This window comes from Cibotium barometz, chromosome 2 (genome assembly GCF_041138505.1).
Source record: "Cibotium barometz isolate CiBa-2024 chromosome 2, ASM4113850v1, whole genome shotgun sequence".
In the NCBI taxonomy this organism is placed as follows: domain Eukaryota; kingdom Viridiplantae; phylum Streptophyta; class Polypodiopsida; order Cyatheales; family Cibotiaceae; genus Cibotium; species Cibotium barometz.
The window spans coordinates 68,230,311-68,302,399 of NC_141047.1; the positions used below are offsets into that span (position 1 = coordinate 68,230,311).

A 72,089-nucleotide genomic window follows, 5' to 3' on the forward strand; every position below is an offset into this window, starting at 1 on the left:
AGAGCAGTAGCTCTCAAGGTGCTCTGGTTTCCACTGGGCAGAACAAGGGAGCTAGGAAACAACAGAAGAAGAAATCCCAGGGTAGTGGTAAAAAGGGTGGCTCTTCTCAGAGCACCAAGGAAAAGGTCCCTAACAAAGACAAGGACATTGAATGTCACTATTGTAGTAAGAAGGGCTATAGACATTCAAACTGCTTCAAGAAAAAGTGGGAAGGAGAAAAAGACTCAGCATATGCGGCCATGTCTAAGACCAAGGAGGAAGACGGACATGTTCTCATTGTTGGAGAGCATACTGATGTTTCCTTATTAGTATCTCACTCTCAGTCTTGGATTGTGGATAGTGGTGCTACGACGCACATTACACATCAGCGTGATTGGTTTGAGGATTTTACTGCCCGTAAGGCAGTATCACTCTGGGTGATTCCTCGACTGTACTAGTCAAGGGTATCGGTACTATTCCCATTTTCAGATCTCCAGAGGACAAAAGGCATTTCTCCCATGTTCTGTACATTCCAGATCTAGCTTTAACCTCTTGTGCGATGAGTTCTTTGACACAGCAGGATGCTGAGGTTCTTTTCTCGATCGGCACCATCACTATCCGAGACGTTGCTTCCGGGACTGTTTTAGCCCATGGTGTGCAAGATGGTGGCCTCTACTATTTACAGGTATATATTTTATCATATTTTTTTATGAATTAATAATCGTATAAAAATAGGTTTAATTTAATTTCTGCAGGATTCAGCTGGGCACAAGATTAATGTATAGGTGTAAATGTGCACACAGTCATTTTATGTAACAAGGCCCACTAGCAATTTTATTTGGGTAAAGGTTTTTATATGTACAAACCTTAGGAGACTTCATATGGTTAAAAATGTGTAAAGCAAAACCCCAAAAGTGGGAAAAGGAAGCCCAATTTGTACGCTCATCTATTCTTAGCTCCTTGGGCTATTTTTATGAAATAAAATTCTCTAAACACTCAAGTTGTGGAAGTGGAGCTACACGCTTGAGGGGGGAGATTGCACCCAATCTATTGTTTTTCTGTGTGGTACTCTCTATATTATCTTTTGACGATGATGATGTTATTTTATTTCCTTTGCTTAATGATATGTTACGTTATTTGATTTTAATTTAAATTCAAGTCTTTGTTTTAATAATTGATGTATTTTGTGAGTATTTAACTATTTCTTCAAGAAGTACAAAAAGGGTCTAGTGAGAGTGGTATCCGAGCATGGAAGCATGGGTGTACATTTTTTAAGAAGGTTAAATCATCAGAAACCAAAGGGTAAAAGGGGGAAAGCTAACTAGAAACCAAAAGGTAAAGGAGAGAAAGGTTAGAATACCTTTGGGCCAAAGATTGAATGGTTATGGGATTTGTATAGACCCTGGTCTGGAGAAATTCAGCTCTTAAATATTAGTTTTTCTTTCCTAAATTGTGAAGGGCAGCATACCAAAATTTCAATTAATTTTTTTAATTTAACCTCCTCTACCCGGACGGCATAGCGACTGCGAAGAAGGGAGCAAAGGGGGCTGTCTTGCGCTGGCAGAAAGCCCGCAAAGCCAGCCCTTTTGAAGAGGCAAGAAGCTTGCAGAGGAGCATCGGCCAGGAGTCTTGAGGCCGCGTCGTGAAGAAGCCGTGAAGCGCTCAAAAGCTATGATTTTTATGGAAGGTTTCTTCGACCTTAGTCACCTTATTCTCTAAATTCCTTTCGCATTTCAGCCACCCAACTACTGTAGTCTCGTGTTTCTATGTTGTCATTGTTGGCAATTAAAAATTAGCCACCCGAAAGAGTTGAGATTGGGAGTTGTAAGAAGCATCAAATTATTCAATCGGGAAAAATACCCCGTGTTGTAAAGTGGGAAAGTGTGAGGAATGTGTAGAAAAGGGCCATCCTTGGAAAGCATGTCCTCTCTTCCTCGAAGGAATGGCGGGAAAACCAATTGAGATAGCACAAGAATAGACATTGGATAGAACCCAAGAGGTCAAAGATGGGATGAAAAAAGCAGTTGGACACCATAGTGTGAATTGCAATGTAAAGAAGCTTGATGAGTTGGATCCACTATGTCATTGGGGAAAGAGAAAAGCATAAGGAGCTACTTATGCACCGAAAGGAGGTGGCAAAGCGACTAAAGTGCGAGTGATGAAAGAAGAAAGAGAAATAAAAGATGAAGAACCCAAAGAGCTACAAAGCCCGAGGCAAGGAGACCTAAGAAAGGTCATTGGAAGCAAAATACAGAAAAAGAAGTGACTACGAAGCTTTATGTGGCTCATTTGAGGCTTGTAAAGATGAGGAATTTCATTTGAGGCTTGTAAAGATGAGGAATTTGTGGTAGAAAAAGATAGAGAAGTTGTCATCCTTGGGAAGCGGCTATTGCTTTTAGGGAATATTTATTTTCCCTCACCAGAATTCACTCTCATGGGCTGATGCTATTGTTTTGAAGATACGAGATGCTAATTTGGAGTGTACAATCAAGTAGCCATTGCATGAGATAGAGAGCTTCAGATCTTGTGCTGATGAAGAAGCGGGATCTGCTCTCATCAAACTTGATCTAACTGAATCTGGAGTAGAAGCTCTTTGGGAAAAGATGGAAAGACCTCTTGTCATACAATATCTTGTTTGATATCAAATGTTGGCCTTTCTTGGAGCGAACAAGAAAGGCAGATTACTTCTCTTTCTGATGACTACAAGTCAGTGTGGAGGCCTGGAAATGAGGAAATGTTTCATATCTACATTTGTTTATCTAACATTTTACCATGTAGATGTATTTCTCCAACATCATATGAGTACGTATTCAACCCATTCATTACTTGCATTATGTGTTTAAAATTGACACTAATTAATTCAAATATATGAATCCTGGAACTACTTTTAAATTGTTTGGAACCATATAGCATGAACAATAACATTTCTTTTTCATAATGATTCTAGCCCTCCCAAGTAAGTCCCTCTATTTTCCATAATTAAAACATATATATATACTTACGATATTTGTGACCTTTTAATGATGTATTTTGTAGCAAGGTTATTCGACACTTGCAAGCAAGTTCCTATCCTTCATAGCTTAGTAAATAATTCTTCCAATATTTCTAAGTAAGTTTTATCTTTCAGACGATGACTCAAACACCTTCCAAGTAAGTTTCTCATCCCTATTCTTACAACAATAATGATCATGCTTAAATATTCATTGATAAAACTTCAAGATTTTATTTCTTATAAAGTCATAATTAAATATAACCGTAGTGACGTATGGAATAATAATTATATTTCAATCCGTTCACATTCTTTCTCATTTTTCTCAATGTAAAGTATCATTACAGTCGAATATATAAAAAGGTACGACTCTCTACTCTTGAGTTTCGTGCTTATTATTTAAATTTATTTCAACTTCAAAAGTAAACTAACATTTCATCATCCAGACTTGTTTACTTAATCAATTTCATCTACTTTTGCGTTATAATCTCACGTATCCTTGAGTGTCAAAATTCTTTTAACAGATAATTTCAATGACACCAACGATGGAGGTATGTATATATATTCACTTTCTTTTATACAACTTTTCATAAGTATTTCTATAATCTCTTTCCAACCTCATAACCTAATTAATAAACCTTGCAGTAAGAATAGTTCAAGTTCAATAACTTAAAGGGAATTTCTAGATAGAGAAAATTTATGTCAGAATTTAAGTTTTAGAGGGAGCTGGCCACTCCGCCTTAAACTTTTATTCTGAAGGAAGTGATGTATGGAATTAATTTGGTGGTATGGGACATCAGATTGGTTTCATATACCTACTCTTGACACATTTATGTCTTCTATCTTTTTACCATCCTATGTGTGTATGTACAACATGCCTATGTGGTATGGGACACTTAGACTCGTCTTACATACATTCATTTGATTGGTTCACTGCATATGCATTTTTTGTAGATCTAGTCTTCCACACCAATCACGAAGCCGTCCTCTCATGCATTTATGCAACTGTATATCGGGGACACTCGTATATGGTATGTTGTGCATCTCCACTGTTTGTTTTAGTTGGTTCGTATGGAGGGGTGATTCCCGGGGTACGTACGACTGGCAAACATGTTTATGAGAATGTTATTTGATTATTTATGGGTTGTCTATATCTCAAGATGATGTTGGGATTAATTGATGTGCTCAATTAATTATTTAACTAACATGGATAGCATCTGAGTATAGCAAGAAGAAGTGCGAGGGTACCGATTGAGGTGTCGCACTGCATGAGATGTGCGAGGGTACCGATTGAGGTGTTGCACTATACGAGGGTACCGATTGAGGTGTCGTATGGCTGATGGATTCAGAGATGGTATGAAGATGATGATCATTTTTCTTTTGTATTAAACTTTTTGTACATGTCTCGATTTGATATAATCAGTGTGATGATCACCAATTTTGGTGTCGCACGAGTTTTTCTTGATTGGTATTCCATGTCCATAAACACCTCTGATCCATGCCTTTGTGTCTTTGAGCCATGTTTGGACCTCTGAGTTTACCTTCTTGCAGGTGACATCAACAATCTTGTTATTGTGGCATTTTTCTTACGCAATTGAGGACAATTGCTTCCTCAAACGGGAGGACTGTTATAGGTATATATTTTATCATATTTTTGATGAATTAATAATCGTACAAAAATAAGTTTAATTTAATTTGTGCAGGATTCAGCTTAATGGAATGTACAAGTGGGCACAAGATTAATGTATAGATATAAATGTGCACAAAGTCATTTTATGTAATAAGGCCCACTAGTAATTTTATTTGGGCAAAGGTTTTTATATGTACAAACCTTAGGAGACTTCATATGGCTAAAAATGTATAAAGCAAAACCCCAAAAGTGGGAAAAGGATTTGTACGCTCATCTATTCTTAGCTCCTTGGGCTATTTTTATGAAATAAAATTCTCTAAATACTCAAGTCGTGGAAGTGGAGCTACACGCTTGAGGGGGGAGATTACACCCAATCTATTTTACTGTGTAGTACTCTCTATCTTATCTTTTGATGATGATGATATTTTATTTCCTTTGCTTAATGACGTTACGTTATTTGATTTTAATTTAAATTCAAGTCTTTGTTTTAATAATTGATGTATTTTGTGAGTATTTAACTATTTCTCCAAGAAGTACAAAAGGGTCCCGTGTGACAGTCTACAAGCTTGTTGCTTTGGTTAGTCATGGTTCTTCCCCTTCAGCTCTTTGGCATGCTCGGTTTGGTCACTTGAGCTATTTGATACTACAATGAGCTTTCCCAGATCGGATGGTGGATGGTCTACCATCAATCAAGGCTCCTTGTTTAGTATGTTCCTCTTGCCTCCGAGAGGCAAGCAACACCGAGTCACCTTCCCGAAGGAGGTGTCACACAGAGCTTCAGTCAGATTAGCTCTGGTTCATGCTGACTTATGTGGACCTATGAGCATGGAATCCCTCAATAAGGCTTTGTACATGATGGTACTGGTAGATGATTACACCAAGTACACCTAGGTCTACTTTCTCAAATCCAAGGATGAGGCCTTCAATTGCTTTTAGGAGTGGCGGGGACTGCGGTGGAGCTGGAGACTGATGTTTCAGCAGTCTAAGCTCTTCGGACTGACAGAGGGGGAGAATTCACTTCTCAGGAGTTTCAGAAGTTCTGTAAGACACATGGTATTAAAAGGTAGTTGACTACTTCCACTCTCCCCCTAGACTCTCGGTCTTGTATTCTAGGGCTGGCCACCCTCTTCAGTATTGCCTTGCTTGTCAGGATGCTTCTGGGCATTTTTGCCTTTTCTCTCTTTTCTCTATCGTGTAGGATTTTAGGCCTTTTGTAGGTGAGTAGGGCAATGTGCTATTAGGTCTATATACAGGCAACCATTCCCTCTCATTCCTTTATCAGTTCCTAGGCTTTTTGGCGGTGCTGAATGTTGAATGAGGTAAAAAAATTGTACAATCCATTGTACTAACACAACACACAACAAACTTCAAGTTACAACTCAAGTACTTTAACTAAGAAATCAAATACACGGCCACGATTTTCTCGCCTCATGATTCTACCAAAAATGATATAATATTAAATTTTTATTTTGATATCATCCACAAGATCAAACCTTTTCGAGAAAGATAGATCAGGAAAAATCTTATGCGACTCGAACCTTGAATCACACTATGACCAAGACCAAACTCTGTCGTTAGTTTCAAGGAAAGAAGATGTGACCAATTTAGAAAAATACACTCAAAACTCTCGCCAAATCTGAAACTAAGTTTGAGACCCTTTGAATTGATATGTTGATCAAGGTTATAGAATTCGAGCAATTCTGGTATGAAATTTAGAATTCTGATCAAGAAGTTTTGGGGATACTGATTCAAGAAATACTCCTTGTATTCAAAATAAAATCAAACTGAAAACTTGCATAGAAATGAGATGTGATGTGAATAGATGTGATGAGATGTGATGTGAATCAGATAGATGTGAATGAATGGATGGATGTGTATGTGTATGTGAAGAATGGATGTGAATGTGTATGTGAAGAATGGATGTGTGTGTATGTGATGAAAATGGATATGGATGTGATGAAAATGGATATGGATGTGTATGTGAAGAATGGATGTGGATCTGAACGTGAAGAATGGATGTGAATGTGTATGTGAAGAATGCACGTGGATGTATGTGAAAGAATGGATGTGTATGTGAAGAATGGACGTGGATGTATGTGAAAGAATGGATGTGGATGTGTAGGAGTTTGATGAGCATTTTGTTGCTCTCCGGGACAAAGCAACAAGCTAGGTAGTTTGGGAAGGCAGAGTGGAGAATGGACTTTACAAACTTTCAGCACTCTCTCTCCCAGGTCCTCAATTTTGTGATGAGTGGCAGTCTGGTAATGGCCACTTGCGTGTGGATACGCTGCAGGTGCAGGCTTACCCGAACCACATGGTGGATGGCTTGCCAATTGATGGCAGTAGTTGGCAGGAACTTTCCAGTACATATGTTGGTAGTTCTTGTGTTCGCGTCAGTCAGAGGAAACTTTATAGGTAACCTATGCTTTGATGTCTCATAGTTTTCAGGACAAAGAAAATCGTGGATTTTATTGGATGTTTTCCAAGTTTTATATGGACTCATCAAGTTTTATATGGACTTATCAAGTTCTACCTAGATCACTTGTGTCTAGGGGTTTTTTATTGAGTGTTACACACATGTGTTTCACTTGCTTACTTTGGAGTTTTGCTTGAACGACACCACGTTCATATACTCCGGATTGATGAGTTGGCCACCAATTTTATTGCTTCTTTTGGCATGATTAATGTCCAGTAGATGGTATGCATTGATTTTTATGATCAACTATGGTTTTTATGGATTTGAGGAGCTTCTATGCTTTTATTCTTGGTTTTTTAAGGATCTTTTGATCTTTTGGGACATGTTTAACAAGAGATAATGCTGAAATGTTTGACAAGAGACAGTTGTCTATGTGTGTTTTGAAATCTAATAAAATGTATACTGCCACATACTGTAACAAGCATATTTTGGTTTCAAAATATAGACAATTGACATATTGTGAAATGTTCATTAACAAGCATATTTTGGTTTCAAAATATAGACAATTGACATATTGTGAAATGTTCCTTTTCTCTCTCTCTGTCTCTATCTCTAGCTCTCTCTCTCCTTCTCTCTTTCTCTCCCTCTCTCTCTCTCTCTCTTTGTCATACAGGGAATCTTTTTGAAATCTGCTCGCTTGATCCCAAAAAAACGCTAGCACAAAATGATCACTAAAAAATATCCCCCCTCCCCTCATTTCAACTCATCACTTCAAACAACTCATACACTCTTCCACCACAATTTACAATTCCCGCTTGGGTCATATTTTGACTAACATCAACACAAAAACACTCATATACAAAACCAACCATTGCTATTGGTCGGGTCACTCCTCCACACATGTGCTTCTTCTGTACTAATATATCACATTATCATTCCCACCAATTCACTTGTTACTTCTTCCAAAACTCCCTAGGCAACTAAGTGAATTTAAGAGAGTTGCCAAATTACTTAACACACACTTCCTTTATATTATGATGCTGGCTTGGGAAGTCCTCACAATATTTTTGAGCATTTTTTGAAAACTATCTTTGCACTTATTTGTATTTATTTTTACGTAGAAAATAAACCAAAACGCCCATGTCCATTGGGAAATGCTTAAAACCACTTTGACCTTGCAATTGAAGTATCTCCGTTCTTTGCAAAATGGGCCCTTGTGATTGGGCAGTTGAAAGATCAAGACACCACGAGCACATCCAAACCCACGAGAGTTCCTCTCGATAGCCATGAATTCTGTCGCTGCAGGAGCATCGCCCGCAGTAGTTGCCAAGAAGTCCTCTCCAGAACAGAAATTTCAAAACCCTAACTCTAACCCTAGCCCTAACCCTAACCCTAGTACGAGAGCTTCGCGATGGAGTGATGCACCCCCAACCAATGATGTAAATTCTGCTTCCGAGCCTCCTCAGAAGAAGGTAAAGAATGATGTTCCCCCTCTTCCAAACGCCGGTGGAGGGGTGGCTGGCTATAGTGCAGGTGTTAATGAAGGTCCTCCTGGCTCGGTTCACGCACAATCTGCATCAGCAACAGCAGCCGTGACGAGCTATGGAGTCTCTGAGCAAGGGGGCACCGGCTATGGCGCGCTGCAGCAAACCACAAGTTATCAGAGTTATGGATCTCAGTACCAAGCCCTCCCTCCTGTCCATGGCAGCTTTGCCCCTGGTTCTGCTAAGGGCACAGGAGCCCTCTTCTATAAAACAAAGCTCTGCACCAAATTCAAGATCGGGGCTTGTACTTTTAATGAGCGATGCCACTTTGCACATGGTGTTGAGGATCTTCGCAAACCACCCCCTCTCTGGGATAGCATGACAGGAGGAGTTGCCACAGGCTTGGCCACTCTGGGGGCACCCGGAGGATCTTTCATGGGGCAGACAATGCCCAAGACCAGGCCTTGCAGGTACTTTGCAGAAGGAAACTGTCCATACAATGAGCGTTGCAATTTTTTGCATGGAAATGAAGACCCACAGAGAATGCAGGGAGCAGGTGGTTCTCATGCTGCCACTGGTATACAAGGGCCCGTTGCAGCTGGTAAATTCATCGCAAATCTGTCCTTTTGTATGTGCTACATGGTCCTTAGTTATTTGTGTATGTGAACATACATACAGACTATTGCATACATCATGCATACATATTCACTGACGTGCGTACATCTATACATATGCTTATTTTACATATATAGGTGTGTGTGTGTGTGTGTATAGCTGTATGAAATGTATGCATGTACCTATCATGTGCTTGTGTCATTAATTATGTATACATACATAAATACTTACTTATGGACATGCATACGTATTCACACTGCACACATACACACTGTATATGTATGTATGCATGTGTGTTTGTATTCATGTACGTGTCTCTATGTATTATATCAGGTATTCATGTATTTATGTATCTGTGCATGCCTGGATACATGTGATATTTCATTACATAAATATGAATTGCAACCTCTTTTATGAGTCTATGTAGATCACAGGTATGCACATGTGTACACACAGATATGTCACAAACACTTCCAATCTCATGGACAGATTTTGCTTTCAGCAAGACAATAGGACGGTAATGACATTGTTCGATCAATGTCATTGTTCGATCAATGTCAAACATACATAGGCAACGGGCTCTGTTTTGAGGGGTTAGTTTATATCAATATGTCCAGCATTTATTGGTCTGGTATAAGGCCTGCTTGAGCAGCTAAAATTGGCTATGGGGAATTGTTAATTCTTTTTCTACGTTAATCTTTCCTGTTTTTGCTTTGTTTGTTTTTTAGTGATTCTCCTCTTTTCATTCAAATTATTCATACATCCAAGTTCTTCTGGCCTTATGATGATATTATTTCTCTCTTTTTATGTGAATATTTTATGATCGCACAAATACCTCACATATATCAAATATCATGTCTGTAACAACTCACGTGGATAGGCTGAAAACATTTAGTGGCTCTTCTCTTCTCGGTCTTTTTCGCCTTTTGAAAGATCTTGAGATTTGTAGATCCTTATAGCATTCAATTATAGCTTTTGTTAGGTAAGTTTCTTAAGCCCAAAATTCTTTATCTTAGGAAAAGGAAGCTTTTACTTCTCTAGATCTAGATAAGATAGGATTCAACTCCATTTTGGGATTAGCTGAAGCTATGGATCCTTTTTCAAAAAGGTGTGGATAATTCGCACTGCTCTCGTCCTCTCTCGCTGCCCCCAATAGAGAAGACGAACAAGGAAGAAGACGTCCAAATATAGTGGGCAACGGAAGCATCCAGAACACGAACACTCTAGAAGAGCTTTTAATACCTTACACTTCATTAACCTGACATCGCTAAGGTGTAAGCCTAGCAGGCGTGTAGTGATAGACTCAACCATGTGTCCAAGAGATAAAGATATAAAGAGAGAGAGGGGAGAGAGAGAAGGGAATAGGGATCTTGCAGAGTACACCACATTGAGCGGGGAACAGGCCCCGCCCCCTTTCAAGAATTTATTCAAGAACAATGCACGGGCACGTTGGCCAGGATCAATACAATCAATGAATACAAAACAGACAAATATGCCAATGTAGGATATCCAAGTCGATGTCGATGTCTTCAATGTCGAGGCACGAGATCTCTAATGCCATGCACACCACGGGAATGCCCACAGGGTATCTCTCATCGGGCTAGTACCAAATCCAATATCCGAATCCAAATCCAATGAATCCAAGTCCAAGTTTCAAGTCCAAATCAAATCCAAAACCAAGTCCAGATCAAGTCCAAGTCTAGATTCATGTCCAAGCTATATGTCTAAGTTTTATGTCCAAGCTCTATGTCCAAGTTCTCCATGTCTATGCTCCATGTCCAAGCTATATGTTCCATATCCAAGCTCTATGGCCAAGTTCAAGTAGTCCAAGTTCCCATGAGTAATCTCCATAACTCCTACAACTTTATCGATGAAGAAAACCATGGAAAAGCTCTTTCTAGCAAGAAAACTGATATAAAACCCGTTTTAATGGTTTTTGGGTGATAAAAACATCCAAAAAGTAATTTTTAGGGTTTTTGAAATTTCTGTCTATACAACTCTGTAGCCGCATCCATATCGCCCATGCATATGCCCATACAAGTCTAGGGCTGACCGTACATCTGAAAAGCAAGTTGGAGAAGGTGTTGATGGCGAAGAAGAAGCTCTCCATGATCATAATGATGCCCACACATACTCCACGATCTCCTTCATGATGCTACAAGAGAGGTTCAAGCCTTTTTATACTTGAAAAGGGTTTTTCTTTTTGCCAAAAGCTTTTCCATGCTTTTGCTTTGCCTTTTTATGCTTTGGTTTTTCCTTTTTGCCTTTGCTTTTGCTCTTTTTACTTTTATTAATAAAATATTACTCAACTTTTGGTGCTTTGCTTGTCTGGCTTTAAGGCCTTGCTTTTTGAGAAAGTGCCTTTTAGCTTTTTGGTCCGGCTTAGTCTCCTCTTTTCAATGGTGCCCTTGGCTCGTGGTCAACCTTGTTTGACTGTTTGCTTTTTCCTGCTTTAATAGTGCTCTTTCTTAATCAAATCTTATGGACCCTGTCCCTATGTCTTGTTCCACCTATCTAATGTTCGGGCATGGGTTTTATGTGAAATAGAGCTAGGAGGGCCAAATAGTTACATAAGGTCCCTCTTTAATTTAATTAATTAATGTGAATCGAAATTTAGAGACCATATTGATACCAAATTCTACACCCATTATTGGGCACTGATGACGTTAGTGGGGATGTCATAGTATCTAGTCCATACTATACATGATGGAGTTGATGGTTATATAGTCTTGTGGATGACTACCATGAGTTTATAACTTGTACTTTCTTATAAGGTGAATTTGGATGTGTTCCTGGATTTATCTAGGTATATATTTATGCCTAGATGACTATATATAGTCTTGTGGATGACTACCATGAGTTTATAACTTGCACTTTCTTATAATGTGAATTTGGGCATGTTCCTGGATTCATCTAGGTATATATTTATGCCTAGATGACTATATATAGTCTTGTGGATGACTGCCATGAGTTTATAACTTGCACTTTCTTATAAGGTGAATTTGGGCATGTTCCTGGATTCATCTAGGTGTATATTTATGTTGTATTAGCAGACATGTAAATTTCACATTGTGAAGTTTTCGTCCAAGTTGCGGGCCAATTGATATTGTGTTAATTTTTTCTATCTTCAGTGGTGTATATGTCCTATCAACTACCTTTGTGATGTAATAATTCTTTCTATTTGTCATGATCCCTTAGTCCTAGGCTTCATTATGGCTGAGTCTGCCCTACATCTCCGGAGCTATGACAGAAACTTAGTACACAGACCTTTGTATGAAAACTTAGCACACAGACCTTTGTATGAATGTATCCTCTTATGTGTGTGTGCGTGCGTGCGTGGGGTGTGTGTGTGGGGGAGCATATATTGATACCAAGTTCTACACCCACTATTGGGCACTGATGACGTTAGTGGGGATGCCGTAGTATCTAGTCCATATGATGGAGTTGATGGTTATATAGTCTTGTGGATGACTACCATGAGTTTATAACTTGCACTTTCTTATAAGGTGAATTTGGGCATGTTCCTGGAGTCATCTAGGTATATAACCTGAGCTGTGACCGCTCCCTACAGGAGGCCTACAGCTTGGAAGACAATATACACATATTTAGAACACTTAACTTAACCGAAGTTAACAATGGAAACAACATCAGCAACATAAATACTGGAAATACCAAAATACACATGACACCAGCACTGGGGTCGGAAAGGGCCGGCCCCCCTCTCAATACATTTTGTATTTCTTGGAGCATTTATAAGTACAAGTGTCACTGGCTTGATAGGTCAGATTTCTCCACCAGGGAGTGAAAACAACTCAAACAATCTGGTTCAAGTCGATGAAGATGTGTTGGTCGGAGTAGCCTCAAATCACAGGCTCATTCCCACCTTCACTGGGTGCACACCTGCCTTTCACTGGTCTTCCGGGACCGTGCACTAACAGGCACGCCCGTACTAACGCAAGCCAAGGGGTACACCGCGGAGGGAACATGGCCTGGTTCTCCCCAATGAGCTTTGCTCCCAAATTCCTTGGTGAGTCTAACTTTCACTGGCTCTCAGAGGCTCTGAGGACGCGGTTAGCACCACCACACAAGGAAAAATACTAACCACACCAGGAAGAACTTCCTGAGCATGGTCAGCAAATACATGCTTTGTTCTTGCCCTCCCAGGTTCTGCACCTTATGTACAGATATGTCTACGTGGCATCCAAGTGCGGGATGCACGTGACATCCCCTTCTGCTTAACTTGACGGAACCTGCATAGCCTCCAAATAATCCAGCAATAACGCTGGATAGTCATCGAAAAACTCTTTGTCGAGCCATACCGCTTCGTGGGTCCCTCGGTCTTGAAACTTCGTGAGGAACTGTCTTTGCCTTAGGCTTGAGCCATGTTTGAAACGGTGCAAAAGGGTCTGTTCTGGAACCATAACTTCAGCTTCATCAATAATATCTAGTTCCGCCTCGTCTATAACTTCTGAAGGGATTGGACCTGCATATGGCTTTAACCAACAGACATGAAACACATTGTGCATAGTCCAACTTGGAGGTAGCTTCAACTTCATTGAAACTGTATTAATCTTTCTCTGGATGGGAAAAGGTCCGAAGCTCCTGAAAGACAACTTTGGGCATCGCTTGCCCACCTGCTTCAACCTTTGCTTCATAATCCCAAGATAAACCCAATCCCCTTCGAAAACTTCATATCCCTTTGGTCTTTAGTGGCTTGTCGAGTGTAGACCTCTTGCGCTTTAGCCAACCTGTCTTTTACTGACTCTAAAATCTCCTGGTAAGACTCTGTCACTCTGTTCGCTTTAGGTATTGAAGACAAGGTCCTGGTCAATAGCGACTGGAATGGTCTTCTAAATCCCGCCTCATATGGAGTCCTGCCAATAGCTGAAGAAAAAGAATCATTCAAAATAGCTTGAACTAATGGCAAATATGATTCCCACTTACCTTGCTGATCGTGGACATAACACTTCAGCACATCAAAGGCCAACTGGTTGTAAATCTCTGTCTGGCCGTATGTCTGTGGGTAAAATGCACTGGAAAAATTCAATTTAGTACCAAAGTTATCAAACAATGCCCTCCAAAAATAACTGGTAAACTCAGCATCTCGGTCTGACACTATGGTCCTAGGAATCTTGCCAATTGGGTACCAATGCCGAATGAACAACTGGGCAACATCCTCGGCGGTCACATTGGCCCTGCAAGGGATAAGCATAACAAATTTACTAAATCTATCAACTATAGTTAAGCACTGAGTATTACGGTTACTCGGACTGGGAGGTAGATTCGTGACAAAGTCCATCGAAATATCTGTCATGTGCATGATCAATGCCATGGACAATCCTCAGGTGCTGATCCAGAGGAGGCAGCTAGATAAAGACTATGAACCAGATAGGAGCACAAGAGGACAAAGGTGGATTCAGAGCAAGGCCTGGAGGGGCGTCTTGACCATGCGTTAGAAGCCAGGACAGGGGGGTCGGCTGAACCAGCACTGGTCGGCTGAACCAGAGGAAGGCAGGAGCCGGCGCATGATGAGCAAAGGTGATATATTAGGTTGGGCAGCGCTGAGGATAATTTAAGGAATGAGGACTGGCAGTAGTCGGCCAGTTGGCCAAGCATTAGAGAGGTCCTATAAAAGGGACCATGTGCTCATTATTAGAAGCATTCAATCCTCTAGGGATTGGATCTTAGGGGTCCAAGTAGGGACTAGATTTAGGGTGTTTACCACCTTTTTATGAAGGTAGACTAGGGCTGTAGCAAAGTACCCTTTTTGTACTATATGAAATATAGTAAATTTTCTAGCACCTCTCTCTCTCTCTACTCTCTCTCTATATTTGCGTTTTGCATCAGATGGTTTTTAGGAGTGTTTAGGGCTGAAAGAAGACTCCCAGAGCTTCCGCACGTTACATTGGTATCAGAGCATCAGGCTCAGCAAAGCTAAACAGTGATTCAGTCCCATATGATGGTGTATAGGTCCAAGGTACAGGAAAGTACACGGAGATGAAGCCCAAGGCAAGGAACACAGAATCGGGAAGAGATCCCAGGAGGTTTGTTGGTGGTGTTCCACAAAGCTAGAGGGGATGGCAGTCCTGTGAGCCAGATAGGCTCTTAGGGCAACGGTCCCAAGGGAGGATTATCCTCCAAGGGTGATGTGAGGGTGCCAGACTCATTTCTCAGGAATGAAGACCAAGAGAGTGTTCAGAGTCAAGCAGGAATGGATTGTGGACTAGATGAAAAACAGATGCATAGATCTTAGTCTGTGACAAAGTAGTTTAGAGACCGGGCCGGGATTTCAGAGAAAAGGGGTGGCCGGGATGGATGGATGACAGAGGGACTTCACGAAAAAGAATGGGATGATGACAGTCATCCAAGAACAGGTTGGAATCTCGTCATCAAGTTTAGCAGAGGGGGATGTCATGTGCATGATCAATGCCATGGACAATCCTCAGGTGCTGATCCAGAGGAGGCAGCTAGATAAAGACTATGAACCAAATAGGAGCACAAGAGGACAAAGGTGGATTCAGAGCAAGGCCTGGAGGGGCGTCTTGACCATGCGTTAGAAGCCAGGACAGGGGGGTCGGCTGAACCAGCACTGGTCGGCTGAACCAGAGGAAGGCAGGAGCCGGCGCATGATGAGCAAAGGTGATATATTAGGTTGGGCAGCGCTGAGGATAATTTAGGGAATGAGGACTGGCAGTAGTCGGCCAGTTGGCCAAGCATTAGAGAGGTCCTATAAAAGGGACCATGTGCTCATTATTAGAAGCATTCAATCCTCTAGGGATTGGATCTTAGGGGTCCAAGTAGGGACCAGATTTAGGGTGTTTACCACCTTTTTATGAAGGTAGACTAGGGCTGTAGCAAAGTACCCTTTTTGTACTATATGAAATATAGTAAATTTTCTAGCACCTCTCTCTCTCTCTCTCTACTCTCTCTCTATATTTGCGTTTTGCATCAGATGGTTTTCAGGAGTGTTTAGGGCTGAAAGAAGACTCCCAGAGCTTCCGCACGTTACAATATCTTGGAAAGGTCTCTCAGGAATTGGCAAGGGCTGTAATAACCCTATCTTCTTTCCACGAGGAGCTTTTACCTTTTGACAAATATCACATTGTTGTACATATGAAAACACATCTCGCCTCATCTTTGGCCAATAATATTGCCGTTCCAATTTGTCCAAAGTTGAATTCATGCCCCTAATGGCGTCATGGGCGTCATGGAGAAGAGCTGTCCTGAACGACTTCATGACACATATTCGGCCTTTGTAGAAAAGCCAACCATCGTGTATCAAAATGTCATGTGCACAGTGTGTATCTATCATATGCTACACGCACACAAGACTAGCTTTGAGGTTGGGGAATCTTGGAGCTAGGCAGGCTGATTGGCGAGCTGAGTTAGGGATAGACTAACGGGCGGACACCCAAGTATGGACGGGCGGGCGCCCAAGTGAGAACGCCCGATGACTGGCCAAGAGCCTATAAAAGAGTGGCCAAGGTTAGTCATTAGTCATATAGAGTCTCGCATGTCTTTGTGAGAGCTCTATGGTCAGGAGCTTGGATCTAGTGCAGACGTGCACCTGCTTCATGCAGCCAAGGCCGGCAGCAGTCTCGAGGCCCGCAAGGGTAGCTTCGTGGCGGTATGGGAAGCCACGAGGTAGAGATTGGTTGGTACGTCCATGTAGTTAGCTCAGCTCGTGGCTCGATGGGGACAGCCAAGACTTGTGGGCTTGCCCACGACTGTCAAGGTTGGGAGGTGAGTCAGGCCTGCACCCCCTTCACGTTTGTTTGGTTTTTTTGCAGATTTCGAGTCTTGTACCAGGAGCGTTCTACAAGGAGATCCTATGGGGATTCGACACAAAGTGGCATGGTCCTGTGGCATCCAATGCGCATGTTTCCACTGTGTACCGAATTCCTCGGAATCCGCATACGTGTGCTTCATATCGTCTAGTCTTGTACCAACAAGGTCGAGTCTAGTGGTTTGAATTGAAGTCACTTGTCCCTTCCTGCTCAAAGCATAAGCCACTGGATTAGTCTTTCTTGGAAGGTACTCAATCATACCACCAAATTGTTGGAATATCTGGCTCCAGCGGTGTTGTCGGTCACTTCACTGTGCACTTGGCATTGTCTGAATCCAGCGTAATGCCTGATGGTCAGTGCGAACCTCAAAGTCACGGCCATAAAGAAAATGTTTCCAATGTTTCAAGGCCTGTATAACTGCAAGGAGTTCACGATCGTAGACTGAGTAATTCTTTTCTGCGGGCAATAACTTACGAGACGTGTAAGCTACTAGATTACCATTCTGTTGTAATACACCGCCAATTGCGATGTTACTCGCATCGGTGAAGAGTTCATGCCGTGGTGTCCTCCTCCCGTGAGTGCATCATGGGCATCATGAATCAAACGAGTCCTATGGGTCTTTAACACACAGGCGATTGTTGTAAAGAAGCCAGCCGTCATGTATAGTGTAGTTGTAGGGGCCGTTAGCTTCTATGGCCTGCATCCACTGGGTATTGAACTCTTCGGACCTGACGTAGCTATTTCACATCTCCTCTTAGCCTACTCCTTCCATGTCCAATACCGCTTGAGACACAAACGATTGACCTGACCCTTTCTGTACTTGATCGCTATAGCCGCTGTAATCTCTCCCTACAGGAGGCCTACAAATCGAAAGATAAAATACACATTTTAGATCACTTAACTAATACAAACAATGGACATTATTAGCAACATTAAAACTGAAAATGACAAAGAATACTTGACACCATCAATGGGGCTGGAAAGGGCCGTCCCCCCTCAATACAATTTGTATTTCTGGGACTATTTATATGTACAAGTGTTCACGGTTCTCAAGGCCAGATCTCTCCATAACATGGAGTGAGTACAATTGAAAAACATTAAGATTTTGTCGATGAAGAATGAGTTGTCGGAGTAGATCCAAGCACAGGTAGTCTCCCACCTTCACTAGGTGAACACCTGCCCTCACTGGTCTTCCGGGACGGTGCACCAATAGGCACGCCCCTACTAACGCCTGGCAAGGTGAAGCACCGCGGAGGGAGAAATACCTGGTGCTCCCAAGTCAGCTTTGCTCCTAGTTTTCCTCATACCCACATGACCTTCACTGGCTCCTCTAAATGTGAGAGCGCAGTCAGGGTAATCATGGGAAAAGTCACTATCCCGGTGGCCTTCCATGGTGGAGGCAACTGGGGGTGATGCTTGCCTACACAAAACTTGTAAAAACAACATTTAACTTTAATTTTATTTGAATTTGAAAAATATAGAAACAAGTACCTGGCAAAGATTTCAATTCAAGTCTCAGGAGAGAAGATCATCCCCTTTTAATGTACTCCTAATTGGTGCAAACAGCAGGTGCAAACAGGGCAGCTAGCCGGTACAAATGTGAGCCAACAGGTACAGTCGTGGCAGGTACATATAGTAATAAGCATGTGCTGTAGGCAGGTACTGATCAGCAGCAGCAACTGGGTTGATGGCTGATGGTTGATGCAGGAGCAGCAGCCGGTACTGTAGGCGTGGTAATCAGCAGGCGGGCACAGGTGCTGCAGCAACCAGTACAGGGCAGCAGGCAGGTACTGACTACTGGCGGGTACTGTTCTGTAGTAGGTACAGTACTTGCACCAGGCGGGTATAATGCTGGTACAGTGGCAGGTACAATACAACAGCAGGCGGGTACAATTTTGCAGCATGTACAGTACTTGCAGCAAGTGGGTACAGTAGGCAGCAGCTGGTGGGTCTAAAGGACAGCCAGCCGGTTAAGATCAACAGGCGGGTTGGAGGAGATGGATTACAAGGTAGCAGCCAGGCGGGTACAGAAAACCACTCTCCCTTCTCCATACAGCAGTCGCCTCCTTCCATCACCCCCCCCCACTTACCATTCACGTGTGGGGAAAGAAAAGTTTCCCATGCAGTCCTTAATTTAAATATTATTAAACCTTAATTTGGTTGGGCACCCCATTAAAACAAGTGTCCGGTCAATATTTTAGATGTGTGTGAACATCCAACCTTATAAATATTAAGGTTTACATTACTTCATGGATTTTACGTTTGAAAAGGCCAAAAAGGGCAATACTTACCACTTGTTCACATGCCACACCAACTCGTCAGCAGACAGCATGCCCACGGTACACTTGGGGCGTTCCCGTCCATTTTACTTGCACATCTTAGCAGGTAAACACACGAAAACAAGTCATGCGAAAACAAGTTTATGCATGCAAACATCTATGGAACGGCGTTCCATGTTACTATGACGTAGTGGGCTAGAACATGGATAGTGCACACTTCCACCTACATGACCTGACTGGGTGCCTATGGCTAGAACTCAAACATACCAGGGCCATGCTTGCACACAGAAAGGATTGATGCCTTGGAGTGGGCTAGATCCGTCAGAAAAGACAGTTACAATCAACAAGATGGCATGACCAAATAAAGTCTATGTTAAGGCTGATTGCTTGATTCACGAGTTAGGTGCACGGGATCGATAAACCCTTGTAGTTTAACAAATGTACACTGAAAGAGCTTTCATTTGACTGCCATATCTAAAATTTAGGATGGGCCCTAAAAATTAGGAACCTTGATTTAACCTAAAAAACTAATCCTCAAAATTAGGAATCACTTACCATATTTAGTAATCTTGCATTCTAAATTCGGCAGTTTCTATTTTTGGTAGTTGACACCGCACCGTGGGAAGTTCTAGAAAGATGAACAAGTGTCCCAACTCTTGTTACTTGAGGTCTAGAAGAATGGACATGTGTTCCAACACTTGTCCCTTGAGTTGTCAAGTGCCCCTCCACTTGTCTCACCTCTCAACATGTGGCTGGATATTTGTCATTTTCAGCTCTTCTTTCCTCTTTAGCTCTGAGGCTATCTTTACTTATAAATACAGCCCTTTTCTTCTCATTTTTGTATGTAGCTCCCTTGCTCTAATTCAGCCCCTACCTTTTGTACATCATCCCAAAGCAATCCACACTTGGGTGAATCGCATATTTCTCTATGTAACTTCCGTATGATGTTTCTACTCCATCTTTTATGTTTCACCCATGCTACTCATAATTATGTCAAGTAAATCTCCGTTGCAGGAAACGTGGGATGAAGCGCTGGAAACGTCGTTTCCACGTTTCCCCAGCTGCCAGCCGTTTCGTATAGGGGGAAACGGCTGGGAAACGTTTGAATGTAGAGTTTAATTTATTAAACACGTGGCAGGCCAAAAAGCGAAAAGAGCTGCGAATTAAAAAAAAAACGAACGGGGCCCAAAATGAATAAAAATCGACTCGTAGAGTCTGCGCAGCGTTAATGAAACCACAAGCGCACAGCGCGCCACGCGCCAGAGCGTTCCACGCAAGAGTAAATGAAAACGGGGAGCCCGTTTTTTTAAAAAACCTGTTTGTGGGTTTTTTTTTTAAAAGCGCCGTTTTAATAGAATTAGAAAAAAAAAAAGCTATCTCAGCCTGCAATGTACCTATCTCTCTGTGAGAAACTCAGGCGCACACAGCTCTCTCTCCTTCCCCCTCTCTCTCTCTCTTTCCCCCCTTCCCACCCCTTTTCATGCAAGCACAGGAGGAGCCCCCTTGCCTTTGCTTAAACTGTGCACCCCAACCTCCATGCATTTGCTTTAACTGTGCACCAAGAAGGATCATTTTCGAGCCTTGCAAGTGTCCCCTTGATCCTAAATACCACCTTACTCTCGCAGATGCTATTCGCCATAGAGCCTTAAAATGCAAATGCATCAATTCAGTTTCTGTCCCTGAGTGGCTTTGTTCGAAACAGCTTCAATTGGAGCAAACTTGCAACCTTAGAAGGAGAAGAGCCCCTCTTTTTTGCTAACTTCCAATTTCAACCATGTTCTCTTCTTCTTCTTCTGTGGCCCCCCTAATCACGCCCTTCAAGCCTAAAGCACCTCATGCTCCCGAGCCATTGTGGAAGTATGTGACTGAGAATGCAGCATTCGGAAAGGGGGGCAGCAAGAAATGGGAATGTTCTTTTTGCAAAACAAATTTTGCAGGCTCCTATCCACGAGTACGGGCCCATTTACTCGGCATCAAGAACCAAGGCATCCAAGTGTGCTGCAAGGTGTCGACTGAAAATCGAGCAAACATGACTCGAGAAGACCATGAGAGCGCTATCAAGAAGCAAAAGACTGGCAACAATCTAGTCAACAAGAAGCCTACAATGCAACCGTCCGTGGAAGGTATGTTCAAGAATGCATCTCGAGAGGAAGTAGATGAGGCCGTTGCTCGATGCTTTTATGCATGTGGTATGCCGTTTTATTATGCACGGTCTCCTTATTTTCATGACATGGTGGGTGCAATAGCGTCTTTTGGTAAGGGTTACAAAGCCCCAAACTATGAGAAGCTTCGCACCACACTCTTGGACAAGGAAAAAGACAGGGTTTGCAGTCGTCTCTCGGGGGTAGAGGCTTCATGGCCACACTTTGGGTGCTCCATTGTGTCTGATGGATGGACAGACACCGCAAAGAGGCCCTTGATTAATTTTATTGTCTCCAGTGCTCGAGGTGTGGTATTCAAGAGATCCATTGATACATCCGGGAGCCAAAAAACAGGGGAGTTTATTGCAGAAGCTCTTTTGGACATCATTAGGGAGGTCGGTGTGGACAATGTGGTGCAAGTAATTACGGATAGTGCTGCCAATTGCAAGCTTGCAGGTCACTTGGTGGAGCAAGCATATCCCCATATTTTTTGGACACCATGTGCAACTCATTGCTTGAATCTTCTACTGAAGGACTTGGTCCTAATCGAGTGGATGGATCGAGCTATCACCCAAGGCAAAGAAGTCCAGCAGTTCATTTCGAATCATGATGCAACAAGGGCCATGTTCAGCAAACACTCCAAGCTCAAGCTCATTAGGCCAGGTGATACTCGATTTGCTTCAAACTTCATGATGTTGCAGAGATTGGTGAAGGTGAAGAGTCCCTTGAAGCAGCTGGTCACAAGCGAGGAGTGGGATGCATGGAAGAGAAACAACGAGTATGCTTTGCACATAGAGATGCAACTCTTGTCTACTCCTTTTTGGGAGGACATAGAGAAGTATGTCAAGGTCTTGTGGCCGGTCATGGCAATGCTTCGTATGGTGGATAGAGATGAACCGGTCATGGGTACGGTTTATGAGGGCATTGATCAGATGCTAGAGAAAATCAAGGAGATATTGAAAGAATACATAGATGGCAATGACGAGTACGAGGAGATTCGGGTACTTGCACAAGAGTGTTGGGAAATGCTTCATTCCCCTCTTCATGCAACAGCTTATGTCCTCAACCCAATGTGGTTTATGAAGCGACCATACAAGGACAAGGATGTGATGAAAGGGTGGAGAAAGACGTTGGATAGGGTGGGCAAAGATGAAGATGAGAAGACAGAGTACAAAGCACAATTGTCACAGTACATTGGACTACAGGGGGATTTTGCAGAGTCTTCAGCTTTAGCGGACATGCAAAAGCTTTCTCCTATTGCATGGTGGGAGAACTATGGTACAGGTACTCCTATGTTACAGAGATTGGCTATTCGTGTCTTATCTCAAGTATCTAGCGCTTCAGCATGTGAGAGAAATTGGTCCACCTATGGCTTCATACATTCCATGAAGCGGAACCGACTGGGTCATACGAAGGCAGATGACTTGGTCTTTGTGCACAGTAATCTTAGGCTTATATCACGGAAAGAGCCCTCGTATTCTTCAGGTCCATGCCAGGCATGGGATGTATTAGAGGAGGATTCTATCTATGAGTGTTTTGAGGATCAGTTTGAAGATGAAGGTGTACTTCCCATGTAAACAAGTTCTATCTTGTAGAATGATTGATTAATGAAATTCAGCCATGATGGTCTTCCGTTGTTTTGCTTTGTTTTTCATCTTTTAATGGTGCTTACCGATCAATAATTGAATTTGTACATGTACTTTAATTTTTTTGTAAAAAGATATATTTGTACTTCTGTTTTTTAACCTTGAACTTGAGCCTACCCCCGACGTTTCCTAGTAATTGAGTTTGGCGTTTCCAAACGTTTCCTGGGTCTTGCCGTTTCCTACCAGGAAACGTTTCCTGCAACACAGAAGTAAATAGATCAAATATTTACTCCAATTTTAGCTCATCACACTTTCATTTCCTTCATCGGTTCGTGAGAGTGAATATTAATTCTTCATTCTCAGGCTTTTTGTAACTGAACTTGGTCCTAAGGTACTTGGGCTAAGTAGTTAATCATCTCATACACTCTCCCTATCTAGAATCTTCTCACGAGGAAAGTTCCATCCTCACACACCTACATTCACACACACACAACCATACCCTTGCATGAATTCCCATCTTGCTAAGGGAGGAAGGAACGTAAGTTCATGATCATCTTTTCATATGCGATTTTCAAAGGTAACATGCAAGGAGAAGAGGAACAGGGGAGAAGAAGAAAGACGATATATATGGAGAAGAAGAAAGACAAGATATATCAAAAACATATATGTCACCAACCTTTACTTTCGCTTCCTTTGCTACACATGGTTCCCTCTCGATTTTGCTATCCTTTTGACTCTTTGGCTCTTGACTTCTTGTAGATTGTAGTTCTTGACTCAAGACCTTATTTGAATCTTCTTGTGTATGTCCCAAATTCCAATATGTGATCTGCTTCTTTGGTCACACACGACTCCCTTCTCCACTTTTTCCTACTCCATCGTTTTTGTCTCCCCTATTGTTCATGATCCTTCACTTTAAGTCTTACTTGAGTCTCCTTCTTGATTGAGTCTCCATGCCTCTCTCTTCTATGCTCTTATATAGGGTCTTGGATGTGCTCTTTTAGCTTCAAGAAGAAAAGCTCTACAGTCAAAGCTCCAAGAAAAAGGAAGCAATATCAGGAAAACCTTCATAACTTCCTCCTCTGATCTCCAAATCATAACACTAAAAAAAAAGGAAAATTGATAACTACAACGCTTCTGACATGGAGGCGTAGGCGCTTTTTCCAAAATCGCTTTTAATCGCAAGATAGGAAAATTCTTTTAGTAGTAGTGCTTTTTTCCCCTTTGCTATATTTAAAAGCTTTTATGTTGTCTCCTTTTTTATTTCTCAAATAGACTTCTTGTATTAAATCCATCCAAAGCATTGTCTACTAATGTCTCTCGTAGTCCATTTGCTAAGGAATTCTTAAAGGTGAGAAAGGTGGCCAAGACTCCAAATAAAGCGTTCAAGTAGTCTAAACATATATATGGGAACCAAGCTTTCTGCCTATCACAAATAATGTTGTCTTGAAATGTGCAACAAAAGTTGTTGCCGTCCAAAGAATCTGCAATCTTCTTAGAGAGCTTGACGTATGCCAAAACAGCACCTTATATAGTGCCACACATTTGCAAGTCCATGGAGATGAGGAAAATCACTTTCCCTCTCTCTAATTGCTCATGCCATACATGCTTTTCCACATGTTTTCTCTACATGCTTTTTGGCATGCTTAGCATGCATTTTCCGCTCTTAAGCTTCGTGCTAACATCGGAATTCAATCAACTTGTAATTTAGGTTCTGGCATATCATTCAATTGCTTACACCTGCTTGACAATCGATTGATATATATTGTGTCTGCGCAACGGCACACACATATATGCCTAACCGCGCATACATATGTACAAGTCTCCTTGCACACAAACGGGAAAATTACCTTTGGTGTAGATCTATTGAACACATAGAGCACATAGGAGATGAGCAGTCCTCCCACCCTCTCTATGCACACATAGAGCACATAGGGACAAACGGTCCTCACCCTCTCTATGGTTGCAAATTATTACACATATAGAGCATGTAGGAGGCAAACGGTCCTCCCACCATCTCTATGGTTGCAATTCTTAGTTTTTGAAGCCTGGGTTTAGCCTCAAAGCTCTTCTACACACATATCACCACACATGCAAACAATTTCTTGGCTATAAACTGTATTTTCGAATAAATTCTCACCTTTTATACCCTTGCGCACACATGCAAGCCTCCCCCTTCCGTAGTTGAGTGTGGGCAAGTGGTGGCGGTGGCGGCAGAGCTTTCTCTTGTTCTTTCTTTATTGAACACACAGAGCACATAGGAGATGAGCGGTCCTCCCACCCTCTCTATGCACACATAGAGTACATAGGGACAAACGGTCCTCACCCTCTCTATGGTTGCAAATTATTACACATATAGAGCATGTAGGAGGCAAACGGTCCTCCCACCGTCTCTATGGCTGCAATTCTTAGTTTTTGAAGCCTGGGTTTAGCCTCAAAGCTCTTCTACACACATATCACCACGCGTGCAAACAATTTCTTGGCTATAAACTGTATTTTTCTAATAAATTCTCACCTTTTATACCCTTGCGCGCACATGCAAGCCTCCCCCTTCCGTAGTTGAGTGTGGGCAAGTGGTGGCAGTGGCGGCAGAGCGTTCTCTTGTTCTTTCTCACAAATCCACGTCTCCTTGCCTCTCAATTCCACGCCTCCATGCCTCTCCGTGCTGCCCTAGAGTCTTGCAAGCTTGGCAACCCCAAGCCCTCATTCTCTTGCTCTTGCATGGCCTCTTTCCGGCCAAGGCTTGATAAAAAACTCCTCTTTTTCTTTAATTTTGGCTATAGCAATACAAAATAAGCCCGAATATTGTGTGAGCATCCTCTTCTTCCCCTGCAAAGAAGATAATGGTGTTGATAGAGAGAGAGCTCTTTGTGCAAGAAACAAGAAAAGAGCTCGCTGTCATTATCGGACGATAAGTTGCCTTCTTTTCTTTGTGTATGCGTTGTACGCCACCACGAGAGAGCAAAGAGAGAAATCTTGCGGGCTGTTGTGTAACTTCCAATCCATTGCCCGAATGGCAATTTGGACCGCTCGATTGACTCCGAAAGGGGGGTAAAATCCTAAGGAGGCTTGATCAAAATACTCCTGATGTGCTGATTACTCCCTTGGAGTCTTTGTGAAGAAAACTGAATCCAAAAAATTGCTTGCGTGCAACGATGCAAGAATGGGGCCAAACTTGTGCGAAGAAGATGACTAAAGCTATGGAGATGAAGCTCTCGGTGCCAAGAGCGTGATGCTGTCCATAATCTCTGATATCACTTTCACGTATCTGGGAAACACGCATGTCCAAGAGAGTGGAGCTCTCAAAGTCACCTTACAACTGTAATGATATGAGTAAAGCCTAGGTCCTTGCCCATATACACATGCCATCATAGTCACAGGAAATGGCCAAAACGGGGGCTGGAAATGGTGAAACGCCATTTCTGGCCCTTTCCCTTGCAGAAACAGTCTGAAATGGCAGTACGTCTTCTCTCTCATCGTCACCGGAAACGGCCGTTTCCAGGGCTGGAAACGAGTTCGAAACGGACAGTTTTTGTGATCAGAGGGGTAAAAAAATGACTTTTTTAAAACCTTAGACAAAAAAGGTATTCACATTTTTTGGCTAGTAAATAAATACTCCTACCTTTATCGTGTGCCCATGCACCCCAACATTCAAAAAAGAACGTGGCTGCATCGCGTGGCTGTTGTGGGCTTGTGGATAACGTCTCTGAGACCCTCTGTATAAGTACAATAGCCTTGGAGCTTGAAGTACACAGAACTTTACATGTGCCGTTTCCTAAAATGAACCGATCCCGTTTCCGGGAGGGGGCCAGGTCCCGGTCCGTTTCCTGTTTGTGGTAACTATGCCGTGCATACACACTAAGGGCGGCTGTCCCGTCTCCTAGGTGTCCACTCCACTCATACGAATCAGAATACGGTAGAATCATGTCCTTTATTAATTACAGCAGTATGAAAACGAACTGTAAATATCTTTACAAGTTAGTGTGTGAGGTTCGGAGCTCGACTAGTAGGTGTAGCAAGATCGCGAGTTGTGTACGCTACGATTACCAGTGTCTAGGGGTAAGCTGAACAGGCTGCACGAAGAGTATCATATTAGGAGTTTTGTATTACCTGGTGGACAAGCTGGTCATGTTTGCCAGGGTACATGATAAAGCATAATCTTTTTTGCTGTAGACTGAAGAAATAAGTATAGATATTCCACTGTTGAAGAACTAAAAGTCTTAATGATCATGGTGATTCATAAATGCTCTTTAGTTTATAGTGGGTCATGGCACCATTTTTTCTCTCCAAGGTTAAGGAATTGGGAACCAATTTAGTACTTTTAGATGGCTGTTGCATACATGTGCTGAGTAATATCTGGGATTTTTTCAAGTATTTTCAGAGGGGTACTGCATTTATGTGCTTCATCTGAAATGTTCACGTATGGTGCATGATTACGAAATTTGTGGAAACAAAAAATGCTGTTTGATGGTGAATCATGACTGTGTGTGTGTGTGTGTCACTGCATAAAGTACTGCTGTTGTCTTGCTTGAGGTTTTAAAGATTGGTATATTGTGCTGCTACTAAATTTTTACTCTTCAACTGGATGGATGTAATTCAGCACAACCACAAGGATACAGTGGAGCTTCTGCCTATCCCAATGGTGGTAATGTTTCTAGTAACATGCAATACCCCAATCCTAATCAGGGGTATGCTGCACCTACACCATATGCAAATCCAAGCATGGTACCTTCCTCTCTACCTGCTCCCTATGGGTCTCAGGCTGACTATTCATCCACAGGAACTGTAGCCCCAAACATGACCACGTATGGAAGTATGCCTACCACAAATGCAATAAACCCTTACCCCAGCTCACAGGAAGGTACAAATGGACCTTCTGCAAATTACAACTCCTGGAATGGTCCCGGAGTTGCTTCTAATCCTACACCAGGTTACACACAGACAAATCAACAAATGGCTAATCAAGGTTACCAGACTGCATCTTGGATGCATAACTATGCTGCAGGTGTTTATCCTAAAGGGGAAAATGAAATTGCAGTCCCTCAGTATCCTCAAGAGCAAGAACAACACAATCAGATTGTGAGCTCAACACCCTATGTTCAGGGTGTTTCTCAGAGCTCTCAACACGGTGGGACAATGAGGCATGCAGACGGAAATCATTTTCAAAGTGCATACAGTGGAGCAAGCTACCCAAACCAGCAAGCAGATTACACTGCAAGATACAACATGGCAGAGGCTTGGGGTGGAAAACAGTAATGCAGGTCAGACTTTTGATGATATGGGCTCTGTTTTTGTGTCTTTTCACTGCAATTTATGGGGTGGCAGTTGGATTTGGAGCATTAGTCTAGCCGTGCAAATTGAGAGACGTGGCTACAAGCTTTTTCAATGCTTCCAAAGGCTACCTAGCTGCAGCAGCAAGGTGTACAATCCAAGAAGTCACGTAAGTTTTGTTCTTGTATGTGAAGCAGCAGGAGTTCCTCAAGTATGGAGAGCGACACCATGTGCTGCTCCATTTTATGTATTTTCAATGTGCAGTAGTGAACTGATCACAAATTGAGTATTTGTTTAGTTATAGTTCTGCTAAGTTGGATTTAGTGCTTTGCCCTCATTTAGCTGCAGGTAATCGTGCTACTCTAGTCTTAAGGAAACCGAGTGTAGTATTTGTGTTTTTTTTGTTAACAAGTTTTGTTGTTCTTATAAAGACTGATTCTAATCTTGTTAGACCAAGTCAGTCAGAGATTTTCAGTTCATATATCGTGTGTGTGTGTGTGTGTGTGTGAAAGAGAGAGAGAAAGAAAGAAAGAAAGAAAGAAAGATATATTAACGTCTACGAGAGGCCAAAGTCGGCCTATGAGACAAAAAATAATAATACAACTCTGTTCTTCCGGTCATCGGAAGAAAATAAACAAAAGAAAAAGTGTGCATGTGTTTGGATACAACCATGAATCATCATGGATCGGTGGAGCCCATATACAAACAATATAAGGGGGGTGGGGATGTGGATGGAGTGCTAAGGCAAGATGCATCTCTATATGCTGAAGGGGTAGTACAAGCATGCTATGCAGATCTATATCTAACTCCATCCAGTGCCATAAGAGGGATATAAGATATCATACATCGCCGATGCTGAGGCTGTGAATGGCATGAACATGTACCCTGAGTCTGAATGAAAGCGAGCTAGCCTCTCCTGTGTCTCCATCTGGTGTCTCATTCGGATAGCTACTATCTCTCGGTGACGGAGTCGGGGTGCTCTATATCCAGTCTGTCTAGGTCTCCTCCTGGCTCTCAATTCCTCTGCTCTCTGTGCGGTCACCCCCCGTGGTACATCAGCTGGCACTGGCATAGCTCTCTGGAAGAAATCTGTGAGCTGGGACTGTCTCCCACCCCTAGTGGGAGCGGGTGTCTGGAGGAGTCTCTCTTGAGAACTATGAAGCTCTAGTAGTAGTTTGCCAAGCTGTCGCTGGTCCGAGGCCTCCATCAACTGATGTAGTGAAGAGTGCTCCTCAAACAATCCTGCATATCTATCTCTGACCCCCTGGTGGGCTCTACATCTACATACAAAGTGATCCTCAGTCTCCACCTCCTCGCGGCACAATCTGCATATCCGCTCAGCTCTAGGAACCCGTGCCGCTCTCCCAGCCTCTATCTCTAGCTGATGTGATGAGACTCGTAGCTGTCCAATAGCAACGCGAGAGCTGTGTGGCATGTATACATCCATGTACCGCGGTCGATGTATAAACCCATCCCCTGAGATGCTCATAAAGTGGTCGCTGTAGTACAGCATCTTCGGTGGTAGTGGGCTCTCTGGTGCTGTCCATGTCTCCTGTATGTAGTGCTGCCATATGCCCTGTCTCATCACTCTGTTCCTCTCATTGAGAGAGAGGTAACCCCATGGAGCAGACTGATCATATTGAAAAGGTGGCAACCGCTCAAGGTCTATACCATGATGTGAGAACCACTGTAGCATCTGTGCATACCAAGATCCAGTGTGTCCAGCCTCGGCCAGCTGTCTGGATGCCTCAAAAGCTCGACGGGATAATCTCTCCATGGGCATCTCCCTCATCCTGTATATAAAGGAGATCGTCTGGAACAATGCCTCCACTGCCATAGGTGGTGCAGCAAACTCAGCTCGAACAATGTCGTGCGGGACGGATGGTTTGCTGCGTATCATCCTCGAGAGCATCAAGATCTGTGGTCTCTCCAGCTGTACCCATGTGGAGGCTGCAAGCCCTGGTGCCCAAACCGCTGCTGCATACATCAAGGCTGGTGTCACTAATGTATCAAAGAGCCACCCCTTCGTGCGGGGTTCCTGAAAATGTGCCTGATAACACTGACGCTCAAGGCCAGCAAGAGCTGCATACCCCCGGGTCACTCTGTCTCGGACTGCCTGAGCCATGGAGAAGCGTCCAGCTGAGCTAGTAAATGTGATGCCAAGGTAAACATAAGAGCTCACCACCTCGACCCGCCCTCCTGCTAATGTGAGAGTAGTGTGGCTCCTGACTGCGGGTGAAGTGTGGAAGATCATAACCTTGGTTTTCCCAAGGTTCACTGTGAGCCCCTGCTGTGCGCAGAAGTCATCAAGAGCCACAAGGTGTCTTTGAAGCCCAACCTGCGTATCGGATACCAAGATGATGTCATCAGCATAAAGCATAACATGGACAGTAATACCTGATAGCTCAACCCCAGAGCCTCCTCCCTGTGTGATGTAGTCGACCACCTCATCAATATAGAGCCCAAAGAGCGTGGGGGAGAGCGGGCACCCCTGCTTCACACCAATGGTGCTAGCAACTGTGTCGGACAAGCCTCCTGGGCATCGGACTCTCCCAAAGACCTGCTCATATAGCTTGTATATGCCCCACATCATGTCTGAAGGTATGCCTAGTGTCTGTAGTCGCCGAAAGAGGCGCTCTCTGGGCACAGTATCAAATGCCTTGCGGAAATCCACAAAGCAACAATAGAGCCGTTGCCTCCGTGCCTTGGCCTGATCAATCAGGCACCTCAATGTAAAAATGTGGTCGATGGTCGAGAAGGCTCGACGGAAGCCTGCCTGGCCTGCTGCTCTCAATCTCCCAACCTCTGCATGAGTGCTCAGCTCTGCCTCCAAAACCGCCCCGTATAGTTTGGCCAATATATGGCCAATCCTGATGGTCCTGTAGTTCCCGGGGTCTAGTACATCTCCCGCTTTATGGATCGGCACAATAGTATGCATCGTCCACTCAGCCGGAAACCCCTCTGACAGAGCTCTGTTGAAGAGATGAGCAAGAAATGGTGCCAATGTATCAATAGCATAGATGAGATGCTCTCCCTGTAATCCTGTATGATCTGTCGCCCGTCCATGTTGGAGTCGGCATATGGCCCTCCTAACCATAGGTGGGGTGAAGAAGGTGGAGACTGTGGGGCATGGCTCTGTGGGCTGTGCAGGCAGAGAGAGAGAGAGAGAGAGAGAGAGAGAGAGAGAGAGAGAGAGAGAGAGAGAGAGAGAGAGAGAGATTTGTATTAATGTCTTCAAAAGGGCAAAATGACCTATGAGACCAAAAGGTTACATCATATCCATGAGGTACATCATCCTGGGTACAAAATGGTAATAAAGAAAGATAACAATAATCTAGAACTATAAAATCTGATCTAGGTACATGAGCAGAGAGCTCTCATATCACCCTAATACATACCTCATGGGCCGCTGTGACATGGTGCTCAAGGTGGTAAAACTGAGCCAGCGCGAGAAGGTCCTATGATGATGGGAGGTGATGGCCCGGATCCTGCTGTGGTGGCATGGCCGTGGGCGAGGGCCATGGGGTCTGGGTCATCGAGCTCTACATAACTCAGTGGCTCTGAGTTATGTAGAGCTTGGTCGAGTGACACACCTCTCGGCCAAGCTCCTGCACTAGCCTGTGGTCCGGGTATGATGGGTGGATCGGCCCTCAAAGTGCTGGTATGGAAGAAGTTGGTGAGAGCTCTCTGTGCTGGTCCTCGAGCAAGTGCAACTGATCTGGATCTCACTATGGACTCCTTGTGTCTATGGAGCTCTAGAAGAAAAAGTCGTAGGCATCTCTAATCCGGGAAGTCCATGATCCTAGAAAGTGGTCTGAACCCAGCTCGGAAGAGGTAGCCGAATCTCATAGTATACATGGCATCGGCATATGTAATGATCCGCTGTCTCAGGCTCTGTGTGACAGAGCTGACATATCCTGTCCTTTGGTGCCGCTGCCCTAGGCCCATATTTGGCAGTCTCCACTTAGCTGGTGGGACGAGATGCGGATTTGGCCGATCGCACATCTCACCCCAAAAGATGGTGGTGTGTCCATGTAGCGTGGGCGGATGATGAAACCATCCCTTGTCAGGCATAGATAGGAGGTGATCTCTGTAGAAGGCCATCTTCGTCCCCAGTGGACGACTAGGTGAACTCCATGTCCTCTGAGTATCCAGTGTGACAATGTCCTTCCTGATAACTCTTTTCCGCTCTATGCGGCTGAGAGCAAATGATGGGGGCCTCTGTGCTGTACTGGAACGGAGGGAGTGTCTCCATCTGCATACTGTGCATGCCAAACCAAGTGCCTACCTGGGCATCCCAGCACTTTGTATCTCCTTGGAGTGTCAGCTGTCTCAGCTAGCCGGGGGTATCTATCTAGTGGAAGCTCCGTAGCCTCTGTGCCAATATGTCACTGTTTGGAATAGAGCCTCTGTCACTATTGGTGCAGCCCCCATCTCTGCCCGCACAATCTCATGTGGCATTGATGGCTTACTTCTAATCATGCGCGAGATCATCGCCGCTAGGTGCCTCTCCATCAGCTTCCACCCATCATATACCTCCTCTATATCTGTCTTGGGAGAGTATCAAATAGCCAAAGCTTCGTCCTCAGCTCTTGAAACTGTATCTGTGAGCATTGCCTCTCTAGCGAGCCAAGGGCTGCATATCCAAAATCAAACCATAAATCTTGGCCAAGGTGTGACCAATCATGATAGTCCTGTAGTTGCTGGTCCATGGGGTCACCTACTTTCAAGATAGGTACAATAGTATTCGATGACGAGCTGGCGGGGAATCCCTCACATAGAGCCATGTTAAACATGTGAACCAGTAAAGGGGTTAGCGTGTCCCTAGCATGAGAGAAATGCTCGGTGAGGAGTCCATCATGATCCTGTGCTCTCCCAATCTGCATCGTGTCAATAGCATCTCTCACCATGCTCAAGCGAAAGAAGGAAGAGTGTGGGGGACGAGGTTCTAGTGGATGGGGGAGAGGTGGCTGCTCAGGGGCATGGTAGAGAGAGGCTGCATAGGTGTGCCAGGTGCCGGGTGAAGTAATCGGAGTCGATAGGCGATGATCTTGGAAGATCCTCTAGGCCTCCTTATAGTCCCTCCCAAGAAATAGCTGGTAAGCTCCTGCTCAAGCCTAGCTAGGTAGGCTCTCTTCTTTCTCCGTGTGAGATGTTGAAAGATCACTCGCGTCTGCTGGTCAGTGGCGGATCCTAGCACCACCTCCCGATGTAGACGGGCTCGGGTATCATGACATTCCTCATCGTACCAGCTATTTTGTGGGACAGTCCCTCCTAGTGATGTAGGGGTGGCTCTGGAGTGCGGGAAGGCGGCTGCAGCGGACGTATGGAGGGTGGCTAAGAGGTGTGTGGTAAGCTCATCAAGTGGAATGTGGGGGTCGAGGTTGGAGAGGATGCATTAGACATGATCAGAATAGATGGAAGAGGTCTCTCTGGTGAAGTGGTATCTCGGGCGGTGATGGGGCAAAGCAGGTGGTTGGGTAGTGTATCGGCATGTGAGGGAGAAGGCCATGTATGCATGGTGGGCTGCAACACCGATGGGGCGAGGTGAGATGGTAAACTCCGGAATGAGTGGGATGAGAGAGAGGGATCCCATTAGATAGTCCACTGTATTGGCTCCATGTCTGAAGGGGTAGGAGGTGGAGGAGTTGGATCTAGGCCATCTGGCCAGGCCATTATAAATGGCTAGTCTATGAGCCCCTCCGAGGGCTAAGAGATACTCTCCATAGTCTGTGCGGGCTGCTGTATCCTGTGATGTCCGCTCCAGATCTGTACCCACTGTGTCAATCTCCTGGTACATGGGATCATCTGTCTCAAAGAAGGGTACTTGTGCACATGCGGTGCGGGCATTGAAGTCTCCAGCCAGGAGGATGTCCCCTAGACTGGAAAACTTCATAATGTCATCATAAAGGGGCAGGTACGGGGACTCTCAATGGGTGGCATATTTAGAAGTGGAGGGTGCAAAGTAGCACACTGCAAGGTAGATGTCCAAGGCCCTCTCTAGAGGTGTGGATCCTCACCCACAAAAACCGTGCAGCCTCATCCCGCCCAACCACCTGTATTACATGCTGAAGCTCCTCCCTGTGTAGTAAAGCCACCCCTCCCGAATGGGGCAAAATGTGGACATCTGTATATCTATGTGATGTCCTGATGAGGAGGGGAGAGAGAGGGTGTGTGTGTACCATCCAGTGGGTCAAATTGTGGACCTCTCCCTATGTGATGTTCTGATGAGGAGGAAGACAATAGTCCACAAATAGGATATATCCTAGATATGGAGGCACCTTCTAGGATGTCTAGCATAGCTTAGTTACAACAGACACGATCTGTGCCTAGGAGCCAGTTGACGTCTCCAGAATGTGGATCTGTCATGCTATTGAGGTCGTTCAGGTCGAGGTGGCAGCGGCCTCCCGACTCTCCATAGACTGTTTGCTCGAGCTAGTGTGACTGGCCCGTGTCTCCGGGTCCTCACCATCGTGGATGTTTTTGCTCTCTGACGGTACCATCCTCTCGCTATTATCCACCTCATCTACTAATCTTTGAAAGAATTTGGTAACAGGCTGCTGCTGAGGTCTCAGGAGTGCCTGTCAGTGTATGCCTTTGAGAATTGCTTCTCTAAGTCTTTGAAGCTTCGATAGAAGAGTCCCAAGACATTGCTGATCTGGGTAGTCAATAATGATTGCAAGCAGCAGGTCTGGAACCCTGCTGGAACAAGCAATAGTCTCGTAATGGACAATGACGTGTAGTGCTCCTTAATCTCATGACGATCTGCAGATATCTTTAGCTATTCTTGGTGCTCGGTCTATCTCCACTCAGCGTTGGTGCAATGAAACTTGCAGCTGCCCATTCATGATTCACATAGCATGTGACATGTGGACCTCTGCGTATCATGGCCATTGAAGATCATGTGTGAGCCTCAATAAAGTCTCCCTATAAAACCACATTTTGGTGAGTAATCTGGGGTGTGTCATCCATGTCCTGTGAATGTAGAGACTACACAGATCCATCTCGATAACCCTAATAGTCTCCTCATGTGTGAGACTGAATGACTATGATGCTCCCATATCATACTGTAGTGCAACCCGCCTAGATAACTCCAGCGCGGCCCCCGGAAATCTATCCATACTCATGTCACTAACATGTTAGATGAAAGTCACGGGCTGAAATAGGGCCTCTAAGACCATTGGGGAAGTATCAAACTCTGCATGAATGATTCATGAGATACCGAGCGTTTAACAGTGAATCATCTGGGGAGATATCAGCACCTGTGGCCTCTTGAGCTTTTGGTGCTCCATACATCATGGCTGGTGTTTTCAGAGTATCATAATGCCATATGCTTTAGTCCTTGGCTCTTGGAATTGAGTATGTGAAATGCACACCCAGGTATGTGTGATGAAACTATCTCTATGGGCTGTCCCCTATATATAAAGATGCCACTCTACGAACAATATATAAGATCATAGCCTTGGTCTTGGCAAGGTTGATTGATAGGCCATGTTGTAGGCAAAACTGCTTTAAAGCATTTGAATGTCGTCATAGTCCAATGTCGATGTAGTCCCTCTGGGGAGTCTGAAATTAGTCGAGTCATGATGGGGATTATAATGTTGTGTAGATGTCCTCCGTACGGATGAAGTTTGCAATCTCCATCTATATATAGATCAATCAATGTCCATGACAATGGACACCCTTGTTTCACCCTTACGATGTAGTGAATCCATGTCCCAAAGAAATGGGTGAGACTAAATAAGTCTCCATAATACCAATATCAAAATCATGTCCCAAAATAAATGGGTGAGAATTCCATGGAAGATATGCTAGACACAGGCACAAGAGCCAATTGTGTCTCAATCACCAATATCAATGAGATAATCATATGCCAAAGAAAATCACCAACCAGGTGCTAAGACACTTAAATAAGTGCCATGCACAAGAAACTAGTGTCTCACACAGAAACATGTGCTATGCACACAAATTGGTGCCATTCAAGAGCACAAACCTAGTGCTCCATAGTTCTGGCAATCCTTTCTCCCAATCCCAACAGTTCCCATGTTCTTTCATACAATCCCAACTCTGATCAACAAGCATGGTGTGGAAACAATGAAACACTCACTCCACAATCGCAACATGAATCCACGTGTATGGTGGAGTGTTCATTGAATTGCCCTCTCACAATCCCAACATGAATCCACATGCATGGTGAGATAAACAATGAACCTCTTGGTCTCTGTATGGGGAGATCGTGATTCTAATATGGCTTTTTTTATAAATAAATCCATGTCCCAAATAAATAGGCGAGACAAATAAGTCTCCTACCAACAAGGCATCGGTCCACATGACCCTTGGCATAGACATAAGTCATGTGCCAACCAGGCGTCATGTCCACTTTACCACTTGCACTCCGTGTTGGTACTCTGACTACACACCTTGGATGAGAGATGGGCTCAAGTAACAAGATAAAACAATCACTCGCAGGCATAGATAGCCTGGTGTTCCATAAGATTTTTGCTTCACATAGTTTATAGACATTTCGACCACCAATAGTTTGTAATCATTTCGGCCACCAACTCACACTACCCTCTCAAGTGCCCATGTTCCCTTCCATCTGCTCTCTATTGTTCCATCTAGATATGGTAGAAACAATCTTCAAGAGAGCATGTAGGACAAGAGAACACTACACACAGTATGTTGTGCTTGACACTACCCTCTGAAGTGCCCATGTTCCCTTCCATCTGCTCTCTATTGTTCCACCCACACATGGTAGAAACAATCTTCAAGAGAGCACGTAGGACAAGAGAACACTACACAGGGTATGTGAACCATGAGTTTCATAAGTCCAATGCATCCCAAATAAAGGGAGCCAAAAAGAATAATCCATAAACCTGAGGATAGATCCAAATCCCTAGAAAAGAAGTCCAGGAATCCATAGACTTGTATACCATAATCCTTGTATACCATAACTCTTTACCACATACTCTGTGCTAACCCCCCCCTGGAGTAGAGGTGGACTTTATCCATAAAAGCATCATATCCATGAGATATCCAAAGATTTCTTCTCTATAAACTCGGACAGATTCGTCCATAGAAATTGCTTGTGAAGTCCAATATCTATATAAATCTCGTCCAAGAAAGAAATCTCCATAGATATAATCCATCCCAATAAAGGGAGCCATAAACAATGTTTCCCTGAAACCATCTCAAGGCAAACAACACCACCTTTCTCCTTGCATGGCTATACAAGGGTTAGTGAACATCAAAAACACTTCATAGTAAATAGTCAAAGCACCAACTTTGCAAACTTAAAGTATACTTAGCTTTTCTTTGCCAGGTTGGTCATGAAGCCAAAAGAAATATCTCGTCACCATATCCTTATGATATCCTGAGATATATCTCCATATAGCTTGCCTGTAAGCCTGATAATATAATCCACAATATCCATATGGAAAGAGTGCTAAAGGTGTGCACATAAAGCCAACTCCATACTTCCAAGATAAATTTTGTGAGTTCATGAATCCTTAGACCAAGCTGTCTATTGCTCATGCTCTTGCTTCATAGGCTATGAAGTGGCTGGCCATGCTTAACAGCAATGATGGTAAGTGTGGTCCCCACTTGAGATCTTTTCTCTTCCTTATTGATAGAAGGAAGCCTATGCGCTGATACCAATGTAACTCGCGCATGCCCGGGAGACTAGGGCCTTTGACACACTTGTTGATACCATCAATGCATATTAAAACATTTAAACACGGCCACAGCCTTAACGCATATCCATCATCACTTTGCATAAAACATAAAACCTGGACAAAACATCCACAAATGCTTAAAATGGAGCTTGCACATGTGACACCACATAGAGGCCGGAATAGGCCGACCTCCCCCTTGGAGTATTTTATTACCCAAGGAGAATAATATCATGTACAAGCTTTGAGGGCCTTACTCTCTCCATGGGCGATGCCGGATCATCCATATACAAATCCCATAACACAGCCCAACACAAGGCAACCAAGCCGGAACATAGGCTGTAGAAATGCTGAGCCAATAATATAATCCATATAGCTCCGTGTGGATACTGATTCTTTTCCAAAAACCACAGGTCTTCATGCAATAAAGCTCGTACAGCAAGTACAACGCTCCATTCAGCCGGTACAGGAGGTATAGTGGCTGGTACAATAGGTCATCAAGTACAAATGCTGGTACAGTAGGTACAGTGGTTGGTACAGCAAGTACCAAAGCTGGTACAATCGGTACAATGGCTGATACAACAGGTACAACAAGTACAAGGATTGGTACAACCAATATAGTGGTTGGTACAACAAGTACAAGGGCTGGTACAACAAGTACAATGGCTAGAAATCATAGTAAATGATTAAATACCCTTGCCTTCAATATTACTTCGCGATGGAAGCCTCCAAAACAGTCCCCAACAGCTGGTATTCTTCATGGGCAGCCTTCAAGAGAGAGAGAAAGAGAGTAGCCATCATTAGGGCAACCTGTAACGGTGGTAGAGGCTAGTGTGCAGCAAGAGAGCCTCTATTAATGAAGAGAGAGGGCTCCAATTTATGGATTGGGGGCTCCCATGAGTGAAAATGGAAAGAGAAGGCTATGATGACAAGTGGAGAGCCACACAATAGCTGGAGTGACTAGTGTGAGGCCACTTGTCTCACTTTGATCCACTTTCTGACAAGTGTGAGGCCACTTATCTCACTTTGATCCACTTTCTTACCAAATGTCCCAATCTAAGAGATGGGTTCTCCCATAATCTTTACCTCTAAAAATATCCCAACTAGTAGACATTCTGTCATAGGCACTTTGCCAACTCTTGGTATCTGCTCAATTTCAGATGTAATGACGTGAACAGAATTTCCATCGCAGTTGGGCCAAAAATAGCAACTCTCCTAAATTTTAGGAGTGTGGTCCTTTGTATTCTAGGATAATCCCCCATTCCCAAAGCTTGTACTTTACAAATATTTAGACATCTTGGAGTCAACCAGACCCCTTTCATATTGGGAAATGTCTAGGCTGGTGATAGTTTCTGCAATAGGCAATCCCGTGGGATGGTGTCGAAGGCCTCGTGGAAGGCCCTTTCTATGAGATGCCGGTGCTTCCTCAACAATAGCCCTGAGTGTGAAGGTATGATCGAACATGGAGAAGGATCTCGGAAACCCGGCTTGTTCTTGGGCTCCGTATTCCTATATTGCTGCTTTAGTATCAAGCTCTCTCATTGAGAAGTGCTCCTCAACGAGTCCCTCGTGATTTCTAACTTTGCCATCATTCAGCCAGTGAAATGACATCCTCCACATTCTGTGCTATGAAAAGGGTGGGGAGTGGTGTAGGAAAGTGTTGATGGTGTAGTTTATGGCGCATTCCTCCTGCAAGAACAAGGTCAACTTAGACCTGTCTGATTCTAATTTAGGGAACAACAGTGATATGGAGGTTGTTAAGGAGCTCAAAAGAGGAAACTCTCTGGTTGGCTCAGTCACCCCCCAATCCCTAGCTAAAAGTGGTACCAAGAAATCCAACTCCCTAAAGAAAACTAGATGAAGTGCTCCTCATTCAATGTCAAGGGGCTTACTGACCCCACCAAAGTGAAACGGGTCAGACAGTGGCTTGCTAAACAGGGCAGGACAGACTTTCTGGCACTGACAAAAGTAAAAGTAAGTTGTTGGAGAGCTTGACAAAAGGCTCCAACAGGTTTCCAAAGAGAATGTATGGTTCTATTCTGCACACTCCCAAGGTTCAGGGAGTTGCAGTTAGGGTGCCCGATGCATGTGGACTTGCAGGAGGATATACAGGATGTCCAAGTGCATTTATATAATCAGTGGGTGGCAGGGGAAATGAAGGCATACTCATTTGTGGGACTGTATGCTGCTGGTAATTGTGCCTGCAGAACCAGAACTCTGAAATCAATGTATATGGTGCACACTGTGTAGGCAAGCCCCGAAGCCCCTTGATCATTTGATGGTTGAGGAAACCAAGTGAGGAATCATACTTAAGAGGATTTGGGTTTGCCTTAAGGGCACCAGACTCTCCGTATGTGAAGATTGCACTCCAAAGCAACAAAAGGCATGCCAAAAAGTATATGAAGAACGAGCCAAGAAACGTAATAGAGCAAAATGTCCCAATCCTCCAACAAACTCGAGCAAACATTCAAGCGGTAGATGAAGACATTGCAAATTTCAAAGAGACTTTGAGAGCTATAGGAACTAATAGTTTACCAGACAAGGCAGTAGGCCCTAGCAACAAGCCTATTTTAGAAGAAGAAGAAGACACAAAGAAATTCTAAGAAAGTGTGCTTCTGTCTCAAGAGCAAACATTTACAAATGATAAAATTGAAAGATGACTCTGATTTTGGCTTACAACCACCCTGAGAAGAGGCTCTACCTTTCCCTTTATGATTTGTAGCAAAACGTTGAATCTCATGTGGTTGCATAATGGACTTGTTTTGGCTAGACTCCTCCAACTTTAATGCATTTGGTGGGGACAACATTCAAAATATGTCACTGTCTGCCATTTTTTATAGTACTCATTCAAATATGCATAGAACTTCAAGCCACTTAGTGACCCCTTGATACAACTAATATGGTTGTTGGCAAGATTACTAACAATGTAGACCTGCAAGATGTATGGAAAAATGCAGAGTATAGAGGACATACATATTACTAGAAATATGCAAATATAGATGTCGTTGAGTTGTAGCTCAAGGATGAGATTTGATGTGGTGATGAAGTATTGATGTATGCACACTCAACGACTATAAAATGCAAGTTGAAAACTCCTATATTTGATGAAAAATAGTACAATTTGGTCAAGCGAAGATAGCTATGGAAACAAAATACCTTGCAAATGTCCCTCAAATGTGTCCAAAAAATGCAAATCTGATTCCAAAAATAGAGTACAAATTACTACACACTTAAGGTTTGGTTTCTTCTCCTACAAAGACTTCTTAATTGGAATCAAGAAAACACGCTACTAGGGGTGGAGGGTAGGGCAACAATACTAGGGGCGACGAGAATTTGCTCTGATACCAAATGTTGCAAGAATGCGTGCACGCACGCACGTGCACGCGCACGCACACGCGCACACGCACATGCACATGCGTACACACACACACACACACACATGATGTAGAGAAGCTCAAGGAAGCACACATTAGGGGAACTCTGAGGTCATTTTTTTGCTATGTAAGAAAAACTAGAGAGAAAATCAAAGTGGAAATTACAAATCAAAAGTATTATTTTTGGGTTTTAAAAAAAGGGGTAAACTCTCATCTTTTTCATTATAAACATCCACATCATTAAATGCAACGTGTTGAAAAGTACTAGGTAGATGTGCTCAGCTTTTTTTGGTCACTAAATTCAAACATTTTGAGCCTATACAGTGTCAACATCAAATCCTATGAAATGTCATTATCAATTTACTCCAAGACCTAGTTACGCCCGTCCAAAGTTCAAAATTTTCCTTATTTCTCTCATTCTCCTGGTCTCCCCCCCCCCCCCCCCCCCCCCCAAACTCACCATCTTCTTCATTCTCAAACTTGCAACCCTCTTAACACACACCATCAGAAAGGCATGAAAGATGGAAAATCTGCCAAAATAGTCTCATATTATCTCCATATTGGTTGGAAAATGAGCATGAGCCTCTTTACAAAAGGGGTGAAGTTAATACGATATGAAGGACTACAATAGATATTTTGAGGTTACAACATTGGAGAACAATTATTTCTTTGTGGATACAAACGTAGAGGTGGAGGTTGCAACAAAAAATAGTAGCAGTACGGTAATAAATCATTTGCTTCAACCTAGTATGGCTTTCCTTCATTCTATACATTGTTGCAATTTCACCTATTTGATTTCAATTTTGGACTCTTGTTAGGCCACTTCTTTGACCAAATAGTTCACACCAGGACTTGTTTAGAGCATCACAAAACTATGGAAGATTTAAGGGACAAAGATGTTCAAGAAGTCAAGAAAGCAGTGTCTTGAAAAAGTTCAAAGGACTATGGATAAGATTTGAATCAATCATGATGCTTACTCCCAACTTTTCCAAGTACTACAGAAGGTGAGCAAACTTCTGGGCTCTTTTTTTTGCGATCTTTTGCGCTCGTGTGCGTATGTGCTTTCATGCCATTGTCAACAGCCATCAAGTTTTGAACCCAACACCTCCTGCATGGGACTTCAACAACTTACCACTAGGTTGTCTCTCTTTTTTACCAAAACCATCATGAGCTTCATGTATGGAGCCACTATATGGTTTTTCTTCCCCCAGTTTGTGACCGTAAGAATTTTCTTACCACAACAATTTTCTTATAGTGCACATCTGAATATAGAGCCATTAAGGAGATGATCAACAAAGACGGCCTCACTAACATGTTTATCACTCTAGGCTAGGGAGCATGAGAGTAATATAGACTTGAGTAATACGTTCAAGAAGTCAAGAAAGTAGTGTCTTGAAGAAGTTGAGAGGACTATGGATAATGTTCGAATCAATCACGATGCTTACTCCCAACTTTTCCAAGTACGACAGAAGGTGAGCAAACTTCTGGGCTCTTTTTTTGCGATCTTTTGTGCTCGTGTGCGTATGTGCTTTCATGCCATTGTGAACAGCCGGCAAGTTTTGAACCCAGCACCTCCTGCATGGGACTTCAACAACTTATCACTAGGTTGTCTCTCTTTTTTACCAAAACCATCATGAGCTTCATGTATGGAGCCACTATATGGTTTTTCTTCCCCCAGTTTGTGACCGCAAGAATTTTCTTACCACAAGAATTTTCGTATAGTGCACATCTGAATGTAGAGCCATTAAGGAGATGATCAACAAAGACGGCCTCACTAACATGTTTATCACTCTAGGCTAGGAAGCATGAGAGTAATACAGACTTGAGATGCTTTGATAAATTTTTAGCCATTTTGCTGTTGAGAATTTGTTATTTCAACCTCATGGCTTTTGTATATATGCTCTCACGCGAGCTCATTTCAATTGTATGTATGCTCTCTTGTAACATCAAAATATTGAGATTAACTATTCTCGATCGATTGTTGCCCACTTCTGCACATGCTTGCATTTATGCCACAAGAGTAACTTGGTGTAATGATAACCACGCATAATAGCAACTTCTAGGTTGAGAGTGAGTCTCCTTGCTAGCGTTCTTTCTGGGATGATCTCCTTGAAGATCTGTAGCCAAATTGGGCGATATTGATGGAGGTTGAGGCAACAAAAATAATAGATTCCTTGTTTGGTGACCTTGTGGTAGGGGTGTTGAAAAGCTACGCGAAAACACACTAGACCAACTGCAAACCTCTATGAAGGATTTGCGTAGCTTGTCAACAAGAAGTTGAAATATTGGTTTATGTGGGGGAGAGAAAGGTCCTATTTGTGAGTTGGAGAGAGCTGGCTCGGTGGGAGAGTGCACGGTCGGTGAGAGTGAAAGAAGAGTTCATGAATTTCTATAGAATGTTACATATGCTAAAAGAAATCTAGAAAAATTAACAAAAACATTACATAGTGGGTGATTTTTGGGGATTTTTGAGAATTTTTGCTCATCATTTACTATTCTTTTAAGGTTTTTTATGTTAAAAATGGAAAAAATTAACATTTTCTTCAGGTTGAAGTGCATTGTGAAATTAGAAGAGGCCTCTTGGGGACCCCTCTTCTATTTTCGCACACTGTATTTCAACCACAACATAAGAAACACCTCCTAGGGGTAGAACACTCTCTTAGGACAATAAACAAAGTTGAAATACATTGTGAAATCCTAAGGTTGCTTCCTAGAACGAATGAAATATTTTTGCATTGTTTTTAAACTTTGTTGAAAGGGGTGCTTAGAGGAGCTAAGGATACACTAGAAATCACAAGTTGTGAGAAAAGATATAGTTGAATAATAGTGCAAATTTAGAGTATATGGATTTTGACGGACTCCTTACAAATTCGCATTGTTTTTTATAGATTGTGTGCTTCTTATATGGTTTTTAAAACTTGAATGTGCTTTGAAGGAGCTAAGAATGTGCTTGGTGATGCCGTAAAGGAGGCTACAAAGCAATTCTTAAAATGAGAAAGAAAGGGTTGAAAAGCAGTGCAAAAATAGAGTATGTGACCCTTAGGGTGCTTCTTCTAAATTTGCGTTGTTGTTCAGCTAGTGAATTTAGGGCTTATTTGCTTGTGATGTTGCTTTAGGGTTAGGAATATGTTGACTATGCTCAAGATGATATGGTTAGGTTTGTTTTGATAGGGGTGTGAAAGTGTTTGATGCTATTGAGGGTTATGAGGATGGGTTGAGAGTAGGATATGGAGGGGTGGTTGGAAACTTGGTGTTTTGTTGGTTTTGATATGGATGGTATGTGGGTAGGATCTAGTGGGTTTTGTTGAGGATTGTGAGGAGAGATGTTTGAACTTGAGGTTACCAGATGTTGCAAGTGAAAATGACAAAGGCTTGTGGGCAAAGGGCATTTATAGTAGACCTTGAAAAGCATCATTAATGGTTTAGAGTCTCATCCAAGGCTTAGTAGAGAATATCGATGGAGGTGAAGACAAGAAGCAGAATAGATTGCTTATTTGGTGGCCTTGTGGTAGGGGTGTTGAAAAGCTGCACGAAAAAACACACTAGACCACTGTAGACCTCTGAAGGATTCACATAGCTCGTCAACAAGTTGAAATATTGGTTCATGTGTGAGAGAAAGGTCCTATTTGTGAGTTGGAGAGAGCCTGGTCGGTGGGAGAGTGTGCGGTTGATGAGAGTGAAAGAAAGTTAAAAAAGGGAAGAGAGGGAAGAGAAAGGTAGGTCATCTCTATTTTATCTTAAGGAAGAGTTTCACAAAGCTGCCACGTGGCAAGAATTTGAAGGTTTGGGAAAAGGAAGAAGAGGTTTGAGGAGATTTGAGAAAGATTTGAATTTGGAATCTCAAAAAACGTGCGAAGCACAGGTTGCCCAGTAGTATATTATCTTAAACAAGAGTTTCACAAAGCTGCCATATGTCAAGAATTGGGAGGTTCGAGAAAAGGAGGAGGTTTGGGTAGAATTTGAATTTGGAGTCTCAAAAAACATGCAAAGCACGAAAATCCCACTAGTATTTATAAAAAGCAAAAGAGCCTTGAGACTTGTGCCTTCACATGTGCCGCCCAATGGTCAACTACCTCGAGACTTGTGCCCTCACACGTGTGGCCTAATAATCATCTACCTCAACTATAAAAGTGTCCCACACCCTCCTCTTTCTCTTTGATTCACTTTTCTCTCTAGCTATACCACTCCTAAACCCTCACAATCACTCCCAACCTACTCCACCCCTTCACTCTTTCAAGTTGGTGTAGAATAGCTGCAAGAGTAGAGTTGATTTCTCCATTCTATCCCATAACTATTTTCGCGTAGCTCTTCAACGTTTAGGCCAATATCAACTATTTTTTCTACTATTGGGATGCTATTCCTTGTTGAGAGACACTCATCCATTAAACCCATAGTGGTAATGGTAACTTCCAATGGACATGGAGGCTTGAAAATGATGGCAATCCTACCACTATGCAATCATAGATCCTAGTGGGGTTGTTACCTCTATTTATTACAAGAATTGCTCTAGATGATTCTAATGTAATCTATCTTGGCGATGCTAATTACAATTCTTTTAGTAGTAGGGCACTACCATTTATGGGGTGAGACAATGGCCTGGGTGTGTGTGGAAGAACAAATGTGAGCAAATGGACAAAAGTAGGTAGACAAGGAGTAGTGCAGGTATTGTTGTTTCCTTTATGTGCGCTGAGCATGCGTCTAAACTATCAGAATCGCACATAGTGTGTGTTTATGTGTTCCACTTCTGGCATGCAAGTCTTAATGATGCCATAATCTCACCAGGTATTGGCCTCTGTGTGTGTGAATGTTTTGCAGGGTATATGTGGATGTTTCAAGGTGGGACAGCGGACTCGGCTGTGTGTGGGAGAACAAATGTGAGAAAATAGACAAATGTATCATCTCCACCTGTTGCAAGGCAACACTAGTAACATTAGCATAGCACTATTATACATTGCATAGCACTATTATACATTGTTCTTTGACTAAATTTTTTCTTAAACCTATGCATCCGACCCAAAAACCTCCTAATTCTCCAATGAAAGAAGACTCCACTACAAGAGAAGGAAAAAGTATAGGATGTCACTCATGTGAGAGAAACAAGGGCACGTACAAAATAGAATAAGTATGTTTAGGAGGAAGCTAAAAATTGAAACCTTAAAGCAACCAAAGGAAAAAATTTGTGAGCTTAAAGCAGCCAAAACAATTAAATACTTACAATTAGGACTATGCAAAAGAAGATCCAAGAAATTTCGCTAAAGATGAAGCTCCTTATGCATAAACACGTGCTACACTTAGACCTCTTTGATTGTCTTATTGTTTGTGCCAAAGCCTGAAATCCTTGACTCACCTTGATAAAATGAATGAAGATGATGATGAGTGAAGAAGATGATGAGGGAACTTCAAAATTCAAACCATTGTGTGGGAAAGACCAAACCATGCTTTAGGCAGAAAGTCAAAAGTAGAATACATGAACGGGACTTTGGAATGATGACTTTGGGGAGAAAGAAAGGTGAAAAAGGGTGCGTTGGACATGTGCAATTATGGTTTTTGGGATGAAGAAGGTGACATGGATGTGTGAAAATACCACTTTCTAAGTTCACCTCCTTGATAAAATGGAATTTAAAATTTCTAAAATACTTTCAAAAAGAAAGACTCCCTAATGGAAGCTCTCTTCCCATTGGCTTAGAGCACTCTCTCTCTCTCTCTACATGCTAAGAGGAAAAAAACGACCTCACAATTCCCCTAATGCAACAAGATAATAGATACATGATGAATGTGTGCTTTACAAAGATGATAAGTATACATGAATACATGCATATACTAGCTCGGGGAAAAAAACCTCCTAAAGAGGAAGAAAGTAGCCCGGCTGGTCCTAGTGTGTTCACGCATCACTATCAAATATGACTAGAGCTTTGAAGTGGGCTTTCTACTTGTATGTAATGCTTCTTTGAAGCAATCTTCTAGCAACAATGCCACCATATTTCGTGGCATATGGGGTGCATGCTATATGTGCTCAATATAGGTTCTACGTGATTGTTATCCCACTGCCACAGACCTTCAATTCCTTGATGTTGGTCACAACATTTTACTTTTTACCTGTTTGGCCCATTGGCATTGGATTGCTCGAATTTCACTTAAAAGCCATGAAATGTATATATTATGCGTGGTGTTTGTCAATTGTCTATTAAAGATGCACCACAAGATCCAAGGAATCAGGATTACACTAGGCTAGGAGAGCTAGAATGCATCGACACCCAAAACTTGAAGTATTGGTCACCAAAAGTGTGAACATGAGTATAAATGCTAATTTTACCTAATTGTATGATATTCTCTAATGTGGAAATAAAGTGTGCTCTTACTTTCCATTGTAACCCTTTTTCCATAGCTTGCTTGCTTGTGTGATTAGATCTAGTATGTGCTTATTGTGTGTGCTTGAGCGAGTGTGTGTGTGTGTGTGTGTGTGTGTGTGTGTGTGTGTGAGAGAGAGAGAGAGAGAGAGAGAGAGAGAGAGAGAGAGAGAGAGAGAGCAATCTAAGCTACATTGTGTATACGACGGCAGCTTGCACGTGATTCTTCTCGATTGCAGGTACGAGAACCCTTAACTAGCTGGTTACATCCACGAGAGGTGAGTGACACACCACTCCCATGTATTGGTTAAGCTCGCCATGCTACATTGGTTGGGTGCTTGGAGGTCCCCATAGTTCGTATACGGCGGTCACAAAGTCCCAAATGACATAGAGAGTCCCTACACCCTCTTAGTGGGCAAGGATCATCCATTTTGGGAGCCATTGCCAAGGAATTAAGCCCCCACCACCAAGTCCATTTTCACTTTTGATGCATGTGGGTCGTGGAATTAGAGTAGGAAGAGGGAGGGAAAGAGAGAAAAACTCATTGCAAAACCCCAAAATCCATGTATTTTGCTGAATTTCTTGCATTTCTTGTCAAATTTTGTATATTTTATGCTCAAGGCATTGTCTTTAATTAGATTTTCATGTCATTTGCTTGTAATTTTTATGTTTTTGGTCAAATTTTCTCTTAATTTTAGTAAATTAGTCTCCCAAATGTTGTTTTTGGGTGAAAGCCCAAGAAATGACTGGTCATATAGCTTAACTGGTTTACAAACTACACATTTGCTCAAAATTGAGCTTTCAGGCGGATTAACATGGTTATTAGGGGTAGAATCTGTGTTTTGCTAAGCTCTTCATTTCTAGCAAGAATTTGAGAAAATTGACATTGCCATTTGTGCTTAGAACGTAGGGAAGACCTCACTTGTGCTAAATTTGATGAATTTTTTATCATTTTTACTAGTTAGTCCCTAATCCTTGTTTTTAGCCAAATTTTGCATAATCCATCACATTGGATAATTATGTGAATAATCCGATGGATTACTCGGTATGATCTGACGGATTATAGACCCCTATATTCAAGGATAAAATATAGACCAAGCGAACCTTCACACGTGGCACCACGATTCTCAATCAAATTGAACGGATTAATCTGACGGATTATCTATAGTCCGATGGATTACCTATAATCTACTCGATTTCTTCTAATACACCACTTTGGTAAAATGTGTGAAATTATATTAATTCGACAGATTAGTCAAAAGATTCGACGAATTACCCATTTGCATTATACGTCACTTTGTATCACCTGTCAGATTACCTTTATTCTGAAGGATTATCCCATCCAAAAAATCTGATGTATTACTATAATCAGCTCGAATACTTGGCTGGAAAAAATTTGACAAATTATTTGTATGGATTATTTGGATAATGAAAAAGGGGAGAAAAATAAATTTAAAAGTAAAAGAATAATTTTGAGAAAAAGGGCTCGGGACCAAAAAAAAACGAGTTAAAAAAGTTCAATTCTGGATACGACCAATTTTCTCCAGTGCACGTATTTTGAGCTGGTGATCGTAACTGCGTGGGTCCCTGACTTTGGTCTTTTGGGCCGTTTTGTGGGGGCCTAATTTTACCCACCGAGCCAAAAAAACGTGCGTCATTTCTTTTCTCAATATTATCCGATAAAGCTGAAATAGTGTTCTGCGAAATTTTGGTGTTACCCAAGTTTTTTTTTGGAAAAATCCCCCCCCGCCCAAAAAAAAAGGATTTGCGAAAGAAAAATAGCAAAGTTGAGTCAACTGATCGAAAGGAGCAACGGGAACAAAAACGGCTGCCGTTTTGGATAGGATGGCGTCGATCTAGGGTGGCCAGCCTGCTCCGCTCCTTCCCGCCCTGCTTCTCTTTCAGAGGCCCCTTTGCCCAACCATTCAGCCCTCCTCTTTCTGGTCGACCCCTTCGAGAAACGCTGACTTCCCAGCGAGTGGCACGCCGATGCAAGAAGCGTCCACTTGCAAGTATATGGGAGAAGGAGACTCATCGATCATGCAAGCAAGCACCGCGAGCCAGCAAAAGGAGAGGCAAACATTGTAGGCAGCTCAAGGGAGCAAATCTGCATGAAGAAAGCAGGAGCTTCAGAAGTTCTGAGCCGGAGAATAATAGAGACCCAACAGGTAAGATCTCGGTTTCCCTTCCTTTCCTTTTTACACGGTGAAGCAGAGCCTTGATTCTTACCAGGCCAAGGTCCTCATCGGCCTTTGTCACGGACCAAGACCACCGGCTGACATCCTGCGGGGGTGGATTAGAAGCAACTGGCTCTCTAGAGGAGTTGTCATAGAGCAGATCCAAGACTTGCCCAACAACTACTTCAGTTTCATGTTCAAGGAAGAGGGCATGGCGATCAAAAACACCCCTCTCTCCTTGTTCAAATGGACGCCTTGGTTCTACCCTAACGGGCCTAAACCCACTAGAAGCCCAGTGTGGGTCGAGCTTCCGGACCTCCCTCTATACCTGTACCCTTTTCTGAGGATGATCGTCGAACCACTAGGCAAACTGTTAGGGTAGAGACCCCATCCGGACCTTAACCCCCGCTGGCACCCTCAAGCACTAATAGAAATGGACTTGAGTTCAGATCTTCCAGAATCTTTAACCATCTACGTGGGAAGAGAGGACCTGGTGATTGAGCAACCCATTGCGTATAAAAATCTCCCGAATGCATGCTTCCACTCCAACAAACAGGGCCATTTCCCCATCCCAGAAGGACACTAATGTGGACAAGGAGGGATTCCAACAAGCTAACAAAAGAGGAAGAAACAACCCCCTCCCCCCCAGAGAACCAGGAACACCCCCCCCCCCCGAGAGAACCAGGAACACCAATAGGTTTACACCCTATATTAAAGAAACCCCCGCCCCCCCCTCTCCAAGGTTTCCAAGGTGTTTTATTTTTTTTAAGAAAATAAAATATATATATTCATATATATATATATATATATATATATATATATATATATATATTCAAGAAAAAAAAACACAAAAGCAAAAAAAAAAGCCAAGCATAGCTTTTGAGGGCTTTTAGTTTTTTTTGGGAAACCTTTATAAACCCCCTCAAGTGGGCTTCTTGCCACACATCTCTCAAGTTTTCAAGCTCTCAAGCTCTCAAACTCTCAAGTTCGCTCGCACTTTCCTTGTGCAAAGATCGAATTTTCTCTCCACATACCCTCTTCACGATGTCGACCCAAGAATCGGAGTTGGAGCCCCTTGTGGAACACGAAGGCTTGCCGACCCTACGGAAGGTACCGATGCCGATCTTTTTGACGATTTTGTGTCAAAATCAGATTTCCAAGAGTTCAAAGTAGCTCTCGAAGCTTCTTCGACGGAACGTCAGGCACAAATCACAGCCCAGATGCAAGCTTTGCAGAACTCCATCGCTCTATTGACCACTACCCTCTCTACTTTCTCGGGTATGGTTACCTTAGTTTTAGCTTTAGGTCCCAACATTACTTCGGAACCATTCGGGAGCGAGCAAAAGCAGCGAACCAAGGAGATCGTGGACACGTGGCTACATAAGTGGCAAGTTCACTTTCAGTTTCATCCATATGATGACGGAAAGAAGATACAGTTAGCAGCAAGTTTCCTGTCCGGTAAAGCTTTGCTTTCGTGAAAGAAACTCAATCCTAAGCCAATGGCTTGGGCACAATTTGAAGACGTTTTCAGGGAAGAATTCCTCAAGAAAGAGGATGATTACGATGTTGTTGCCCAGTTTTCAGCTTTGACCATGACCTCGCAGCACCTCACTTATGAGGTCTACCTCCAGAAGTTTTGTGACTTGCAGATGAAAGCTACAAAGATGGATCCCACTACTCTTTTGGGGTTTTTCGTAGCTGGTTTACCAGACTCGTACCGATTATTTACAGGTTAAAAATAACAAATGTAAAACATTAGACGAGGCCATTCATTCAGCTCGTATCTATGATGATACGATGGTCTCTTCCAAGTCGAAACCCGTTAAAACCGAGCAGGGGAACAAGCATAAAAGAAAGTTCTCCACACCTATGGCTAACACTACTGAAGGCAAGTCTTCGGACCAACCTTCGAAGAATTCAAGTTCGATACCAGCGAAGAAGAAACGACTCCTTAGGACTTTAAAGCTCAAGAAAGATGGACGTTGTTTTATCTGTGAAGAAAAAGGACACATGTGTAACGAGTGCCCGAAAGTCAAACACAGGACCCAAGCCAAAGGCAGCTAACCAGTTGTCTTTGAGACAGGTACGTCAATTATTGTACTTTCTCGCCCTAGTACTTGTTCTGATTGTCTGTTCAATTCTAAAGTATTTGGCTTGCATGATCTTCTCCGAGTTTATGGAGAAGTGAATGGCCATAAGATTCACATTCTTTTAGACCCTGGCAGTTCGCATAACTTTGTTAACTACAAACTTGTGCAGAAATTGAGTCTTGATACGACACTTAGCGACCATACCTATGAGGTACGTCTACCTGCGGGAAGACAAGTTTGGGATCACAAGGTGGAGATGCTTCCAATCCAGATTCAGGACTACAAAGATACTCTGGAATGCTATGTTATGCATCTGGAAAATGTAGAACTTGTTATTAAGGATTGAGTGGTTTAAGACTCTTGAAGTCCAGATAGATTGGTCTAGTCATATTTTTTCTTTTCAGCATAGGGACACCAAGTATAGTATTTTAGGTAATTGTATTCATCCCTCTCAGGGATCTCTTGTAAATACATCCTCGCAAGGTGTGGATGAGCTCCTGCCAGATCCCCCGAACAGTCTCGGTTGGTGGCTCCAGTCTCCCCTTAAAGGCCCTGAAACACCAGGCCCTCAAGGTGAACCATATGGTGAGGCTGCTGAGGAGCTCCCATCGTAGATCCCTCTCCTGTGTACAGTCGACGGACGAGAAGTACGGTGAAGGAACAAGACGAGGTTGGCCCCTAATGAATCTGATGGCCTGGCTGTCCTGCTCCGTTTCATAGCCCATAGGCAGGCCCTGATGAAGTTGACCAAGCAGCGGCACCCCACATATACATCCCCTCTGGAGAGAGGGGGGCCAGAATGCGTAGCATCCGCAGCCAAATCTGCTGCGCCTGAGGGCAGTCCCATAGGCAATGTCTATGTGTCTCCATAGGGTGGCCGCATCGGACGCAGGCCGCCGGAAGACCCCTGTAGACAAGCCCGGTGCCAACTGCAGAGCCCCTGTGGGCGACCAGCCACTGGAAAGTCGAGATCCTGCGTGCCTGTCGACTAGCCCAAAGCCTGGTCCAAAAGTCCTCCAGGAACTCTAGTGAGAGTCCTTGAAGCCGCCAGTGCCTCGATGCAGCTGGAGAGACCATCCTCCTCGGCGTTAAAATATGTCACCCCAACCGAATAGTATACTGGAAAAAGGTGATCTCTGTGGCCTCAAGGGATGCATAAGGATCATGCCACTCGTACTCGCCAGGGTCCCACTGTGGAGCCGGGCCAAGGGGCGCGCTGCATATGCCCATATATGCCAATCAGAGTCCACATCTGCAGGGTTTGGGTCAATATGCCACTTCCGAGAAGAAGCAGCGGCCACCACCCGTATCCTCTGAAAGACGCACTCTGCAACCAAAGACGACTCCACCTCCACTCTCTGAAGTCTGCCCTCAACCTGGATCTCATAGTAGAGGCATTTGCCATCCTCAGTGCAAGCTTTGACGGCAATCAGGATCTCCAACTGAGTAAAGGCTCCCATCCACCGTGGGGCCACGGTGGCTCAAGAGGCGTGAACCACTCCTCTGTGAGTGCTTCCTGAATGTCATCCCTCATAATCAACCCCCCTCTGAAGTGACCCAGCCTCTCCACCTAGATCTCCTCTGGGAGACTGCAGAAGGCCTGCCAGTCTCCAAAACTGCGTGCTGGGCCTGCCGTCAATGGTCCCCAGGTTAGACGAGGCCGAGAACCAAGCATATGACCCTGCTCTGTGCAAGCCGCTGGGCTCCAGATGAGCGGCTGTCTGGCTCGCTCCTCATCACAGGAAGGAGGTCTCTGAGAGAGCCCCGGTCGTAGCAACTCCCAAGCTCTCAGGATGCTCAAGGCAAATCTGTCCTCCCATCCTCTACTGAGGCCTGTCCTCCTCATCTCTATGAAGATCCATCGTATCTCTGGTGCCCAAGTGCCCCCTGTTGGGGGAGCTCGAGCCTGCAGTCGCTGCAAAAGAAGCTCTTTCCAAGGCTCTGCGCCTGGAAGCAGTCCCCGAACAATAAGCTTCCCCAATAAGGCTCTACTCTGATCAACTGGATCTATAATGCCCAAGCCTCCTGGGCCAACGGAAGTGTAATAACTGCCCAAGCAACCTTTGCCCTGGCTGGCTGACCATCCCGCCCAGACCAAAGAAAGTTCCTGATCAGCCTCTGTACCTGCCTGATACAAGAGCTCGAGAAGATCCAGCAAGACGTAATGTACCACATGGTCGCTAAAAGCACCTGATTTGCCACCACCACCCTCCTAGCCAAGGATAGCCGAGCTGTACTCCAATACAAAAGCTTCTTTCGAATGCTCAGAAAAAGCGGGGCAATCTGCTACTCAAGTGACAAATCTAGTCCAATCTGGCATCCCAAATATCGCACTGCTGTGCCAGGAGGAATCCATCTAAAACCCGGGTCTAGGCTCCATGCCAGAGTGGGAGCGCTACTGATCCAAAAGGCCACTGTCTTACGCCAATTGATCAATGCTCCCGAAGCTGCACTAAAAACCTACAGCGACTGCTCTGCCCGCCGCTGAAGATTGGCCTCCTGGCCATGCAAAAATAAACCCGTGTCATCAGCAAACTCAGCATCGAGCAGGTCCTCCCCCCTGACTGGGAGCTGGAGCCCTCTCAAACCAACCTCCTCTGCCATCAAATACATGCTCATAGCCTCCGCAAAGAAGAGAAAAAGAAATGGGGTGAGAGGACACCCCCGACGGACTGATCTGGTCAACTCAAAACTCGGCCCTCTTCCTCCTGCAACAATCAGCACCTGGCTACGAGCTCCGGAATATAGAGCCGCCACCCCTCGAATCCAACCTGGCTCAAAGCCCAGGCGAAGCATAGTGCCCTCTAAGAAACCCCAATCGACTCTATCGTATGCCTTCTCAAAATCGAGAAGCATCACGACCAAGTCCTCACCAAGAAATCTAGCTCGGGAAGAAGGTGAAAATGTTGTCAAGGAGGATACTACACTCCTTGACGAATCCTGTCTGGGTAGCATGAATCAACTCTCCCAGGAAGGGCTGGATCCTTAAACTCAAGGCATTTGCCAAGACCTTGTAGACAGTATTGAGGATCGCAGAACTCTGCTCTGGCACTAGCATGGTTGGGCGCATAGACATTGAGCACGCAAAAGAGCTCATCATGCGTCCTCAGAATGACATACTGTGCTCTACCAGGCACAATGATCCCGCGATCCACAATGGCCTGCCGCCATACATCCGCAATGACCCTACATACTCCTCCCTGTCCACCTGAAGGGCCAAATCCTGCAGACCAAAAGGTGTTCCATCTACCAGGCATCACCGAACCATATCTCCGGATCCTGCTCTCACCCAAATGGTGCTCCTGCATCAACAGAATATCAATACGGCCCCCAACCAGGCATCTCTGAAGCTCCTGCCTCAAGCAACCACGATAACGTATATAATGTGCGCCGCCAAGGCCCTGTACATTCCATGAGATGATCCTCATGGATGACCTACTGAGGTGGATGCTGTCTCAGCCGTACGACAGGCCTTCGCAAGCAGCTTGGATGGAGAATAGTCCCCATCCGAGCGGCTACGAATCTGCCCACCCGGTGTAATGCAAGAATCTCGGATCAGGCGCCAGTGGCTGTGTCCCATGGCGACTGCCTCCTGCTCAGACAGAGCACCCTCGTGTATGCATACATATCCAGGGTCGCGTGCTAAGTCTGCCACAATGCGAACGACCAAATGTCGAATCCCTGAGGCATCCACACTCCCGGGATCAATGAAAAAATGAGCCAACTCCCATAGTCAGCCTATCACATCTGTCACCTCCAGATCGCTCACATGGTGAGAAAACTCAACTGCCTGAGTCTTCAAAGTGCTAAGAGCGAGCTCCAGGGTCCACTCCTGGTCGCAATGGCCACAGAGAGGGAATGAGAAGGCCACTGCTGAATCAAGTGCCTCCTCCCCGCGGGCCGGAGGTATCACTACATGAACTCGGCGGATGGGTGCTGGCTCATGGGGGCCCTCTGCTCCAAAAAGCCATGTGAAGGAGTAATCAAAAGCCTCCGAGCACTGTCTAGTGTCGAGACGACTCAGCCGACTGCGGATAGAGGATATCTGTGAAGCCCAAATCGGCATGGTAAGTCTCCTCTGCGGTGCTCGAGCAAGGTCGGTGCTTAGAGCCCTCCAGACTGCAGGTGAACGCCAGGGGACTGCCAGGGCCTCCCGAGGAGCTGAGGCGAGCGGGGGGGGAGGGGGGGGGAAGGGGGTGGGAAAGGAGCCGCTGCCGAAACCGAAACGGGGACGGGAGGAGGCGAAGGTGGAAGCGAGGCGGGAGGGGAGGACGGGGGAGGGGGACGAGGGCGAAGGAGTTGGTGCTGGCATCTCCTAGTCCTCAGTCGGCGCTGGGGTCTCCTCTTGGAGGGGAGCAAAGCTGTTCCTCACGGGAACCCAGTGATGCTGAGTCTGTGGTGGCTGTTGCTGCATCGGTCTCTGGGCGTGCTGCTGGGGCTGTCTCCCTCGACGGCGCCCCTGTCCAGGCTGCCACTCCGAGGTCTCTGTGGGCTGAGCAGGTGTCCCGGAGGCTGCCTACCGAGCCGCATCTGTGGACAGGCCATCAGGGGCCTGCCTGCTGCGGTGCAGGTCGGGGTCTCCTGCGAGGCCAGGCCTTGGCCAGGTGGTCGACCTGTCTGCAAATAAAGCACTGGTTCGGGAGCCCCGAGAACTCCACTCTCTGATCAATCCATCCCCCCCCTATCCTAGGTAGCTGAATGACCTTCGGAAGGGAGGAGATGTCAAGAACCAAGACTCTGACCGAAGGTAGCCGAGCTGCTCTAGCCACCACCTGAGGCTGCAGTGGGGCCAATCTCGAGCACCGAGCCCACCAGTGCTCCTAGCCTCGAAAGGAGCGGAAGGTACTCGCGGCGGAGTCCAGGGAAGCAAACAGTAACATGGAAAAGGCGCTCTCCCTGCTCGGCCGCTATACGGGGTCAAAGCCATACTGCCAAGGTCTGAAGAATGCCCGAGCGCCCTTGATGTCAAGGGGACTCATGGCAAGGACCTGGGCCACGCTCTGGGCAGTCTCGAACTCGATCTGGTAGTGTCCACGGCCCAGAAGCTGAACGTCCAAGATCTTGCCCATGTCTGCAAGAAGGCAGGCTTGAAGAAGATCCCGGATCTCCCCTCTGCTGGGGCGAGTGCCGACTATACTGCAGATGGTGGAATGTGCCTAAAGGCGTTCCACCTCTGCGGCGAGGCTCGCTTCCTCTTCTGGCGAAAGAGAAAGCCTGATGGGGGTATCCTCAGGGGTGGTCGAGGGGGCTGCAGAAGAGTCCCTCTGGGGCGGAGGAGCCTCCATCAGAGTCTGAAGCTATGGCGAAGGCGGTGCGAATGCGATACCTGCAAGAACCGAGCTGCACACGAAGGGCAGAGAGGGAAGGCGGAAGGATTAAAAAAAAAAGGAAGAACCCCCAGGGGGCGGAAAAACCAGCAAGAAGGGGAGGGGGGGAGCGGGAGCAGCACGAAAGGAGAGGCGGGGGGAGAGAGAGGGCTGGCGGAGGGGGGGGGACAGGGCACTGAAGAGGTGAGGGGGGCGCGATGGCGAGCTGAAGGGGGGGCGAGAGCAGCACGAAAGGAGAGGCGGAGGGGAGAGAGAGGACTGGCGGAGGGGGGGGACAGGGCACTGAAGAGGTGAGGGGGGCGCGATGGCGAGCTGAAGGGGGGCGGGCGCTTCAGTGCGAGAGAGGGCGAGAAAGCGAGATGGGGGGGGCGCGATGGCGAGATGAAGGGGGAGGCGCATAAGCGAGGGCAAGCGGGGGGGGAGGGCGCGAGGGAGGGAAGGCGGGGGCGAGCAGGCAGCGCGAGCAGAGGCGGGGGCGAGCAGGCAGCGCGAGCAGAGGTGAAGGCAGGAGGTTCAGCGAGCGGGATTTTTTCGTTTTTTTTTGGCAGGCCTTATCTGATAATATGGGCACCAAATTGGACTTCTCATCAACTTATCACCCTCAAACAGATGGGCAAAGTGAGGCTGCAAATTCAGCCGTGTTGGATCTCTTGAAATGTTGTGGCGGATCAGAAGACTTCTTGGAAGAAGTACTTACCGCTTGTGGAATTTGCATACAACACAATGCATGCATCTACGGGAAAGACCCCGTTTAAGGTGGTTTTGCCACCCATCCTTCGCACAAAGGATGAGATATTTACAGCTGATGAGTATGAAAGAGACTTGGATATTGCTTTTGCTCATGCGCAGACAGTCATTGCAAGGTCACAAGACAGAAATAAAAAGGCTTCCGACAAGCATAGAAGGCAATTGGATGTTAAGGAAAATGATTGGGTATTGCTGAAATTTGAGAAAGCAAGACTTGAAAAGAGGCCTAGCAAAGAGAGTGCATATCCTAAGCTTGTAACCAGGTACTATGGGCCTTTTCGAGTGATCGATAAGATCAATGAAGTGGCTTTCAGATTGGCATTACCTAGTCATTGGCACATACACAATGCTTTTCATGTGAGTCTCCTTCGCAAGTATGTAGGGCCGGAGCCCAGTGAAGTAGTCATTAAGGATCCACCAGAAGTGGATGAGCTTGAGCAGATTGTGTATCACAAAGAGCGCAAGCTTGCTGAGGCAAAGTTGTGAGGCGTTACCTTGTGAAGTTTACCTGTCCTTTTCCCATTCTGACTGTAGATCAATGAGCCCCACCCTTTGCCACCTCAATTGCTTTTATGTGGATGAATGGGGTTTTGATTTGTTGAGGCATGCAAATATATAGTGTCACATGTGAACAAAAAATAACTCCAGGGGTAGTTTTATCCCAATGGGTTTTTCCCCTTGGACACCTAGTGTGAAAGGACACTTAAACTAGGGCTTTCATTATAAGTTCTACTTGTACTTCATTTCATTCATTATCACTATACATGCAAGTATTTCTCTCACTCTCCTACTAGTTGACTTGCTCCTTGTGTGTGTGTGTGTGTGTGTGAGCTCCCATTGCTACCCTAACCCTAGCCCTATTCCTCCTATGTGCCAACAATTGGTATCAAAGCCCATTTTAGGGTTTCAGCCTGTTTTAGGGTTACTGTACAGATTCAGGTCAAATCAATCCATTCAGGGTACATAGCAACTCAACCCGCCTCGTCCATCGCCAGAAATCTTAATCTGCTCTCTTTCCATACTGTATAACCAAACCCTAACTGGTTTTCGCCTTCACACGTGTGGTCGCCTTACTGCCCTGCTTGTGTTAATACAACTCTGAACCGAAACCAACCAGTCACAGTTGTACTTGCTGCCAGATTGTACCTGACTGATGTACAAGGCTTCCGTACAGCTGAATCAACATCTAGACCTGTTGTACTTGCTAAAGGTGCCTTACATTTCACATACCTTGGATTTCTATAAACAAAAATTTGGGGCTTTTCTGATTTGGGGCTTATATTGTCTTCCAATATTGGTCAATTACACACGACACTACTCGAAGCTGACTAATTACACTTGTAAGTGAAATTCGAGGCTATTTTCATTCTTTTCTCAGTTCATTGCGACAGGTACAAGCAGTGCTACAGCACATGTGACTACAGCTTACTCGCAGTTTGTGTATTTTGGGCTTGATAGTGCACAGCAGTGCATTTTTGGTTGCATATAGATTATTTTTGAACCTCTTTGCAGTTTGTGCATTTGCATCAATGGCACAAAACACAACGGAGTGTACTCTCACGGGAGGATAAGTTGGATGGCACCAACTACTCCTTGTGGTCCTGTGGAATTTTATGGTCAAGAAATTGCCAGTGAGAAAAAGCCTTTGGGGGTTTGTCAGTGGTGACAAGCCTAGATCTACAGACATTGCACTTGCTACAACTCTTGGCACAAATGCTCAGCAAGCACCAACACTTACATTGCCACTCATAAGCAACGCAGACGGAATGCACGTTATGGCCTTGATCTCTTTGTCAGTAAAGAGATCCATTATTCCTCACATCCATTCATGTAAATCCCCACAGCGTGCATGGGATATATTGGAGACTATGTACCAAGCCAAAAATGAGGCCAGAGTTGCCTATTTGAAGAAAGAGCTTGAAAACTTGCTAATGAACGAAGGGGATAGCATGGTTGAGCATCTTACGAACATCCAGGATCTTCGGAAGAGTTGCTTAACATTGATAAAGTCATTGCTAAAAGGGATTTTGGAAATATAATGAATTCTTCTTTGTATACCGCTTTCCATTGTGTATTGATTCCACTTTCTTCTTTTCTCATCCCTTCCATGGATGTAAATGAATTGAATGTGTTTGAAAGCAAAGAATTACAGAAGATACTTGATTCGTTTCAAGATGTATTTCCTAAGGAACTGCCATTGGGTTTACCACCTGAACGGGCAGTAGATCATCATATTGACTTGATCCCTAGTGCTCATCCTGTCAGTATTCCACCTTATAGGATGAGTCAAGCCGAGGAATATGAGTTGGCTAAACAACTCGAAGATTATTTGAGGATGGGCCAAATTCGTCCAAGTAAATCACCTTGGGGTGCACCTGTGTTGCATAGGAGAAAGAAGGACAATACTTGGAGAATGTGTATAGATTACAAGAGATTGAACAAGCTGACAATTAAGAACCGTTATCCTCTCCCTAGATCAGATGACCTGATTGATCGGTTAGCAGGAGCAAAATATTTCACGAAGATAGATTTACGTACTGGCTATCACCAGATAAGTATTCATGATTTAAGGCATGTCGAAAGAACTGCCTTTCGTATTACCTTTTGGGTTAACCAATGCTCCAGCCACTTTCCAGCAAATGATGAACAATCTTTTTCGTGAACATTTGGGAAAATTTGTGGTGGTGTTCCTGGATGATATTTTGATATATAGTCATACTCTTGAGGATCATGTCAGACACCTCACGATTGTCTTATCTATTTTAAGACAAAATCGACTATATGCTAAGTTAAGTAAATGTGAGTTCTTTAATCGACATCATTTACTTGGAACACAAGATCACTAGAGATGGATTGAGCATTGACTATGATTGAGTTCAGAAGATTCTGGACTGGTCCATTAGGGAAAAAGGGAGCTCATTTTGGGGCCCTATAAGAAATTCACTATTTTTCGATTTATTTCTCTCCTAAAAGACCTCAAAAATAATAAAATATGGAAACGTGCCTCAAAACTATCAGTAAGGACTACCGAACTGTCAGTTTAGAAAGGAATAAGATAACCTTTTGTCTAACTAACACGATTTTGCATTAAATATCTCCTTAGTTTTTTTTTGTTTCCCGAAGATTCCGCATCTCTTTTGACGACGTGTGCAGGCCTCTCATAAAGAATCCATCACTGAACTTAATGATTGTATGGATACTGCCACACTTTCACGATTCATGTTACAAAAAGACTATGAGATTGACAAGCAAACTTTGCAACCTCAGAAGCACAAAAAATGGCCGATACTAGTGAGTCACAATCTCAGAAGAAGCGATTACACCGTCTTCACATCGACTTAGAAGAACAATATGCTCCAGCACAAAAAAGACGAAAGGATACGGTGCTGAATGCTCAACAACGGGAAAATATGAGAAGAGAAGGGCTCCAACATATTGACTTATGGTGCGATGGAAGCATATATCCAAAATGTCTAGTAAAAAACTCTACACCTCCATTTGTCAATCCAACCACACTACTGAGGTTTACGGGCGATGGACAAAATGGACTTCTTGGTTATATTTCAGCACGGTCTGCGTTTGCAGAAACATATAAAACGATGTACCTACAAGAAAAGGGGGCCAGGATTCAAGAGATAGCCATTCGTGCAAAATTGGAGCAGCAGTTTGCAGAATGAAATTGAGGAGCATTCAAAGAGTAAAAAAGAGTTGACAAGAGCAAGAAGGAAGAGAACCGTGCTTGGAGACAGACAAAGAAGCAGGAAGATTAAAAACATTGCAAATTTGAAGACTGGGACTGGTGGATGCAAGCGAAGAATTTAGGAAGCAAGGCTAGTTTGTAATTTTTCATTTTTTATACTTAAAAATGCTCTCAAATGACTATATCTATTTTGTCCATTAATGCAAAACAATATTGGAAGTGTTGAATAATATAGGCATATTGTGTTGTTACTATAGGAAATATTGGAGCCTGCAAAAGAAAATATGGATCCCAACCTTCTTCCAGTTAAACAAATGAAAGGATTGCTTTCTTGTGGTGTAGCAAAAGGTTTGATTGAAGAAAAAAAATACAAAACAATCAAACGCAATATTGTAGAGGACTTTATATCCAATAATCAAGTTGATGGTACTACAATCCAAGAGGCTCTTGATGTTAGTGGAGTTAGCAGGAAGGGATATAGTTCGATTTTCCATGCGATATCCTAACTTTGAGAGATCAAAGGATTAAACGAGTTTTACTGTCAAATCCAGCAATCGTGTGGAGGATAAGAGGTCATTTGAATAAAAGTATAGATGAGTTTATTGGATAATATATCCATATTGAAGAAATATTTCTGGTAAAGAAACCACTGTGTATGACCCTTGGAACAATATTTCATAGTCTACCAATGGCAAGGAGGTACCAATCAAGCCTCTATTGGTGGTGTTAAGGCAAGAAGATTCTTGTCTCGACCCAAACACAGTAGTAAGCAAGCAAGGCAAGGTAGAACAGTTTCAAGGATTAATTATGGATTGTGGAAGCAAGTCCATAATGCCGTGAAAGATCATGAGGTAGATGGGAAAGCACGAAATGTGAAGGCAGAGGTGTGGAGGTCTCTTGATCAACTCTTCATGTTCTGTGACAATGTAACATGGACAAAGAGTGATTACAAGAACTTTGAAGAGGCAATTAAACATTTTGGGAAGTCAATGAAAGACGCGTGGACAGCCTGCAATATAACTCACTACATGGTGGAGGGAGTCAAAAGGCAAATAGTCTGAAGGAAGTCTTCCAATGGTTTTACTGAGGCATTCTACAGAGACTACATGCTAAAAGAAAAGTTGCTAGTTCCAAAGTCAAGCTTGCTTTTATTCTAGCCCAAAAGCAAAGACGAAGACAAACTTTGGACAATTCAATGGCAGCAGAGAGACATAGACAATGGAGGGATTCGAAGATATTTAGAAACCATAAATGGACAAGTAATCATGAATAGCAGTTTGTAACTTATTGGTGTTATGTCCACATGTTTTCAAACTCAATCAATAGATTTTTATTCTGTGGAACAAGTGACTCTTGGTGTTATGCCTATATGTTTTGAGACTCCATCAAAAGTATTTCTTTTGTGAAACATGTGATCTATATTAACAATCATTAATACATCCATGAGCTACACACAAAGAATTCAATCAATACTACTTAATTATGCTAGACACTAAGGTACTGAGTGTCAAACGCTTTTAGAAGCTACTGAGTGTGGGAAGAGTACTGAAGTGTCGTACGGTGATGGGACAAATGCAAAAGGGTACTGTCGTCCGTACGGACAAGGAACTGATGAGGACCAAAGACTTTGTACAAATCAGTTCAACTTCAACATAATGTTTGTGCTATATTTGATTACTAAATCCTATTACTCTCAGGGCCTGCCAGTCGGAACTCTCTTTTTGAACTTGATTGGACTCTTTTTCTTCCTTGTTGGCTTGATGTCGACTGTTTGTTTATCAATGCTTGCCTCTGTTGCTTGTCTGGGAGGGGTATCCTTGTCTTCAGCTATCTCCATGTGTTCTTCTTCTTGGATTGTGTGGCCTAATGCAATCATGGGTGGCTCTCGAAACCTTATGAGCTTGTGTTTTCCATAGCCCTCAGGACATTTGGGCTCCTTAACACCACATGCTAATGCATAAGAAGTGTAAGACAAAAATTAAGAGGCCCTAGAGGCCTGCTTATTCACATAATCCCCAAATATATCTATGGGCAGACTACCTCTCTATTAAAATGATCTTTTCCTTTTGCCATGGAAGATCAAGTCCACCTAAAACCCTAGACAAACGTTTAAAGAAGTAAACAATGGCTTCTCCATTGTTGCTCAACTGCCTATGGTAAATCAAGATCTTAGCACTGCCTAGATCATGAATATAATGAGCTAGGCTTGACATTTTGCCAAACCCAGCTGGCCTGCTTCCACTTGTTCTCTGGAGGAATGTGTCATCCTCAATTTGTAGCTGCCACATATCAAAAGATTGGAGTGAGACAATAATACACAACTACAAAAATTTAAACACAAGATAAAGTATTTGATTTGAAGTAACAAGATCATACCTTCTCATTTTCATCAACAACAAGAATTTCATCTTTCCAAAGATTTATTCCTCTCCCCTCCAGTCCAGACTCTTCTTTAAGCTTTCCCTTGTGAAGTGCTGAGAGATTCATAGCTTCCTATGTGAGCTGGAAGGCAGCTTCATCTGGCTCTTGGAAATTTTCAGCCTCTTTGAAACAAATAGTAAGGGCCTCTGCAAGATCAAAAGTTGTTTCCAAAGCCAGTAGTGAATGGTCATCCTCTATGCCAACCTCCTTGTCAAACCTTGAAGCCTGGGCAATAAGGGAAATGGCATAGTCCTCCCTCAAATTGAACATACACTCTATATCATGGAGGAAAACATAATCTTTACCACCAATCAAGACACCTGGAAGCATGGGCACTACATAGTTGCTGCTCTGAACATCAAAATCTTCAACTGGCTGTGCTGCCCTAAGAGTTTCAGTCCTTAGTTGAACAAGGTCAAGAGCAGCCACTTGCAGCCCCTCATCCTGGAGGTTGATATCTTCTTCATGCTCTGTCATATCTGTTTTGCCACAGGAATATCCTCTTTTTCCTCTGCTATACAGATGTATCTTCTTCTTCAGCCTCCTGCCCTTGCTCTTCTAGAGAGTGCTGATGGAAGACAATGTACATAAGGAATGCCATGGTTTCCTCAAGCACTCTACACTTTCTGGTGTGCAAGTTATAGCTGAATTTATATTCCTCAGGCAGGCTGTCAAATCTTCTATTCACATGGTACCTCAGCCTGTCTCAATGGAGACAATATGATTTATATGCACAAAAACCTTTTCACCTTCCACAATTCTTCCTGCCTCTGTCAGTTGTTTGAAGGTATCCCAATGGTCTGAAAGAAAATCTCTGTGATGCTCCAGTACAGAGCTCATAGTGAACTCCCTGTTGAAAATACTGTGGTATATGTGGAAGTTCCTCTGAGCCTTGCACTTGTGAAGAAAGTCAAATAGGAGCAAATCTGGAGATTTGTCCTCTTCTGGTTCTCTTTGTTTTGAAAGAGAAGACTCACCTTTCTGCTCCAGTCTCTTGCTTTTGCCTGAACAAAAATTTATATATCATGAATTCTATATGCTGGCATATGCAATCAGGGAACGTATAGGATATCACCAAACAACTCTCTTCATGAGCACACATGAATCACCTGGTGATTGCTGTGGTCTAAGTATAGCAGCAGAAAAGTCTAGCTTTCTCTTGAAAGGAGGGGCCTGAGAATCAACTGTTCCAAAGCAAAAACTTTTCTCATCATCAAGGAAGAAATCCCCAGGGCCATAGAAAGCAAAAAATGAGGAAGAAGTGAAAACCAAAAGGGACACAGGAATTTGCAAGAAAACGCGATGCAGGACCATTTGGAAAATGTCAAGTACTCTCCTCGCATTTTGTTGCAAATTCTCCATTTCTATTGACATCCATCTCCAATCAAATGCTAGGAACATCTTACAGTGTCCTGAACAGTAAATGATACTAGGAGGAATTCCCCAGGGCCAAAGAGAGCAAAACAAAGAAGAAGAAATGAAAACCAGAACTAATATAAGAATTTGTAGGAAAACGCGATTTAGGCCATTTGGAAAATGTAAAGCACTCTCCTCGCATTTTGTTGCAAACTTCTAGGTCCTATTCATATCCATCTCCAATCAAATCCTAGGGTGATGTACCAGATTCCTGGGCAGTAAGATTCAAGAATTCTACGGATAGAAGAAATATATATCAAAATATATATCCTAGGGTGATGTACCAGATTCCTGGGCAGTAAGATTCAAGAATTCTACGGATAGAAGAAATATATATCAAAAAACATTGAAAAGAATATAGATCTCTGACCTTTCTTTTCCTCTTCCATACTGTTGGAGTTACCCTGGTGATTCTTCTGCTCTCTTCCAAACTTGAGCTGCAGCCTAGGTAACCTGGAGATCTGGTAGTGGTAGTAGTCTTCAGACAGGTTGCAGAGTGGATGGAGTGTGTTGGGTAGGAAGTGATCAGAGGGGGAAGGAAAAGGATGATGGGAGGGTGCTGGCAGGGATGAAAGACAGGGAGGGAAGAGTGTTAATGGATCTGATTATGAAATCATGATTGGCACAATTTTCAAGGCAAAAAGTGCCATTCACACGTGTCAAATTTCCAACTCCAAAAGATCTGGGTCCCATCCACACGTGTGAAAAAATGACTACATTCCACACGTGTGGTATTTATTAGCTACATTATTTGTATTTTGTACTAATCTATTCACTCCTGTTTAATCTCTCCTAACTCAGCTCTCTTGCCTCTCTACCTCCCTACTCTGCACCATCAGCATCCTGACCAGCAGCACAGGGTACTCATCACCAGCACAGCACACCTACAGATAGCTTCCAGGTCAGTAAGACACTCTATATCCTTTTCTTCTTGTTTAATAGTATATTAGGATAAGGTACTGAGTGATGTGATGTAGCTTAGATATTATGATAAATATTATATGCATTCCTTTACTTTTTCCACTGCAAAAACAAGCAGGAAGACTTTTGAATTGGGCTTGTTGAGTGAGAGCTTGATCACTTCTTGCATTCTATAGACTCAATCCATCTTGCACCAAGTTGGAAACACAGTGAAATGACTGAAAGCATGCTCCAGTATGCTGCCTCAAGAATTTGCAGGAAAACGCGAGGAGGAGGCTTTAGGAATCTCAAACAGCCCAAATCGTATTTTGTTGCAAATATAAAACTGTTGCTTCATCCACCCCTATCATTGTGATTTTGTGTCTTTCTAGGCTATTTAAGGCTGTATACTCCTTGCATAAACTCAATCCATATTGTTTGTAGTTGTAAAGACAGAGAATTCACTGTAGGAATGTAATAGCATATTGTTTCAAGTATTTGCAGGAAAACGCGAGGGTGAGCTGTTAGGAATTTCAAATTGTCAAAATCGCGTTTTGTTACAAATTTATAAATGTTGCTTTATCCACCTTGTCATTGCCTTCTTGTATCATTCCATGTTCTCCATGGCTATAATCTCTTTCCATTGCTTTGTATACAACTTTTCAGAGTGATGGCAAGAACCAAGTCAACTGCAAGGAGGGCTGGCAAGGGGCCAGGGCTTGCAGCAGCAGCAGCAGCTGGGGCAGGTATCAAGGAATCTAGTGTGCCTCCAAAGGGAAGAGTTGCACATGGCAGGAAGGGGAAGCCAATGAGCCTGCTCCAGCAAAAGTCCAAGAGATTGAAACATTCTGCAAGTGTGCTAAAGGAGATCAGGAAGCAATAGAAAGCTATAGGCTTTGCAATCCCTAAGGCACCTTTTCAGAGACTAGTGAGAGAAATATGTGATAGTTGGCACCTTGGTTTCAGGTGGAACAGGACTGCCATTCTTTCCTTACAGGAAATGGTAGAGGATTACTTGGAGAAATACTTTGAAGATACAATGCTGGTAGCAGCCCATGCTCACAGGGTAACTCTGATGGCCAAAGACTTCAACACTTTGTCTAGAGTGAGAGCTTATGAGGAGTCACTGAAGCAGCAAATAAAAGAATCCAAATCTGCTATAGATGTAGAGACTGTACAAATGGAGCTGCAGATATAGAGGGTTGTAGGAGCTGGGCCCTAACATAGTTGTCCATATTGAGGATGAAACTTCAGAGAATAATTTTGACTTGACAAAACCATGCTTGGCAGCATTGGCTCATAAGAATGAGTATTGCTCAGATACTATCATTCTTGCAATGCTCTAGTAAGTGTCTTTTATTTTACATTTGTTTGCAAAACAATCTTTATTGTACCTCCTCCTTTACACCCTACCCTAATTATTATTTGGTCCAATGTAGCATAATGAGAAGCTGGCTGAACCATGCTGTACAGCATACAGTTCATATTATTGATCCTGCCATTTCCTTCAAGTTAAGAGATCCAAAGGAAACTCCCATGGATATTTCCAATTGGTTCAGACACTGCGATTTTGATGTTGTCGATATTTTGCTACTTCCATACCATAACAAGTATGTGGGTGACTGCTTCTTTTGGGATTTTTCTTCAAGATTGAGAACTCTTGTAGCCTTTGATTTCTTAATGCTTTTTTCCTTATGCTTTTTTTCTTATGGAGCTTTGCTTCTATTGACATCCAGCAGAAGCAATGCTTTTTATTCAACTCTCTTAGAAACACACACAGAGAGCTGAAATTGTAAGTGGTTTGTGTGCTATTTTTAACTTTAAACTTCATTATTTTGGTTTAATGCACACTAACTGAATTATATGTATTGCAGTTGTATTAGAAGGCTTCTAGATGCATTGGATCACTGTCCTCCTAATGTCAATCTTTTGGATTCAATAGAGCCAATAGATTTAGAGGTAGAAAGTCGTTCCCTCTACTGATGTCTATTTCATGCTATGCCTTTGAACTTATTGAATAATTTTGTTTTGTTCAGATATTAACAGTTTCTAACATATCTTTCCAACTATCCAGACACCACAACAAGATGATTCAAGTAGCTGCGGGCGGCTGGAGAGTGCTGATTAGTGCCAAATATATACTTTCAAGCTATTTTGAGATAGGACAGCCAGAGCTTGTAAGAAAAAATAATTTTTATTTAGCTTCAAAAAATTTGATATTGGTACAAAGTGTTCTAAATCATCATATCTCATTGCAGATGAGAGAAGATAGCTTCAGCTCAAACTATGTATATAGTTTTAGAGTTGATACAATTTGGAAGTTTTTGAAGTATGCCTCCCCCAAACCTATTGTACCAGCTACTGTCGAGTTGGGTGAGAGCTCTAAAGTCCGAGAAGGTGTCATACACCTTGATGACACAGATGATGCTGATGTGGTGCCACAGGAACAAGGACCTAGTGCTGATGAGGAGAAGCCACAAGAACAAGGACCTGTTGTTGCTGATGTTATTGAGGAGATGATGGAGCAGCAGCAAACAGATGCTCCAGGGGCAGTAGAGGAGACAATGGAGCAGCACCAAGAGACTGTACACGACAGGATGGGAGCAGCAAAAAATAGATTCTCCAAATAAAGATGATACGGTGAGCTTGGACCATGTAGAGCAGCCTCGAGATCAGCCTATAGATAAATAGAAAATGGTTGTCAAGAATATGTTCTACATATATAATTAAACACTTCTGTACAAAATTTTACTTTATTGAATATAATACCTTTGTTTATGGAGTCTGTGTTATCTCAAATTTTAAATTTTCAATGTCTTTGCATTTTATTGAACTCTCTCTTCTTTTGAGCACCTGCAAACTGGAAAGGTATTAAACAAGTCTACAAAAACTGTGAGAGGCATGCATAAAGAAATTTTTATTATCCTTGTAGCAATATTGGGCCTCAGAGCTTTCTGTACTTCTTTGAAAGCTTGGCCCTATATGCCTCTGTAACACTAAAATGTGGGAGAGGCCAATCCACTGAATTCCATGCCGGAAGGTCTTGTTTTCTTAACACACCATGTGTGTTAACATTGTCCAGCAACTGATAAAAATGATCAGTAAAAAATATACCGGATTGAGCTAGCTCTGTTGCACATCGACCTTGGTATTGTTGTTCTCCTATCGATCCATGCAAAACATCTATAAATCCCAGAATACAATCGATGTTTTGCCATGTCTCATACGATGAAGGGTATAAATCTGAAATAAAATAACACAAGAATGTCAATAAGCAAAGAAAGAAAGCTTTATCTTAAAATCCATACACCTCATAAAGAACAAAACCACAATAAAAAAATATACAATTAGGCCTGTGTTGCGGAAGATCATTTGGATAGTCTCGCAAGACAAGTTCTTTATGCATGTATACATGGTGAATCAAAACTTCTTTCACCGATATCTTCCCTCTGGTGATTTTAAAATCTCGTACTCTTCCCTTCCATGATGCCAAGAAAATGTTTTTTGTCTGGGGTCTCTTTCTTTTGCTAGGTTGCATGAGCACCCATGCTCCTTTCGAAACACTAAACCTTTCCCAAGTTTCTTCCGTTTTGACTGTACTTGAATTCTCTACCAAAGAAATAGAAGAAGCAGGTCGACGGGGTAAGGATGTGTGGTATAATTCTGCCTTCATAGCATTATCATCCACAGAGCATCTTCCACAAGAACGGCCATAGTTTTTATTCACCATGGAGACCTTGTGAATCTGTAACCACAACAAAGTAATGTAAACAAGATAACAAAGTGAAGTTTCAAGAAAGAGAAAGTGGGCAAACAGATGACAAGAAACATCTTACTCTAAGCCAAACAGGATCAAGGGAGCAGTTTTGGAAAAGAAGAGGCTGCTGCACAATGAGGCAGTGGTGTAGAATGGTAGACCTTTCGAAGGAAAGGCAGCACAACATTTCAAAGTTCAAAGGAAGGTGGAAGCGGGAAGGCCCTTGTCAGAGAAAATGTCAGACTAGATTCTATCTTCATGTCCAAAGATCTTGTGAGAATAAAAAACGAATCTCCACATTAATGTAGCACGCTTGTACCTACATAAAATATTATTTCTTTTATCTATTTTCTCTTATTTTTGTGAATTTTCAATGTTACGTTGGCCCTCTGTTTGATTGGTTGAGAGCTTATTTTTCCAAACCGTAAAAGGTCCCAAAATGAGCTCCCTTTTTTCCTAATGTATACCGCGAACAGTGAAACAACTTTGTTCTTTTCTCGATTTTGTTGTTTTTATTTGGAAATCTGTACGGGAGTACTCTCAGCTCACACTACCGATGATCGACTTATTGAAAGGTCATGGACGTAAGTCAAATCAGCGTATCACTTGGAATAACGATTTGGATATGGCCTTCAGACTTTTGAAAGATAAAGTCAAGGAAGCACCTATCTTAGCATTGCCTGATCCTAGTCGGCCTTATGTTCTTGAAACTGATGCCAGTGACTATGCTATTGGGGCTGCTTTATTTCAAGATGGTAGACCGGTTGCTTTTGAAAGTAAAAAGCTAGACGACACTCAATTTCGTTGGCCAACCCTTGAGAAGGAGCTTTATGCTGTGATTCATGCTCTCAAGGTTTGGAGACATTATTTATATGGCTCCAAGTTTGTGGTATTGACTGATCATCAGTCAATCAAGTATGTGTGTGATGTGGATGATTTGAGAGGCAGGAAAGCTCGTTGGGCAGAGTTAATGCAAGATTTTGATTTTGAGATCCGTTATCGGAAAGGGTCCATGAATAGTATTGCAGATGTGCTTAGTCAAATTCGAGAGGTGAATACTTTGTTGTTCACCGAGATTTCTACGGACTTATTTCAGTCATTGAGAGGGCTTTGTAGGACTGATAGTTATTTTGGTCCATTTTGGTAGAAGATCCAAGACAGGAGCTCATTGATTGACCAAGACTCCGTGATGACTGAGCAGTCTACCATTCAGGCTGCAGGAGGCCAGTGGATGATTCGGAATGGTTTATTGTTCCGTAATGATAAAATTTGTGTACCACAGATCCCGGACATTAGGTCCAAGATTCTTAAGGAGTGTCACGATGCCCCTTCTGCTGGACACCCTGGGGTACACAGGACACTATCGTTAGTGAAACACACTTTTTATTGGCCGAAGATGAAAGGGTATGTAGAAGATTATGTTCTTAAGTGTCAAATTTGTTAGGCAAATAAAGCTGAACGCTTTAGACAGGCTGGGTTGTTGCATCCTTTGCAAATCCCAAGTAATAAATGGGAAAGTATTTTCATGGACTTTATTACCGGATTGCCAAGAACACATCAAGGCCACGATTCTATTTGGGTTGTGGTAGATCGCTTGACAAAAATGGCTAGATTTTTACTGACCCAGAAGACTATTACAGCTACACAATTAGCACGACAGTTTATCGAGCAATTGTTTAGACTGTACGGGTTACCGCAGGACATAGTCAGTGATAGGGACTCTAAGTTTACGAGTGATTTTTGGAAACTTGTTTTTGAGAAGTTGGAAACAACTTTGAATTTGAGTTCCTCAGATCATCCTCAATCTGATGGCCAGACTGAAAGAGTGAATCAAATTTTGGAGGATATGCTTGAGCATATGTATCCAAAAGATAGAGTTCATGGGAGAATTATCTTCATATGTTAGAATTTGCATATAATAGTACTAAGCATACGAGTACAGGATTTAGTCCTTTCATGCTTATGTATGGTTTTCAACCTAGATCACC

At 43.4% G+C, this 72,089-nt stretch overlaps 2 protein-coding genes and 1 long non-coding RNA gene across 3 annotated transcripts; all 3 read left to right on the top strand.

Moving 5' to 3' along the window:
* The first annotated feature begins 8,200 nt into the window (after positions 1–8,200).
* Positions 8,201–28,597, top strand: LOC147641393 (uncharacterized). Its single transcript, XM_086820987.1, has 2 exons — positions 8,201–9,099; positions 27,504–28,597. Exons 1-2 carry the CDS (start codon positions 8,301–8,303, stop codon positions 28,157–28,159), a joined length of 1,455 nt encoding a protein of 484 aa, XP_086677113.1. The 5' UTR covers positions 8,201–8,300; the 3' UTR covers positions 28,160–28,597.
* Positions 20,824–23,039, top strand: LOC147641394 (uncharacterized). Its single transcript, XM_086820982.1, has one exon. The coding sequence runs from the start codon at positions 20,954–20,956 to the stop codon at positions 22,895–22,897; it is 1,944 nt and encodes a 647-aa protein (XP_086677108.1). The 5' UTR covers positions 20,824–20,953; the 3' UTR covers positions 22,898–23,039.
* Positions 28,598–49,423: 20,826 nt separating the features above from the next.
* On the top strand, positions 49,424–52,235 carry LOC147641395 (uncharacterized). Its single transcript, XR_015267676.1, has 2 exons — positions 49,424–49,734; positions 52,003–52,235. It is a non-coding gene; the product is annotated as an uncharacterized LOC147641395 (long non-coding RNA).
* Positions 52,236–72,089: the final 19,854 nt, after the last annotated feature.

Bases quoted from the DNA above. Each gene is read 5' to 3' on its own strand.
- LOC147641394 (XM_086820982.1), top strand. From the start codon at position 20,954: ATGTTCTCTTCTTCTTCTTCTGTGGCCCCCCTAATCACGCCCTTCAAG.
- LOC147641393 (XM_086820987.1), top strand. From the start codon at position 8,301: ATGAATTCTGTCGCTGCAGGAGCATCGCCCGCAGTAGTTGCCAAGAAG. The intron at 9,100-27,503 runs GTAAATTCATCG...GATGTAATTCAG, and splicing joins ACAAGGGCCCGTTGCAGCTG to CACAACCACAAGGATACAGT.